The 72089-nt window shown below is 36.7% G+C and overlaps 2 protein-coding genes across 2 annotated transcripts; one reads left to right on the forward strand and one right to left on the reverse strand.

Annotated features, from left to right (window-relative positions):
- Nucleotides 1-15690: 15690 nt before the first annotated feature.
- Nucleotides 15691-26504, forward strand: LOC110877348 (synaptotagmin-5). Its single transcript, XM_022125492.2, has 13 exons — nt 15691-16016; nt 17485-17589; nt 17678-17728; nt 20064-20184; nt 20286-20413; nt 20945-21046; nt 21134-21208; nt 21377-21456; nt 21860-22010; nt 22099-22329; nt 24746-25024; nt 25109-25222; nt 26111-26504. Exons 1-13 carry the CDS (start codon nt 15912-15914, stop codon nt 26261-26263), a joined length of 1695 nt encoding a protein of 564 aa, XP_021981184.1. The 5' UTR covers nt 15691-15911; the 3' UTR covers nt 26264-26504.
- Nucleotides 26505-26809: 305 nt separating this feature from the next.
- LOC110877347 (monogalactosyldiacylglycerol synthase 2, chloroplastic) lies at nt 26810-30624 on the reverse strand. The gene is made up of 8 exons (XM_022125491.2): nt 29805-30624; nt 29181-29353; nt 28621-28782; nt 28389-28530; nt 27949-28173; nt 27553-27615; nt 27403-27477; nt 26810-27307 (listed from the first exon to the last, which is right to left on the reverse strand). The coding sequence occupies exons 1-8, from the start codon at nt 30072-30074 to the stop codon at nt 27047-27049; spliced, it is 1371 nt and encodes a 456-aa protein (XP_021981183.1). The 5' UTR covers nt 30075-30624; the 3' UTR covers nt 26810-27046.
- Between the last annotated feature and the right edge of the window lie 41465 nt (nt 30625-72089).

A 72089-nucleotide genomic window follows, 5' to 3' on the forward strand; every position in this document is an offset into this window, starting at 1 on the left:
CAATCACATAGGAAGTACATGAGTAACTTTTCAACAAACGATTTACTCTTTCAGTTTCAATTCGTTGCAGCTCAAGCTTCTGTTCTAAAGCAGCACATTTTTCAATATAGTTGTTTACAACTTTTTGTTTTGTCATAAATGCTCCCTGAAGTGTCTTCATAGCAACAGCTTGCTCTTCACTCATTTGATTGTACTGATTCATTGTCTTGTTCAGCACATCATAAGACTCCTTCAAACTATTCAAGTTGTAAATCAAAGTGTTGTTCTGCTTCTTTACAGCTTCACAGTTTTCACACTTCACTGGAATCTTTTTCGCATCAACACCTTCTTCAACCTTGAACTTAGGCACTTCTGTCACCTTTTGCCTTCTCACCACCGGTACCTCTTCATCATCACTACTCACCGGCGTTTTGATCTTTTTCTTTTTCTTCTTGGATTTTTCATCTTCACTATCACTTTCAGCAAGCAGCTTCATATCTTCTCTGTATTTTCTCGCCCAATACTCTGTATCATCATCACTATCATCTACAATCTTTGCTGTAAAAGCAGTGTAAGCTGTAGTTTGATCAGGAATGTAATCATCCCAAGTGAAATTTGCCCAGCTAAAACCCTCTGCTAGCTTTTCATCATCCTGATCAATAATCAAAGCACTACCATCTCTTCTATGTGCAGTTTGAGCTTGATGTTTAGGTTGTTGAGATGATTGACCAACTTGGTGATAGATGGCTTTTCGATAATAATCATTGTTGTTGTTGAACGGATTTTGAGCTCCACTTGCTTCTCGGTTAGTGCACTCTCTCTTGAAGTGTCCTTTTTCCCTGCACCGAAAACAAGTGACTTTAGATTTGTCAAAACCTAAAGTAGAAACATTCGCATCACGAAGATCATCTCTCCCCGTGATTTGTTTGAATTTCTCAGCTCTCCGTAAAACACTAGCCAGACACCACTTTATGTCCATCAGCTCCATTTCTTCAGCATCTATCTGGTCGTAATCTTCTTTGGTTAACATTGGATTCCCGATACGACCTGCAACAAAACAAGTATAAGATTCCAAAACCATTCCTAATAAAGACATTTGGTTTTTGGCAACTTCCTCAGAATAATCTTGATCATTTTCAAGATTTAACACTATATTGCACTGTAATTTTCTCCCATTTTTAGTTGCAGAAATGTTTGGATCATATGATGAAAATGAAGTAAAGCTGGTTTTGCTGTTGGACCCAGATGATTGACTCCTAGACGAATTCTTGGCACTGTAGGCAGTCTCAACCTTAGGAGATAGATTTGAAGATTTCTTCTCATTTACCCCTGCCTTATAATACAGCCCGATGTCCTGTTCACCATCAAAATCTTTCATCCTGATCACTTTTCTCTGTTCCACCTCTTGAGCCTCTATCTTTTCAATGAACTTACTGAGCGTCAGGTTACTAAAACCTTTCTTGTTTCTGAGCATCATCAAATATGTGCCCCAAGTCTCATACGGCAAAGCATCAGCAAGTTTTTCTATCAGTTCATCAGTACTCTTTTCAATACTCAACCTTTTCATGTTAGCAAGCAGATTACAATAACGTTCAATAATTTCTCTCGTACTCTCATTTTTCAGCCCTCGGAATAAATCAAACTCTTTCTTTAGAAGTTACTTTTTACTCTTGACCATCTCCTCACTTCCTCTAAATTTCGACCGTAATGCTTTCCAAATCGAGTATGAAGTTCCATTATGCTGTAGAAGAACCATGATATCTTCTTTCACTGCCTGTTGAAGAAGACTAAGCATCATTTTCTCATCTTTGTACTTTTTCTTAGCATCAGCAGTAAGATCTTTGATTGGAACAGGTTCTTCATCGTCATTCAAAGGTCGAATATACTTTATCTCGACGCATTCCCAAGCATCAAGATAACTAGCTTGCACCCAATTCTCAAACCGACCTTCCCAATTTTTAAATTCCTCAATATTCATTAGTTTGGGAGGTTTTTGCATCGTGCCTGTTTCATTCTCGAGCATCGTATTTTGTGCGAAGGTAATCGGAGTCACCGGCGTAGCGAACGCGTTGAAAAATTCCTCGTCCATTTTCAAAATTTTCGAAAAATTCAATAATCAGCCTTAAAAGCGAACCGGGATGCCAAATGTACACAAAAGCGAACCAGGATGGACAAATGAGCGGACCGGATGGTCAGACGAGCGGATCGGACGGACCAAATAAGCGGACCGGATGGTTAATCGAGCGGACCTCGGACGGGCCAAATAAGCGGACCGGATGGACCAAATAAGCGGACCGGGTTGTTCAAATGAGCGGAACGGACTGCGATTCGACCGAAAGAGCGGACCTCCAATCGGACCTCATTTTTCTTTGAATTTTGGCTCCAAATTTTCAAGGGTTTGTTTCTGTGGTATTACGCACAATCTGTGAAATTTTCAGCTAATTCTGACCGTCAAAAGTGTCTGAAATGAAGAAAGAAGGTGTAGAAGTCAGAAATTTTGATGTTTTTCAGCTATTCTCTGCAGAACTCCTCCTCCTGAAGCTCTGATACCACTTGTAGGACCGTTGTGTGACCCGAACAAGTCGTTCAGAGGCGTTTTCGTCAATTACAGGTGCGGAAAACAAGTAATCAACGTAGGAATAGCTTGTAATTCACTTTAAACTCTTTCTGAATTGATTTGACAACGATTACAATCAGTTCTCGATCCGGCAGCACTTCGGTACGAGATTCGACACACACCCACAACTGAAACTGCTCCAAGACTATTTATAGAGGTTTGGGTTCGCTTATTGGACAGGCCCAATAAGCGAACCATACGAGCGAACCCACCATGAACCACTCGAGCGGACCATAGACAAACCGTACGAGCGGACCTGATAATTGCCGTTCGAGCGGACCTAACTATAATGGGCCTAATGAGCGAACCAACTAGCCCAATTCTATACAATTTCACACTTTCTCGTATTTCGTGCCCAGATCTAACATTCTAAGACTATGACTCGATACAAGACGAAATCAACAGATGTAGTGCACCAACACCTTGAATTGATTCTAAATAGATTGAAAGATCAAGATTGATGCAGAAGACTTGTGCCAATGATGGAGATGATGATTGCCAGAGAAGATCAGAGAATATGCAAGTACGTGATTAGGGTTAAGAATCATTAGGATTTCACTAATTACTCTATGCATCCCTAAGTATCATATTTTACATAAGTACACCATCTCAAAATAATTCACAGTTTCACCACCAAGTTCATACATTTGACAAATCTTTCATAAGTAACACATAACCATGCACAATCACAATACACTTTATTGTATCCAAACGTTACAGTTTCACAGCAGACTAATTGTGCAAGTAAACAACTAAACAAACAATGAACGTGCAATAAATGTGAAAATGGAATCTTGGAAACTCGAGTTGTCACATTATCCCCAACTTGAAAGAAATTTCGTCCCGAAATTTAGCATGCGGTTACTGAGGAAGCTAGGTAAGTTGTGTCGTTTACTGGTTTTCCTGGGGTGTCACATCATCCCCCTGTTGATTTGGAATTTCGTCCCGAAATTCTGCAGTAGTAGCTTCAGTCTCAGTAGTGGTTGCACGGTTTCCGAATAACTGGGGATACTTAAGTTCCATTTGATCTTCTCGTTCCCAGGTATACTCTGGGCCACGACGGGAGTTCCAACGAACTCGTACAAGAGGTATTCTAGTGTTCTTGAGGACCTTGACATCCCGGTCCGTGATTTCAACTGGTTCCTCGACGAACTGCAACCGCTCGTCGATAGTGAGTTCCTTGAAAGGAACTATGAGGGTCTCATCTGACAGGCACTTCTTCAGATTCGACACGTGGAATACATTGTGAACTGCACCGAGTTCAGCTGGTAGGTTTAGTCTGTAGGCTACTTTGCCTATTCTTTCAGTGATTTCGAATGGTCCAACATACCGTGGATTTAGTTTGCCCCGTTTACCAAAACGAACCACACCCTTCCAGGGTGAGACTTTAAGTAAGACCCGGTCCCCGACCTGAAATTCCAACGGCTTCCTACGCTTATCCGCGTAGCTTTTCTGACGGTCGCGTGCTGCCGCCATGCGTTGTCGTATTTGTGCAATCTTTTCCGTGGTGTCCACTATAAGTTCTGGACCCGTGATCTGACTATCCCCCACCTCTGCCCAACAGAGAGGTGACCGGCATTTACGCCCGTACAATGCCTCGAATGGAGCGGCTTGTATGCTGGTGTGGTAACTGTTGTTGTATGAAAACTCCACTAAAGGAAGATGCTTTTCCCAGCTGTTGCCGAAATCAATAACACACGCCCGAAGCATGTCTTCTAGTGTTTGAATCGTGCGCTCAGACTGCCCATCCGTCTGAGGGTGATATGCTGTGCTCATGTCTAATCGAGAGCCAAAAGCCTTGTGCATTGCTTGCCATAATTCTGACGTGAATCGTGCATCGCGATCCGAAATGATAGAGGTGGGCACCCCGTGCCTCGAAACAACTTCTTTAAGATAAACGTCTGCGAGAGTGGAGAACTTATCTGTTTCCTTAATAGCCAAGAAATGAGCAGACTTGGTGAGTCGATCCACAATCACCCATATAGTATCATTCCCACGCTGAGATCTGGGTAGGCCTGTAACAAAATCCATGGAAATTTCTTCCCATTTCCATTGCGGTATCTTGGGTTGCTGAAGTAGGCCCGCTGGTTTCTGATACTCCACTTTGACTTTTGCACATGTCAAACACTTGCCGACGTAAGGCGCGATGTGGGCTTTCATGCTAGGCCACCAATATGTTGTTCTGATGTCGTGGTACATTTTATCCGACCGTGGATGTACTGAGTAGCGTGATTTGTGAGCTTCATCCATCACAAGTTCGCGTAGACCGCCATAAAGTGGGACCCAAATACGCCCTGTTACATAGTAGGCGCCGTCTTCCTTCTGTTCTAATCGTTGCCTTGAGCCGCATAGGGCTTCAGCCCTGACGTTTTCTGGTTTCAATGCTTCAGTTCTACCTGAGCATCTCGTATCTGTGCTGGAAGACTAGACTGAATGGTGAGCTGCAATGCTCGTATGCCCTTAGGTATAGTGTCTTTCCGACTGAGAGCGTCATCCACAACATTGGCTTTGCCTGGATGGTACTTGATGGCGCATTCGTAATCATTAAGTAGCTCGACCCATCTTCGTTGACGCATGTTCAAATCCTTTTGCTTGAGGATATGCTCGAGACTCCTGTGATCGGTGTAAATAGTGCACTTGGTACCGTACAGGTAGTGTCGCCATATCTTAAGCGCGAAAACAACAGCTCCCAGCTCTAAATCGTGCGTTGTGTAATTCCGTTCATGAACCTTGAGTTGACGAGAAGCGTAGGCAATAACTTTATCCCGTTGCATCAATACACACCCAAGACCCTGTATCGACGCGTCACAATAAACCACAAAATCATCCGTGCCCTCTAGCAATGAGAGAATAGGTGCGCTGCAAAGCTTATCCTTTAGGTACTGGAAAGCGGTTTCCTGGGGATTACCCCAACGATAAGTGACACCCTTCTGTGTCAGCAATGTAAGTAGCTGTGCGATCTTTGAGAAATCTTTTATGAATCGCCTGTAATAACCTGCCAAACCCAAAAATTGGCGTATTTCCGTTGGTGTACGCGGTGCAGGCCAGTTCCTGATCGAATCTATCTTGGATGGATCGACATGAATCCCACCCTTGTTTACCACATGGCCTAGGAAGTGGACTTCACGAAGCCAGAAGTCGCATTTTGAAAACTTGGCGTACAGTTGCTCCTTTCGAAGAAGTTCCAAGATAAGACGCAGGTGCTGCTCGTGTTCCTCCTGACTCTTGGAGTAGATCAGAATGTCGTCGATAAAAACAATCACGAACTTGTCTAAGTACGGTTTGCACACCCTGTTCATAAGGTCCATAAAAACTGCCGGTGCGTTTGTCAACCCGAATGGCATGACAAGAAACTCGTAGTGGCCGTAGCGAGTTCTGAATGCTGTTTTAGAGACGTCCTCATCCCGGACTCTCAGCTGATGATAACCTGACCTCAGATCAATCTTGGAGTAGTAGCTCGACCCTTGCAACTGGTCGAATAAGTCGTCAATACGTGGTAGAGGATAGCGGTTCTTCACTGTGACCTTGTTCAGTTCGCGGTAGTCAATGCACATCCTAAAAGTACCATCCTTCTTTTTCACGAATAATACTGGAGCTCCCCAAGGCGAAGAGCTTGGACGAATGAAGCCCTTTTCCAAGAGCTCTTGTAACTGCTTTGACAGTTCTTCCAGTTCAGTTGGAGCTAAACGATACGGTGCTCGGGCTATTGGTGCTGCTCCTGGAGCTAGCTCGATTTGAAACTCCACCTGGCGATGAGGCGGTAGTCCAGGTAAATCTTCAGGAAACACTTGAGGAAATTCTCGTACAACTGGGATACCCTCTATTCTTTTCTCTTTTGTTGACGCATCAGTAATTAGTGCCAAAATGGCAGTGTGCCCCTTTCGTAAACATTTTTGGGCCTTCAGGAAGGAGATGATGCCAACCACAGAACCACTCTTGTCGCCTTGAACTTCGAGAGGTTCTTTACTAGAACGAGGAATACGGATGATCTTCTCTTTACATATGATCTCTGCTTGCTGCTTGGATAACCAATCCATACCAACGACGATGTCGAAACTTCCCAGAACTATAGGAATGAGGTCGATGGAGAAAGTCTGACCAGCGAGGATAAGATTACAACCCTGAACTATGTGTGTGGCCTCTAGACTTTTTCCGTTAGCTAACTCTACGACATGTTTGGTGTTTAAGGGAGTGGGTGCACGTTTTAACATTTGACTGACATTAAGAGACACATAACTTGTATCCGCACCCGAATCAAACAAAACAGTAACGTAAAAGTCGTCGAGAAGAAACTTACCCATGACTATGTTAGGATCGTTCCTTGCGTCACCTCGACCCAGCACAGAAGCACGACCCCTAGCTTCATTGCCGTTATTGTTCCCACCGTTGTTGTTACCATTGCCTTGGTTGTTGTTATTGCGATTCTGGTTCTGGTTTAACTGGGGGCAATCACGCTTGAAATGACCTTCAGCCCCACACTGAAAACATCCCCTGTTGCCCCGTTGTTGCTGCTGCGGGTTTTGTGGAGCTGGTAATTGCAGTTGCTAGTTCTGATTCGCAGGCCGTGGAATCCTACAGTCTTTGGCCTCATTGCCCATCTTGAGACACCTTTGGCAACGACCCTTGTTGCACTGGCCGCTGTGATGCCTGTTACAGTTGTGACACTTGGGGTGAGATCCTTGATACCTTTTCTGCCTGTGACCACCAGAAGATTGCTGACAAGGACTCTGGTAGTGATCAGTCTTCTGCGGTTGAGCCTGAGACTGAACTGTTGCTGAACCCTTGCTAGAATCCCCCTCCCACTTTCTTTTGTTGTCACTAGGGGTAGTAGGAGTAGCGGCTGATGTGGTAGCAGTAGTAGCGCTGATACGTTTGGGCAACTTGTTCTGTTCCACCGCTTGATCTGTGAGGCGACGAGCAAGACGCTGAATGTCTTGGATATTGTCGAGATTAGCCGATGTCACATGGCTCTGTATTTCTGATGCTAGACCCTTGAGGTACAACTCAATGCGCTTGATTGGAGGGTCCACCATGGTTGGACACAAGATGGCTAGTTCGTTTGACCGTTTCGTGTAAGCTTCGATTTCCGACCCTATCATTTTCAGATGGTAAAACTCATCTTCCAACTTGTGGATGTCATCCCGTGTGCAGTATTCCCTCTTGATAAGTTCCTTGAAATCGTTCCAAGGGGTGGCGTTAGCAGCTGCCAACCCTAAAATCTGAACTTGCGCGTTCCACCAAGTTAGCGCAATTCCTTCCAGCGTGCCAGTGGCGTACTTCACCCTGCGATCCTCAGGGCATTCACACATTTCAAATACCGACTCGAGCTTTTCGAACCAATGGAGTAGTCCCACAGCTCCCTCTGTGCCACTGAATGTGCTTGGACGACAGTCCATGAAGTTCTTGAATGTGCAGACAGGTTGTGGGGTGTGTTGACCTATTGTGTACAAATAGGACAAAGTTAAACACAAGAGTTAATGTAGGATCTAAAGATCCTAGTGTGAATCACATCCGCAGGGTATACTACCTGCTTGTGCAGCTGCAAGTGCCGCAGCTACTTGTTCATTGATAAGAGCCGTCAACTGGGCTTGAGTCATGTTCACACGTCCAGACATGATCTTCATAGTAAAAGTAGAATAAGTAAGAATGGTTCGCAAGTAGTGCGATGACAGAAGAGTGTAAGCACACAAGTGTTCTTAAGCAGTAATAAGTAGTGAGCAATGTAATCTAAGCATACCACGAGCAAAGTTCTATGTAATTCTAGCATGTAGGCAATAAACATAAACCTTATTACCTAGGATGTTGAGTCTTGCACGTGGAGCGAAGCGTCGTTGTGGATCGTTGAGCACTGTACTGGTTATAGTCTGGTTTTAATAAAAACGGTTTTCCCTTATTAAAACCAAGTTCTCTATAACCCTTGGCTCTGATTCCAATCTGTCACACCCCCAAAATCCACACGCGGAGTACTACCGCTTGGGAGCGTGACTGACCAGGATCAAGCCACCAATCATATAGAACAATGTATATAGTAAAAGTAAATGTCATTAAACCAAACCCATCCATATGAAAGGTGTTCAAAACATAAGTAATAGTTCAACATTTAGCGGAAGCAAATAAGTAAAAGCCCAATCATAAATAAGTATGTAATGTCATAACGTTCAATCATAGCATTCACGATCCTTGTCCACAACGACTTGCTCCTCCCTGTGCAAGCTCCATATGTACCTAAGGTCCTGCAAGGCATACAGCAGAGAGTCAACAACTAGTTGAGCGAGTTCACAGAAAGTAAGTTCGTAGCAGTAATTCGTATGTTCGTTTAGTGGGGGCTTCCCACGTATGTATGTACTAATAGTGGGGGTTTCCCATGATTATATTTATTACTAATGGGGCTTCCCATGTTTATCTTTACTAGACTATTGTAACCATGTGTGTTCTTCTTAACCCGAGAACAGGAATACGTACAAGGTCACGTAGGTTTTACGTGAGTGCCCTTCCCCGAGGGCAGTGGTACGCGTGGGGTTTACGTAGGTTTTACGTAATTGTCCTTCCGACCCGGAAGACAGTAGTAGGTATGAGTTTACGTAGGTTTTACGTAAGTGTCCTCCCGACCCGGGAGACAGTGGTAGATACTAATTTACGTAGGTTTTACGTAAGTGTCCTGACTAACCTAAGGACGATGGTATATAGTCTAGCAATAGTGTAAGTACGAGTAATTATCCAATTCAAATCTTCCCAACCCAATTCCCAACTCGGGAATCCCATGCCTTGGCTGTGTGAACTCACCTTCGTTTGCTCGGTATGCTAATATTATGTGCTCAAAAGTAATCAGTCAAATCCTATAGTTATGCACGTATTCTCAATCAGTTCAAGTTCGTAAAGTTTCACATGAAATCATTGCCACAAAGTGTTTGGTAATTAACATCATACATCACATAAACAGTTAATCGTGTTCACATAATTCATGCATCACATCTTTGATTTCACAGTTTAGTCTAACATGGATATTAACATAATTGCCACAGTTAACATACTTAACAGAACCATCATACTAAACAGAGTTTACAACTTAACAGGGTTGCATAATTAATTTCACAGAGTTAACATATCAATGGAAAACTAACAGAGTTAACATATCAACGGAAAACTAACAGAGTTAACATAACATCGGACCAACAACCCCCCCCCAAAACTCGGACAGGGGTTACTCCCACAAAACTCAGACAATCTTGTTCCTTGTCCAAAAAGTCGGACCCATGGCCATCAAAAAGTCGGACTCATGGCCATTCCTTACAAAACTCGGATTGGGGGTGGGGTTATTCCCCTTCACAAAAGTCGGACAAGAGGGGAGGGGGCTTAAAACTCGGACAAGTATCCCCCTTAAAACTCGGACTCATCCCCCATGAACTAAAGGTCGGACCCTCTTGATTCATAACAAAGTTCGGACCCCACTTGTGTTGAACAAAACTCGGACAAGATATCTTTACAAAGTTCGGACAAAGTGACATAACAAAGGTCGGACAACATACCATCTCTAAAAGTCGGATTCTACACATACTAGGTCAAAAGTTGGACAAGGTAGCAATTATGAAACTCGGACCATGTTGTGCTTTTCACATAAAGTTCGGACAAACAAAAATTAAATCCTTCGAGCATTCAACTTTGATGCAACAGTTACGTTCTTACGAACAGGAACCCTAATTCATACACTTGTATAGGAGAAATCAAATCAACAATCAAGCGTTCTATCATATCATGCATCTAAATCATCAGACAATCGATTATACGACTAATCATCATCATATCACAATAATCAGAATCAAATCAATAAACACTGAACATCATATGAAGAACTTAGGGTTTACAAGAATCATAAGAATCAAGAATCAGTGACAACAAACAATCATTAACAATTACCTTGAATTGATTCTAAATAGATTGAAAGATCATGATTGATGCAGAAGACTTGTGCCAATGATGGAGATGATGATTGCTAGAGAAGATCAGAGAATATGCAAGTACGTGTTTTGTTTTTGTGTGGTGATTAGTGAATGATTAGGGTTAAGAATCATTAGGATTTCACTAATTACTCTATGCATCCCTAAGTATCATATTTTACATAAGTACACCATCTCAAAATAATTCACAGTTTCACCACCAAGTTCATACATTTGACAAATCTTTCATAAGTAACACATAACCATGCACAATCACAATACACTTTATTGTATCCAAACGTTACAGTTTCACAGCAGACTAATTGTGCAAGTAAACAACTAAACAAACAATGAACGTGCAATAAATGTGAAAATGGAATCTTGGAAACTCGAGTTGTCACATTATCCCCAACTTGAAAGAAATTTCGTCCCGAAATTTAGCATGCGGTTACTGAGGAAGCTAGGTAAGTTGTGTCGTTTACTGGTTTTCCTGGGGTGTCACAAGTTTTGAGCCTTTACCGGGCATACAAATACTTATCTATACTAATTGCTTAATTTTTCATTTCTTGTGTGAATAGTTGTGACACTTAGGGTTTTTCCTGCACTTTTTTTTATGATGTTACTATGTAAATTTAAAGAACGAGGTTTATATATTATAAGTGTTGTCTATATATATGTGTATGTGTGTGACTATGATGATAAATGTAAATTGAATATTAATGCAAACGAACAATCACGCACTCTCTCGGTCGCGCATTAACTTCTAGCCGCACACCCCTTTAAGTCTTTTGGAATGGGCTTGCACACTCTCATTAAAATGGAAATCCCACACGTTTATCCTGGTCAAATATCAGCCCACATGAAACCCTAAGGAACCGCACAAATCATTTGGGGTGCACACATTCATGTGTGCGGAAATCTTTTGGCACCTATAAATACACGTGCAGCCATTTAATGGGAATGTTGGAAATCATTTGACAGCAGCAATCCCAAGGAACATTCCTCCTGCTCTCTCTCTAACTTTCTCTTTCTAAAAACCCTAGAAACACACCAAAATCTCTCCTTCTTCTTCCTTTATTGGAAATCAACGGCAACATCATCATTATCTTGAAGACCAACTGCATTTCTATCACCGCACACCTCATCTATACTCATCAAATCTCAGGTTATTGTATAGTTAGATACATGCTTCTTCTTTAATGCTAAGTGACTACTTTTGAATATGGGTGATCTTTGAGTATGAATGATAGTATGTTAAGGATATTGTAAAAATTAGAATTTTGAATGATAATTAGTTATTGAATGATTGTACACGGTTTCGTTTGATGGATGATTGTTCTGTTTTAACAAATCATTGGTATTAAAGGGTAGATGTTCCTTATAAAAACTAGGGCTTTGTTGTGCTACCAAAGATTAGATTTTTATGAATATTAATGATGATCCTTGGTTAAGATCTGTTCATAATGCTATGCGATATAGAGTAAAGATCGATGTGATGTATATACATGAATGTTTGATAAGTGATGATTTTTCTAAAAAGCTAGTGCCTTGATGCATGATAGTGAAATAGAACCCTAGATCCATTTTGATAATACATGTGTGGTTAATCCGTTTGTTAAAATGAAGTCTAAATCTATGTTCGATGATCGATGATTATTGTATGATAATGCCGGACTATTGAATCCAAACATTATGTTACAATCTGTGTTTTGATTGATGGAATCACCTTGATGGTTTACTGTTTAAAAAGATACCGCACACCAACAAAAGAGTACAACTTGCCAAGCACATCATACACCAAGGTTTAAGCTAAGCCGCACACCCTTGAGACCGTACACACCAGTGTACAAGCTATGACTGCACAGGGTACAAGGGTGTTAAGCGGATCGCATATTGGGTTGTCCGCACACTTCCAGGTACAACCTCTGATACACACAGTACAATTACTAATTGCATGACCGCACACTGCCTAGAAACCGCACACTAGGCAGTGGGCCGCACACTCTCATTGGGCCGCATACTGATTGGGCCGCACACTCGCCTACTGGACTCAAAGGTTATCAGACCGCACACACGTATACGGACTAGACGACATTGGACCACACACTTATACTTGAACCGCAAACTCATTAATGGGTCATGTTATTGGGCTGTATGTGAACTATTCATCTGTTGGGCTTATTATAAGGATTATCGTATGCCTCGTATGTGATGTGAAAAACTTGTGTGCTACTTGTTAGTTATTTGTACATATACGTGAACTACTTGCATAACAAAAACCTGACTAGTATTGGTAACCATAATAGGACGTGGTTGACCAACTGTTAAAAACAAGTAAATTACCTGCCGAGCAAAACCAAGGTGAGTTCACACACTTTACTAAAAGCATGCGTTTCCGGTGGTTGGGAAACAGAACAAACGACACTTTCCCAGGTTTGGGATTGCTTATTATTCCTGGTTTGGAATATGGTTAATTACTATTTATATTAGATGCAACAAGTATACTAAATGAAACTCTATCACGAAGTCCCTACTTTCTATACCGATTAGTCGTCGGTGCCTAGCGAACGAGTTATTAGTTGATATCGCTATTTAGGTTTCACCAACCTCACACCGTGCCTGGAGAGGATCGGTCGTGAACTAATAGACCTTGGCAAAACGTCAATGATGATAGACATTGACAAACGGGGCAACAACGAAACAACAGGTCGAAAAGTATTCGGTATTACGCAGTTTAGTAGCTTACATATGGGGTAGCTCCCCATGACATGGTATTAATGAGTAACTTAACACAAACACAAGTTTTATGGAATTAAAACTGGACAACTCGTGAACTCGCCAACTTTATGTTGACACCCTACTGCATGCTTTGCAGGTACTTAGTGATGGATCAGGAGCTTGCAGCTGGGGAGTGTAGTGGTCGCTTAAACCCTAGTTGGGTTTCTTTAATAATTACGGACTTGAAACTGATGTTTTAAACTGTTGAACTTATGCTTCCGTTGTTTACTTTATTAACTACTTTTAAACTGCGAACTTTGGACTTTAGTCATTAAACATATTGGTAGTGATAAAAACTATTTATTATTTTATGGTTCAATATGATTGATGGCTTGATCCTGGGCAGTCACACGCCTCGCGGTAGTACTCCGCACTTGGAATTTGAGGGTGTGACAATAGCTCGTTTGGTTCTTACAAATCTAGAACATGCCAAAACAACACGTTCCCAATCCTTACCGACATAAATCCAAGTAAGTAAATATGGCTCAGGGTAACGTCGCCTTCACAAGAGGGGCCTACCACTTTTCGCATTAATAACTTATTTAATTATCTTTCAATAATCCGAGCTTCCAGGACTGTATCCCTGTTGACTCGGACCAATGGTTGAGGGTAGCGTCGCCTTCACAAGAGGGGCATGCCACTATAACTAAGATAATCTCTTAAAAAGCTCAAAGTGCGGAAATCATCAAAGGATACATAAAAGAGGAGTTGGAACCAAGTGGTTCCTTCTTGTCCATTTATTTTTCCTTTCATTTACATTTTTATTTCTAGTTTATCTTTTAAAACTTTCAAAATTTTTATCAAAATTTGGTTAGATTAGACGTTAACGATAAGTCGGTATTAAAAGCTCTTGTGTTCTTGGACAAACTCGGTATCTTACCATCACTATACTACGTCTACGATGGGTGCACTTCCCCTAACTTGTGTAGAGTGATAGTATTGTATCGTGATTTATAAATGTAAAGCTTGATCCACGAATAAAAGATGCTTAAAATATATCTAAAATTTATACCCTGGTCGACCACGTCAACAGTTACTATGTTAAGTGGTGATAATGAAGATGAAGTTATGTTGTATTGGGTTTTTTGTTTTTAATTCAATTAAGGCCCGCTTAAAGGTTAAACAAAGGGTCAAAGTAAAAAAAAAAAAATTAAAATGTAAATGATAAGTCCACACATAGTGTTGTATTGGGCTTTTGTTTTTAATTCAAGCAAGGTACACTAAAAGGTTAAATAAAGGCTTAAGGGTGAAGGGGGTGCACACCTAATAGGTGAGTGCCCTCTCTTACGCCAAACCAATCCCCGTGTGCCACGTCAACTCCCCTCTTAAACTCCCCTAACACCCCCATTTGATGGCGCCACTCCCCTCTTAACTCCCCTTATTTTTTTATTCAAAAAAAAAAAAAAAACAAAGAAAATCTATGATTGGATGGATCCAAGGCTGGCCCACCAAACTTCCCCCCTCCTCCATCGGTGAGTCCATGCCCATCTTCACCCCCGATTCGGGACCCCGCGGGGATGGCGGCGGTGTTCCCGATCGGGGAAATGGTTCACCGATCACCTCACCGATTGCGCCCCGTTCACCCTAAAGTAAAAAAAAAAAAAATTAAAATGTAAATGACAAGTGAACGACATAGTAGACAAGCTTAAAAAATATATTTTGTTTAGTATGTAGTTTATTAATGTTTTAATAAGCTTTTTCTTTTTAATATATTTGAATAATGTTTTTTTTTATATATAGGCATGTACTTTACTAAACCATTTTTATAAAAGCTTAAAATATAAAATGTAAATCCATTAAATACCAACTAAATTAATGTAAAAAGAAATTGACAATCGTTTTTTGTGTTTGTAATACGTGTATTGTTAAAATTAGCCAAAAACCAAATTTGATTTGGATCCCCACAAAATATGTTCACACCCCTGAATGCATAGTAAAAAAAAATCTCCGTTCTATGAATGTACGCTAAAAAAATGATACCCCTAAACTTTTTTTCTAGATCCATCACTGGATGGATTCCTATACGTAGCAAACGCATTGAAGTTATTCATCGCTTTTGAAGAGAAATCGAACCGAACCGGTTGAACTATAGGTTGTGAAAAAATATAGTTTGGTTGTTGCCCACCATACATAAAGGGTGCGTAGGTTGGTGTGGTATATACGAGTCACCACCATAAATCCCACCTCAGCTCGAACCGACGCCTTGTTTGCTAGAACGGACACCTTAGGATTTTTTTTATGAATCCATTGAAATGAGGGTGGATTAGAGTGAAATGGTTTGGTTTGGTTTGGTTTGAATTTGGGGTGAATACGACGACGTGTGTGATTTAAAATGGAAGTGGAAGATAAATATATAGATTTAAAAATTAATTTTTTAATAACGGTCATAGTGGTGGCATTGCCAAAATAGTCTCTAGAAACTGTCACGTTTTCTCTCTCACACACAACCACCAAAACACCTACCAAAAAATCAAGCAAAATGCCAAAATTCTAGCGAACAAAACTTTATCTTCGGATACTACTGCACTGCAGTGCTCTGCTAGGAAATAAACTGTTTGTAATTCGGTGTTTCATCCAACATCCGTACTGTTTTCGTTCGAAGAATGGCGTTCGTTACAGGATTAATATCCGGCGTTATAGTTGGAATTGGATTGATTGTTGTGTTCGTTCGGTCTGAAAATGCTCGATCTAAGAGTCGCTCTGCACTTGTAAGTTTGATTTGGTTCAGCTTTGTAATTTGTTTGTGTTTGTAACGTAGAGAGTTGAATTGAAACTCAAATAGTTGAATGTTGATATAGTGTTCGTTTGTATTATAAAGTTTGCAATTGTTTGTTTGTAGATTTGCATAGCTTAGAATTATTAGGTTAGTGTACCTAGCTTTATGTCACAGAGTTGAGTAGTTCTGAGCTTTAACACACTAGAATTCTTGTTTATCCTGCTGTAAATGACTCTCTTTTAGTTTATGTTAGTGCTTAACTGTTTGGGTTCCACGTTTGTATATCTATTCAATTAAATAATATTTATTGTGGTTATTTTCTCTTTCTTGCACTCACAAAATATGAGGAAAGATGGATGAAATGTTAATCAGTTTGGTTTCGTTTATTCTGGTTATTCGGTCTGGTTTATTCAGTTTTAGATTCTGTTAGTTTATAACCGAAAACCAAACAGAACCGACAGGGCCGGCTCAACCATTTTGGTGGCCTAAAGCGAATTAAAAACTCAAGGCCTCTTTTCCAAAAAAAAAAAAAAAAAAAAAAAAAAAAAAACTATTTGAGAAAAACCCTCCTTTACCCGGCCTTGGGACCGACAAAATAAACTTAAAGGTTTATTATTGCCGAAGTTAATTTAATTTTTTTTGTTTTTTTATATGTATAAAGATAAGTTCAGCCCAACCATATATCATATATAATTTTCTTTTAAGTTAGAGACCCTATTGATTTGGAGGCCTAAAGCCCAAGCCTCAAAATACTTGGGCTTGGGCCGGCCCTGAGAACCGAACACCTCTAAAACCCAAGCGATTCAACACAATCAAGTAATTAGTAGTTACGAACTCCAAACATTTGGTCCATCACCATAGTTGTCAATAGCGATGGCTACGCTCGCTGTAGCGAATAGCGTAGCGTATAGGTCTTGTCTTGCTATAGCCTCTGTAGCGATAGATAGCGACCTTTAATTTTTTTTTATATAAATAACAATTAAATATAGCTATAAAATAGTTGGATTTAGGTTTTTGTTAAATATACATGTAAAATAGCGTATATACAAGAGTATTTTGATATAATATACATATAATTTTTTTCTAGCGTATCGCTATTTATAAAATAGCGCCGCTATGTAACGCTATTCGCTATGTAGCATATAGGTACCTTATCGCTATTTGTCGCTATTCTTCACTAACAACTATGTCCATCACATTTAACTAAGCTTTGACACACTAAAATCCTTGTTTATTTTGGCGTAAAAGGACTCTGTTTGCGTTTATCTTATTGCTGAATTGTACGCAACGGATACTTAGGGTGCTGAAAACTCATAGTTTGCACTAAAGTAATTAGAGATGAAATGCATAAACTAAACAGTTATGTTAACACAAGAACACACACACACACACAATATATATATATATATATAACTTCCTTCATATGTATAACTAATTCTGGGCTAAAATATCTGATAAAGGCGGTGACGATTGCGAGTCTTGCAAGAATGACTGTTGAAGATTCAAAGAAGTTGCTGGGCCCAGAATTCTACCCTTCTTGGGTTGTTTTCTCAAAGAGACAGAAGTTGAGTTTTATTTATTCTTCCTGCTTATTTACTCTATGTCAATGCTGTATCTATTTCCGGAGACTGATTGTATTGTTTGATATTTCAGTTGAATTGGCTTAATGCTCATCTTTGTAAGATCTGGCCCTATGTTGATCAGGTCAGTTTCGCAAGTGTTGATTTCTTCTTTGTTGTACAGTACGTCTAATTTAAGTAATCGAAATGAAATAATCAACTGTCAAATGACATGAGGACATTGGAGCTTTATTAACTTTTTTTTTTTTTTTTTTTTTTTTTTTTTTTTTTTTTGTAACGGGTTCAGGTTCTATGGGTTCAATTTTGTAACACCTTTGAGTACTAAGACTAACTGCCGTTAATTTTTTTGTTAATTCAGTGTAAAATGACTAAACTACCCTTATATAATTAGAGGGACCATTTATATAATATTCTATATAATAGAGGAAACAACTAAAACACCACTACATTGGATTCTCTATGATAGAAAAGTTTTACAGAAAACTAAAGTACACCTGTATATCTAGAGGCTCATATTCAACCCTCTACATTTTATCCAGAGTGTATAAAAGAGAGAAAATGATAAAATAATTGTTTGTGCGTAAGATAAAGAATCAAAGATAGAGATGGAGAGTTGGATGTTGGAGGTTTTTAAAAATTAAACAAAATTTTGATAAAAGTGTGTTTTTAGTTATATTGTAAAGACGGAGACGGAGGATTGAATGTGTATCAGGGGCGGACTTAAGTCTTCCCTAGGGTGGGCGGGCGCACCCCCGGGAAAAAAAAAAATTAGTGCTAAGTTCCGTCGAAAATCCCGTCCGCACCCCTTGAAATTTTTCGTCCGCACCCCTTGGATTTTTTTGTCCGTACCCCACAGGTAAAAAGTGTTATCAATTTATATTTTAAAATTGTTTTTAGTAAACTCTTATTTTTTTTAAAAACACTACCTAAATTATATAACTTTTAATACCTAAATAACTAAACTCAAACACCCAACATCTTTAACTAGCCCACTACTAAGTCTTAGCCCAATAAACAAACCCAACAAATCAACAATATTTCAAACTAAAATAAAATAAATAAGCCCAAAACCCTTACATATTCTCTCCTGCTTTCTATCATCACTGCTTTCTAGTGTTTGAATACTTGATACATTATGTAATATGTTATGGAGCCATGAACTTATAGATCAATTTGTTTGTGATAGCCAGTAGGAACCATGAGTAGGGACGTTATGGCGCGATTTCTCAAGAGAAAAATTGATACATCTTCCGAATTCGTTGATGTGGATACTCTTCCTTCGGATCCTTATAATCGCAAGCCGATTGAATCATATAACGTGAATCAACGAGATGAGATTAGAAGGGCATATCTACTAAGAGGACCATATCAACCATTTAGTTTGATGTTATTTTGTTTTACATGACCCGACCCGACTCGAACCGACCCGATACGAACCAATATTTTTACTTATATATCTTGGGGCCTAAAATTTTTAAAAATGTTCCGCACCCCCATGAAAAATTTCCTGGGTCCGCCACTGATGTGTATGCTAACTGTTTTAAGGATCTAAGATAAAGGGTAAAATTAGGGCATACAAGTAATTTCACTCTACTCTTTGATAATCAATTTTGTTGCATATGTTTTAAAGCTGATTATTATTAGACCCTGAACAATAAGCTAATCGTAAGCAGTAGTTTATCGTTGTGTAGTGGCTGTGTATAATTTGTATGTGCATTTCGAAAGTAATGCTGAATATGTAGAACTAAATAATCAACTGTAATAAAACATGGTGCTGAAATGAGTGTTTTGGTGCAACTTGTTCCGCTTGAAGTTGTAAAAATCAGTTTTTCATATTATTTGAGTTTTCGGAACGAGTAAACTGCCATTTTGGTCCATGAGGTTTGGTCACTTTTGCCACTTTAGTCCAAAACTCAAACCTTTTGCATCTGGGTCCCTGTGGTTTCAGTGTTATTGCCATTTTGGCCCAAAAATGAAATCAGGTCATATTTGTCTTATAAAATCTTGCAATTTTGTCTTTTTTCTCATGGGCAAATCAGGTCATATTTGTCTTATAAAATCTGGTATTTATTTATAAAAAAACAAATGACCATTTTGCCCCTAAGGGAAAGGACAAAATAGCATGATTTTATAAGACAAATATGACCTGATTTCATTTTTGGACCAGAATGGCAAGAAAACTAAAACCACAGGGACCCAGATGCAAAAGGTTTGAGTTTTGGACTAAAGTGGCAAAAGTGAACAAACCACAGGGACCAAAATGGCAGTTTACTCTTTCGGAAAATAGTGATTATTAACCAAGTAATCAAGAAAAGAAGGATGAAACTAGAGTATACAAGTAATTTCTACTCTACCCTTTTGACAAAAAAAAAATTTCAACCGGTACGAAACTATTATTCCAAATCTATTATTTGGCATCCTGCTTATTATGTGATTTTGGAATTTGGATTGTTGAGTAGGCAGCATCTGAAGTTATAAAGGCCAGCATGGAGCCAGTTCTTGAGCGATATAGACCAATAGTATTGTCTTCTTTGACATTTTCCAAGTTTACTCTTGGCACAGTTGCGCCACAATTTACAGGTGATCAGGCTAAATGGGTTCTTACCATTTTCCTCTATTCTTTCATTTGTTTTCATGCTTTAAGGTGAAGATTTCACATTATTGTCGTTTGTGTTGTTTAGGAGTTACTATCATTGAAGGCGAAGGTGAGGGTGATGGCATAACTATGGAGTTAGAGATGGATTGGGACGGGAACCCGAGTATAATACTTGATATCCAGACCCGACTTGGAGTTGGATTGCCTGTGCAGGTAATTCCGTTTGGGTACCTGTCTTTTGCTATTATTAGATAATAAATAATATAGTAAAGTACACAGATGGTCCCTATGGTTTACCAAAAATTTGGATTTGGTCCATAGTTTTCCAAAAGTACACAGATCGTCCCTACGGTTTGCATGTTGTAACACATTTAGTCCCTATCCAACAAATCTAAAGGTTTTAGCATGTCCAAGTTAGGGACTAAATGTGTTACAAAGTGCAAACCACAGGGACCATGCATGTACTTTTGGAAAAAGAACTGAGGACTAAATCCAAACTTTTGGTAAACCACAGGGACCATCCGTGTACATTACTAACTAGCTTTAACTAACAAATACAAAAATACATATTTATTTTCATCCACGAAGAATCAATGTCGATAGCGAGACATTATTAAAAGGTGTGTTTGGATGTGGCTAGTAAACACAATTAACGTAATTTGAGTCGTAAAAATAATCAGATTTACATTTTTTTTAGCAAAGATTGATTATATTCATGATCTTTTTTTTCCTTTTTTTGTATAGGTGAAGAATATTGCATTTACTGGCGTTTTTAGGTTGATATTTAAGCCTCTAGTTCCCGAGTTTCCTTGTTTTGGAGCCGTATCGTTTTCTTTGAGACACAAGGTACGTTTTCTTTCTTCTGTAGTCTTTTAGTTTGGCTATACATTCATTGGCTAGAATAAAAGTTCTTTATTCTTCTAAATTATACAGAAAAACTTGGATTTCAAACTAAAAGTAGTTGGTGGTGACATTTCAACTATTCCTGGTGTTGCTGATGCCCTTGAGGTATGAAAATATTTTATTTTTCTTTGCTCTATTCATTTTGTTACTTATAAAAGTGGAACGGGTCAAACAGATTGAAATTTGACCAAAGTCTGTTAATGTGTACAACCTCCTAAATCTTTTCAACGCGAACCTGTATTTGCATTCTCTTAAGTTTTCTTGTTTACACAGAGTACTATACGTGATGCCATTGAGGATTCGATCACCTGGCCCGTTCGAAAAGTAATTCCCATTTTGCCTGGAGATTACAGGTACATCTTCAATCAATATTATTGGTGGGTCGATATGGTTACGGGTCAAATGGGTCAAAAATCCTCAAAAATGTAATTGTAGTGCATACAACCTTTTAAATTATTTGATCCAAATAATTATATCTGTATTCTTTTTTGGCACACTATTTATCAGTAAAAAATGAAAAATTCGGACAATAAGTGTTTTACGTGATTCCATTGGTTATCAGGGAACTGGTGGGCCCCATTAGTTTTCCTTCTCATGGTTATCAAAAAGAATGACAATATGACATTTAGTACCTATTTCTAATTTTCTCCTCATTTATGCTATCTATTGAAAAAGTTAATTAAAAGTATAATTGTATAAAAACAAATATATGTTGAGATTATCTGATCTATGCGGTTTGAATCGTTTAATCAATAGCGACCTTGAACTAAAGCCTGTGGGAACACTCGAGGTGAAACTCGTACAAGCTCAAGGTTTAAAAAACAAAGACATTATTGGGAAATCCGATCCTTTCGCTGAGCTATACATACGTCCCTTACGTAATAGAATGCAAACTAGTAAAGTTATCGTAAGTAGTCATCTCTTTCGTATAACTTTCACTCCTTCATTAGATACGTAAACACTCCTCGTTTATTTATTTGTTATATTATCTTCAGAACAACGACTTGAATCCAATTTGGAACGAACATTTTGAGTTTGTGGTCGAAGATGTTTCGACACAACACTTGACGGTAAAAATATTCGATGATGAAGGGCTTCAAGCAGCTGAGCTCCTTGGATGTGCTCAAGTGCAGTTGAGTCAACTTGAGCCTGGTAAAGTCAAGGATGTTTGGATAAAATTGGTAAAAGATTTGGATCTTCAGAGGGACAATAAAGATCGGGGGAAGGTAACTCTTGATTCCTGTTGGTAAAAAAGTAGGTGTAAACGAGCCGAGCTGAGCCAAGCTCGATCATGTTTTTTTTTGTAGCTCGAGCCGACTGTTTTGAGATCGAGCTCGGCTGGAAAGTAAAACCCAAGAGCTTAAGTTCGGCTTGGCTCGGCACGAGGTAAGTTGAGAACAATTTTAAACGAGCTAAAAACTCTCCTCGAACTCGCTTCGATAGCTTAAACAAGCCAAAGCTCGGCTCGCCAATGTTAAATAGTATGTATATTATATATAAGAAAAATAGTATAAAATTTGTTTGGGTTCACGGGCCTAAAGGAGCTTTGTATGTAAAGCTCGAGCTCGATAAACTAAACGAGTCATATTTCAGCCTTGACCTCGGGCTCTGGCTTGTTCAAGCTTTTTACCGATCCGATTCTGAGTTGCTCTTAAGCTAAAGAAAGTTTATGGTTTTTTTATATCTTTTTTTAGAAAAAAAAAAGTAGAATTACTATATGTATTTTGGATATTGTTTTGGTAAATAAAATACTATTCTATGAACTTAAATGGTTTGTTTCGATAATTATTTCTGTTTTCTCCTAATTTCTATCGGAAAATACAAAAATCATAGAGCTTCATTAACTTTTTGCCTAGGCATCCCACATTTATCTTTTACACTAAAACTTAATTTAATTTAAATATTAATTTTTAATTCCTAGAATATAGGAATATACATGTTAAAGCTTTATATAATCTCTATCCCTGTCTCTTCTATCTCTATACTAGATTAGAACCTCTTGTATTACACGGGTTGAATAAATGTAATTTTATATGTTAAATAATAAAAGTTATATCTTTTTGCACCCTGTATATTGTACGGGTTAAATAAATGTAATTTTATATATCAAATAATAAAAAAAGTTATATCTTTAAAAACCATGTGTATTACACAGATTAAATAAATGTAATTTTGTATACTAAATACTAAAAACGTCGTATCTTTCAAAAACCCGTGTATAATCGGGTTGAATAAATCTACCAAATAATAAAAAAAATATATCATTAAAAACCCCGTATATTACACGTGTTGAATAGATCAAAAAAAGAGTTATATCTTTAAAAACCATGTGTATTACACATATTAAATAAATGTAAGTTTGTATATTAAATACTAAAAACGTCGTATCTTTAAAAACCCATGTATAGTCGGGTTGAAAAATCTACCAAATAATAAAAAAAATTATATCCTAAATAAATGTAATTTTGTATATTAAATACTAAAAACGTCGTATCTTTAAAAAACCCATGTATAGTCGGGTTGAAAAATCTACCAAATAATAAAAAAAAAATTATATCCTTAAAAACCCCGCGTTGTACACGAGTTGAATAAACATAATTTTGTATACCAATAATAAAAAACGTTATATTTTTAATAAATTAGGATAACATTTAATATTTATTTATTATTTATATATTTAATATAAGATAAGGAGATAAGAGAGGTATTTGTTTTAAAAATATATTAAATTAACAATTTAGATTTGAGGATAATATTTTATTAAAGTATGATAAGATTTAATATTAATTTATTATTTATTTATTTAGATAAATATAGATTTAAGGATACCTTCAATGAATGACACGTGTCCAAAAGTTGGTTTCTTTTATTATATTAGTTAGATTAGATTATTTATTTATTTATTTATTTTACCTTATAAATAAAAATTTTAAGGGGACACATCTCACAATTCTAAGCAGCCAAACCGTATATCCATTTAACTTACACATGGATCCTTACCTCTTTCAAATTTACCCGATTTGTTTTTCAATATTACATTTAATACTTTCATTATTTCGTTTTTATCAACCTTGCGCGTTTTCATTATTTACACTTACCGTTTTATAATAAAACTTTAATTCACCGTTATGATCTCTCACATATTTAAAATTACAAAATGAAAAAGTAAAACCAATTTTTACTAATTCAAGCCGTGTACTACAGGAGAATCTAACCTAGTTGGCAATAAAGAAAGCCACTTATTGTTCCTAGTTCAAGAAAAAAACCGAATAACATTAGAAATCAGTATGTTGTTTTATTGAACGAGCAAATATTAGGAGTAAACTGGAGTTTTACACCTTGTGGTTGACACCCACTGACACGTTTACACCCTGTTTTCAAATTTCGTCAACTTTACACCCCGTCGTTTCCAGAATGAATCAATGTTCGACCCTGCACCTTAACGACGTTAAATTGCAACGTTACTCACTAACAGTGCAGGGGGTAAACGGACATTTCCCCTCGTTTTTACTTAACCCTCTCAATTACCCACCCTACCTTTTCTTAACCCTCTCTTCGAAAAATCATTTTAATGTTTTTTAAGGTGAGCTAAAATTGCATGATCTGTTTATAAATGACAAGTGATACATGTCTGTCTTGTAGGTACACTTGGAACTACTGTATTGCCCATACGGCATGGATAACACGTTCACGAACCCGTTTACTTCCGACTTCTCCATGACATCTCTAGAAAAGGTTCTTCAAACCGGAGAAACCGAAGATGGCGATTTAGTAAATAAGAAAAGAACCGTAATTATACGAGGAGTGCTTTCCGTCACTGTGACATCTGCCGAAGATTTACCATCTACAGATCTTTTGGGAAAGACTGATCCTTTTGTTGTGCTCACTATGAAGAAAACCGGGATGAAAAACAGTACCAGGGTACTTTTGTTTACCTTTTTAATGGTTCACTTGTGAATTATGTCGTATTTGTCTTTTATAAAGATTTTGTTTACGTGTTTGCAGGTTGTGAACGAGAATTTGAACCCGGTTTGGAATCAGACTTTCGACTTTGTTGTGGAGGATGGGTTGCATGATATGCTCGTTGTTGAAGTATATGATCATGATACATTTGGGAAGGTACATGCGTGTAACGAATATTTCTTTTAGTAAAGTACACGGATGGTCCCTGCAGTTTACCAAAATTTCGGATTTCGTTCCTAGCTTTCCAAAAGTACGGACGGTCCTCAGCCAACAAATCTAAAGGTTTTAGCAAGACCAAGTTACGAACTAAATGTGTTACAAAGCGTAAACCACAGGGACCATCCATGTACTTTTGGAAACGTTGGGGACTAAATGGGTTACCAAGTGCAAACTACAAGGACCATCTGTGTACTTTTAGAAAGCTAGGGACCAGGTCCAAAATTTTGGTAAACCACAGGGACCATTCGTGTACTTTACTCTATTTTTTCTTTGCTCAAAAATAGTTTTTTTTTATAATGATTGTTAAAGGTGGCAATTTTGACCCATTTGGGCTGTCATATAAATGGGTCAAATAAAAAAGATTCGCTAATTGGGAAATGGGTCGAAAGTCGCTCAAAGAGTATTTCTAATACATACAACCTCCTAAATTCTCTTTATTTGAAAAATTAAATTAGTAATTTATTAGGGATAATATATATACTTTGAATGATATTTAACACACTAGTTGTGTATAAAAAAGCTTAAATGACTAAAGTTTTTCAGGCCATTCTTGATAAACTGAAAAATAAGTGGGTAAATTGCCAAAATTGTCCATTCTTTAAAAAACTGAAAAATAAATGGGTAAATTGTTGCCAAAATCATCCCTGAATTAACCATACATTTTAACTGGGAATGGTGACTAAATCAAAACGTTAGTGTCTAGATACACTTTTTTTTTAAATTTTGGATGTAACAGACCAATCAGCCCAAACCTCAGGACGATTTTGGCATTTTACTTTATCATGCTTATTTTGGAGAATGTGATACCTGTTTGTTTATATGCAGGAATACATAGGAAGATGTATTTTGACACTAACTAAGGTCATACTCGAAGGAGAATACAGCGACTGTTTTCCACTCGAAGGTGCTAAATCCGGGAAACTCAATTTGACCCTTAAGTGGATGCATCAACCAATTTACCGCGATTCTGAGAATTGAACACCACACGAACTCATGATCCTCAAAAGGGTTGTCGAATATTGAGGTACACATGACCCGTACATAATCTTTGTGAAAATTATGGTAACAACATAGGTGTTATTGACTTGGATATTGAAGACAATAAGTGAATACGTTTGTTGAGCTGTAGGATTTGGTTTTGTATTCTCTTCCTTTATAACTTCTGCGGTTTTTGTTTTCAGTCATTTAAAACCGATGGAACACATTTTCATCTTCTTCAGTCTTTACCTTTGTCATGATGGCTGTTCTGGACCCTTCAAACATCTTGACCCATGCATACGAAAATGGATAATTCGGTTGTATACTTGTATTTTACTGATAGCAGGTAAGAGAAAAAATACATATATAGGAAACGGGTCAAACATGTTAAATAAGTCTTGATGGCATTATTTTTATAGAAATTTTTGGGTATATACGTTTTCGACCCCCCCCCCCGGGTCATTCGGATCAAGGTTCGCCACTGCTTGAAACGCCCCCAAATCGAGTTCGTATATTTTATCATCAATGAGACCTACAAAATAAGAATGAAAAGGAACAACTTTTTAAGCTTTCAATTCCAAATCAGTTATCTAGATAAGCCCATCAGTGATCAAGGATCAAACAAGATTCATTTTGACATTTGTACAACTACAAACAAAACTAAAAGGTGTGACACCAACTTCTTCAAGTTCTAAAACACCCTACTTAATCCATAACCACAAAAACTTACAACTTGCCACACTCAAAAAAGCTTTTCTCCAATCTCAAAGAATGTACATCTTGCTACATTAAGTTCGAAAACGATGATGTTAAAGCATACGGCATGTCAGTGAGGGGCCCACGTTGACCCGCCAAGTCATGGATGTCCCTAACAATGTCAAACACCGCCTCCGGTTGAGCCAACTTGAGCGCATTTTCAGACATTTTCTTGAGCTCGTCTGTGTTGGTGCTGAACCATCCGGCCACTATCTGCGCCGTCTCTTTTGGGCTACGGGTGAAGACACCCGCACCATTGTCCACTACGTATGGGACGTTTCCTTTTTCCTGTTGGTTCAAAATGAAGCAAAGTTAATAACAAGTTCTTGCACAATATGTATATAAGAAAATTGTTAAAAATGAAGTGGTAGTGTTTTACATACTTGTCCAGGAATGTAGTCGTTGAGGATGATCGGAAGCCCTCTAATCAACGCCTCTGCAATCGTACCGGGCCCCGCCTACAATAACCAAAATAAATAATTAAAATCATGAATACTTGCATGTTTAAAATCTTATACGCGAATATATTGTACCTTGGTTATAATGCAGTCACAAGCACCCATCCATTTCTGCATCTGTGTCTCAAATCCTCTAACCTGTAGTAAAATATCATGATTTTAGAAGTTAAAATTTCTAACCATTTACTTATGAATTGTGGCTTAAGGTCATGTTTTATCACTAACAGGTCAAACAGTTAAAATTAAAAAAGAATAACTAGAATGCGTCGAGTGAAACGGGTCAAAAGTAGCCCAAAGGGTATATTTAGTGCTTAAAATGTTCCAACTCATTCTATTCAAAAACTTTACTATTCAAGCAATATATCGTCTAATCATATTTGACACGCTTATTATTTATTAAAAAAAACATTTAAATAATTTCAAACAAAAAGCGTTTTGGTTTCAAAAGAAATGAATATAACTTTTTTTTACCTTAACGGGGATCTTCCACTCTAAAGACTCGAGCGAAGAAGCTAAAGATTTGTTTCGACCACATATTATCACCATTTGTCCTAATATCTTCCCCGTTTCTTTATCGACTAAAGATTCAGCAAGAGCCTTTGCGGTTTTCTTCACCGGGCCCATTCCTTCACCACCTCCCATCAACAATACCGCAGGTAGTATCGGATCCAGTTCTAGCTCTACTCGTAAGTCATCCTGTAAAAAGACCATTTTACCCCCAAGAAAACCAAACTACCATGATAACGAAAACAGTTACCAAGTCGAAATGAAAGTGCTGACATGGTGGTGACATGTTTGTAAATGTTGACTTTGACTTTTTTTATGTGACAAAGGCACATAATTAGAATAGACCAAAGTTGGTTACGTTTTTAAGCGATTAACGATAAGAAAACTACGGAAAAAGTGGTAACCTTGTTGAGAACAGCACGCGCAAACGAGGGTCGAACGGGCAATCCAAAAACGCGTACTTGGTTTGGTTCTAAGCGGTCTAATAACGCCCTCTTTGACACCTCTTCTGAAGGACAGTAGCATCTTTTGACACCCGGGTGAAACCTTTACACAACAGAAATTTGTATACATTAAGGAAGATCTAATACTATAATTAGGACCAATGATAAGGCATATGTATGTATGTCTTTTTACCATGTTCGGTGGCACGTATTAAGATCTGTAATAACGGTCACAAAAATGACTTTCTTTTGTAAGCCTTGCCACTTAAGAACCCATAACGGAATGTGTTGCATAAGAGGATGAACGCTTATGATAATGTCGGGTTTGTACTCCATTAAACCCGCCTCAACCTCCCTGCAATTCAAGATTTGACACAAACATTATTATATAAGTTAATGGATCGGGTCGAAAGGGGTTGATTTTTTGTACGCGTCAAAATGGGTCACATTGGCTCGTTGACCCGCCAACATTTTTTATCCATATTTTCGTATTTTTAAAATTAATTAACGTGTTATATATGATTAAAAATATTGTATTTTTATAACATCAATCTAAATTAAATAAAAAAACGGTTTAGGAGGTTTTGTGCATTTGACTTTTGACCCGTTTGACATGTAGCCCGTTCACATTATAATGACATTGTGCTAAAGAATCATCTTCATCGAACAAACGGGGTAATTAAGATAATTAAGGTTACTAAAATGTTTTAAAACATCCAAGAATATAGTCACAGAACGAGGCTAAATATATACTTGGCATAGAATGCAGCAATTGCAGCAAGATAAACACCATGTATCCATCGGGGAGACGTGCCATGAAACGCGACATTCCAAAGCTGGACGTGTTTAACCATGAACTTGTACTGATTTTCCATATCGTTTAATGGCCAACCCGTGTATTCCTTCCAAACGTCCTTAACAAATATCTACAAAAATCCACCAAATATACAACTGATGTTATTATTGTTATTGTCCTGTTTTTGTTGAAATTGCAAAAAAAAAAAAAAAAAAAAAAAAAAAAAAAAAAATCATCATTTTTCTTGATTAATTACTTTCCAACCCAAAACTATACCACTTTCATATTGAGTCATTCTACTATTTTAGCTATACTTGTAGTTTTGATGCAAAAGGACCGTCGAAAATCGCCCAAAAATGTTGACCGGGTCAGAATCATCAGGAGAGAGAAAAAGAAAGACGGTTATGCTGTTACGCAACTGTCTTATGTGTCACAAAGGTAAAGTAACAGGTACAAATATTTATACGGTTCTCAAGTTACATACAAATCTTGACATAATTAACCAATTATTTGTTTATTGTTAGAAGCAAAAACTTATGAATAAAAGAGATATGTGCCTATGGATTGAAAGAAACGTGTACCTTGTATTCATCACCAAATTCCATCTTGAAGGCATCCCGGATCGCCTCAGCGGAAGCGCGATGACCGCCGCCAGTATCACTCATCAAAATAAGCACATTCTTGGTTCTATCAGCACCAATCTGCACCATTTCCATAGTATCATCCTCATCATGAATCTCATACCTCAATCTTTTCTCACCATTACTACCACCACCACCAAAACCATACACTCCCACCCTTTCGAAAACTGCCTTTAACGAACTCTTCGGTGGCGCCACCATGATCACCATCTTCACCACCACCACCAATATATATATACAACTTTCTATGTATGTATCTTTATTCAATAATTTAACAAACCCTTACCAGAATTTAAATTTCAAGACACACCCAGAAAGGAAAACTTAAAAAGATTGATCAATCACCTATAGATACAGTTTTCTGTATGTATCTTTATTCAATGATTTAACAAACCCTTATCAGAATTTAAATTTCAAGACACACCCAGAAAGGAAAACTTAAAAAGATTGATCAATCGCCTATAGATACAGCTTTCTGTATGTATCTTTATTCAATAATTTAACAAACCCTTATCAGAATTTAAATTTCAAGACAGACCCAGAAAGGAAAACTTATAAAGATTGATCAATCGCCTATAGATACAACTTTCTGTATGTATCTTTATTCAATAATTTAACAAACCCTTATCAGATTTTGCATTTCAAGAAATACCCAGAAAGGAAAACTTAAAAAGATTAAATTTTTATATGATTTGACAAATGGGTTTCTTCAAAGAAAGATTAATTTCAAGAAAGAAGCAACATATAAAGAATTTATGTGTGACAGATAACATGGGTCAGTTTTCAGTTGAAATAGATGTGAGAGAAATGGTTTTATGCTGGAATGATACCATTTGTCATTGATTGCAACCAATGGTGGCAGATTTTAAGATATTTTGTTGTAAATTGACAGCCGTACGATTAAGGTTTCAATGTTGGAATGTTCTAGTGTAGATTCGGATCTTTCTAAAAAATTGTACTTATTATTTTGTTTTAGTTATTTTAATGATTTCTTTGATGATGTAAGCAATAGTTTGAAACGAATAAGAATCATGGTTTGTGAAAAACTATGTAAGCAATAATTTAATGTTCAAGGTATTGCTATTGTGTCCTTCAAGTTTTGGTGGATTTGAAACTTTGTCCAATAAAATCATGTTCTTTTTAAAGAAAGTTGTTATAATCATTGTATATTTGTTGTGTGCTATGTTATCTTTCTTTTCAATTTTATGGAATATGACATGGATATACACTAATGGTTTGTAATTTATTAGTTTATTTCTAAATATGAGCTAAACATGTTAATCGTGTGTCAATGAAGAAACTAAATGAACTCAGATTTAAATATAATAAAACGCGTTTGATGAATAACAAATGAGTTAGACTTAAGTTTGAACGTTATTCACGAGTTGAATTCAAACCCAAATTCTCTTAAGTTAAACAAGTTGTTCTTGAGCTTAGGCAAGATCATAATTGGTTAAACTTGTTTGCATCCCTAAATCAAAACATATTTTACACGTATTTGTTTAATTTTAGTTTGGAATAAATGCATGGCCAAACTAGCAAGGGTTCATTAAACTTCGGTCGGCACAATCATTTAATAATATGATTATCTAATGTTGTCGTCTTTTAGTAACTTGATTTTAAATTATCACCTAATTGATGCAAATATGAATTAAGTTTATATTGTGTCTATATGATTAAAAAGTTTTGGTTATGTCACCAGTTGTGAAGCTTGAGATTTCCGACGGGGGGTTGAAAACGTATATGCTCAAAAATTTATATGAAACCAGGGGGTCGAAAACGTATATACCTAAAAAATTTTATACGAAAACCACATATATTACACTACTGAGTGTAAAGTTCGGGGGTCCCCCGACCCCTTCTAACTTGCACCAATGTATGTCACTAAACAAATAATTAAAATAACTAACAAATCTTTACGCGAAAAGCGAAATTCAACATAGTCATAGGTATCGACTTAACTTTTATCATATTTAAATTTAAATTAACAAAGTTTAATAAACTTTTAGAAAATTGAAACAATAGTATATATTGCTTTTGCTTAGATGCAAGGGACCTAATGTAAAATATCAATATTTTTGAGGAGCATAAGTGCAAAATACTTTCCAGGTTGGATGCCAACTGTTTAAGTGGGTCTCAGATTCTACAAAATATTGAGAGGCCAAGTGGCAATATGTCCACTTGAGCTGGCTAAAAGTCTAAGTGTTTATAATTACAAGAAAATAAATATATTTGCCGTTCAAAAAAAAATAAATAAATATATTTATTTTTGTATATATTAATTAATTAATACTCACGACAAACTTCGTGCACCAATTGTGTGTTCACAAAGCCGCCGAACATGTTTTGAAATATACAAACCCAACCCATGTATTTTAACTTTTTATAAAAATTTTAGATTACTATATATAACATTTTTTTGTTTGAACGGCCAACAAATCAATCCCGAGCACTCTTGGGGCATCCACTGGACAAACGGAGTACTCCGAAAGTAACCCAAGTCGCCCACCACCAATTCCGGGAAAAACCCGGTAACCCACTCGCCCGTAGACACGGCGGTAAAATTACCAGTAAAACCCGTTTGGCTCAAGGATCGAACTCAGGTTTCCCTTTGTCTCCTATCACTGCCCACCAGTGCATCACTCCTTTTTTGCACCAAATGGGAATTGAATTTGAGTTTTCAAAGAAAAACTCAAGTCCTCCTACTACTTGAGCTAGAGTTCATTGGCTACTGTATATAACATTTCAAGTAGCTATTGGCTACAGTATCAAAACTAACCCTCATTGATAACTTAATTACTAAAATATCATCCTTTCAATTTTACCTCTTTGTCTTTTTCCATCGTATGGAGAATGAATGGTGGACTGGTGAAGAGCTTTTTTATTACTAAAATGTCATGCATTTGATTTTACTCTTTTGCACCATAGAGAATCAATGATAGATTGTGGAGGGTTGTTTTTTTAGTTGTCTTGCAATATTTTTTTTTTCTTTTGTTGAAGTTTATATTTTTAATCCCTCATATTTCTATATTTGATTTTTGTCTTGCAAGTTTAACTCTTTTTTTGTCTTTTAAGTTAAAGTTTTTTCTATATAAATTCCAGTTTGTCTGTGTTTTACGTCAGCTCAGCACACAAATTCGTTTTTGTCTTTGCCTACGTTTGACGTCACATGATAGTATAAATTGGCATTTTTATTTTACGATTTTCCTAGTTTTGATCGTTGTTCACTTACTACCTAGCACGGTTTTATGACCTACGCCCCGCAATGCGGCAACGTGGGGATAAAATACTAGTTTTAAAACATTTAGCGCATTCGAATACAGTTAAGCTTTGCTCTATAATTTTGCTTTAGCTTCTTGTTAGGGGTGTTTATACTAATATAAATTGTTTTGTTGCCATTTGTAATTTATGAAATTATAGAGTTAACTAGTTAACCCGGTTGAACCGCTCGGTACAATCTGGTTCAACCGGTTGAACCATTTTTTAGCCTAATCCGGTTTAATTTAAAAACCGGTTTTTAAAACATTGGTTGCCGGTCAAGAAAAAGGATAAGTTTACCGCAAAATATCTTTTATAATCACCAGTATATTTGGTTTTTGTTAAAAAAAAACAACATTTTCTATCTTGTATACCGTTGTTATCAAATGTACGTGAATATTTGAGTAAAACGTTTGTTTATATGAAGCATAGAAACTCTTTGGACCTACTGTTCAATGTAGATGAAGTTGGTATTTGTTGATTGGTTAACACCATTTGTTTTTCGGTTATTTGTAAAAGAAAATGTATGATTTATTTTATAAGTAAACAATTACAAGAACTACACTCAAAAGAATATATATACATATGTGTGTTATGCAAGCAATTGTTTTTGTTTCCATATTCTATGACCCTATTATGACAGGTACATAGGTGCTGTTTGTTTTTTCATAGGTAAAATGTCTGCAGTCTGCGGACCACATCTGCAGATATCTGTAGCAGAAGAGGTGGACCAAACCTCTGCAATCTGCAAGAAGAAGACTGTTTGTTTTTTAACTTCTGCAAACTGTTGAAATAAACAAAAACTCTAATCAAACAATTTATCAACATGAACAACAATTATAATCAAACAAACAAAAATCTAATCAAACAATTTATCAAGATGAACAACAATTATAATCAAACAAACAAAAACTTTAATCAAACAATTTATCAAGATGAACATCTATATTCCATAACAAACACAAGAAATTAACATAATCATAAGCAAAATCAGAATATAAACATTAATAATTAACTTATGAACACACTACTAGAAAACGGCCATTTTTAGATCACCCATTCTCCCATTTTTCCTGATTTTTCATTAAATTTAAATTTCAATATTATTATAAAATTATATAAAACACTCGAATAAAATTACAAAATCCAAAATTTTATAAACATCTTCGTTTCTGTTTTTCTTGTCTTGAAATCATATAAAACATTCTAATAAAAATGACCAACTAAAACAACAAATAACCAAAATTATCCTAACATGATAAACATCCAAACATTCAAAACCAAGTATTTATAGCCTATCTTTGAACCGTAGCTGTTAACATAGTTTCACTTTTTCACATCCGATTGAGCATAACATCCTTATCCACCTTCTCATTTTCTTTTCAGCGAATAGCCTCGCAATAATTCCAAATAACAGTTAATTTATGTACAGTGTGCTTCCAAATGCAAAGCAATTGGGAAGAATACCAACCAGTGCTTTGAAACAATTATGGCCAAGGAATAGACTTTTCTGAATGTTGGCTGCAAATAAAAGAAATAAAGAAAAAGATGTCAAAAACAACTGAAGCCATTTTTTAACAAACTAGTGGTATTCGTTATCACGTGTTGCGCGACATTTCATCTAAGGAAGCAGCAAACCTCATTTTCTAATCTTTCCATATAATAATTCGACACGTTTAGTATAACGCAATTGTCCAAAATAGCATATCATATCGCTTTTCTATCATATCACCTTTCTATCCAATTCTCAACCGGGTCAAATTAAAAAAATGTAGCCAATATGGCAATAGATCAAATATCGAGTATATAAACCTATATATACAAGTAAAGTTATCAACATTTCATAACAAAAAGGTGAAATTTTAAAAAGTAGGTAACTGGTAACCGGTCAACTATGCAATTTTCGAGCCAATCACACATAAGTTATGATTCATTTGAACAAATAGGACACGGGTAACAGTTGAAGAATAAAAAAATAGATTTAATAGATGCTTTGTAGACAATAATTTGTATCAGAAGAGTACCTGTGCACAAGTATCGGTGATCACTCAAACAGAATGTAGATAAGACTGTTACGGTGGAAAAACAATCGCCCAGAGGATAAGGTGTGGGTTAAAAAATGGAATGCTTACCGGCATACCACACATCGATTCTTGTCCAATTAGTAATGCAGTGGGAGTTTTTGGTGTCATGTTAATATTATAGACCAAAGTGACCAAAACTGATGATGTAAAAATGGTTAGTGTAGTACAATATGCAATGTAAGAATTGGAACAGGAGGATTTAAAATAGCTCCAATTAGGGTGTCTTGTTTTTATAATATTTTTCAATTTAACAAAATACTTTATAACAAAACTCATATAAGCATACCATAGCATCGGCTATCCAATTAACCCTAACCTCTGTCTGTGACTGGGTTGGATGGGGTTGAATAGTAAGCCCTCAAATTTGGTCCTTTAGAATAGCTACCCTTTAAATTCTATAGGATGAGAAATAGGAATGGAGTTCCTAATGTGGAACAAAAAGATAAAGTGTTCTTTATTTCCCTTGAATTTTCGCAGTAGGGCTGTACGGGCATGTATAGGGTTCATGATGCGAATGCACTTACAATCAAACAAACAAACTGGATCAAATACATAGATTCGATACGGACACATACATATACTCAAACATACATATACAAACTAACAATAATACCACATAAAAGTTATGATCAACTTGTAAAAAGTTCACAGCTAAATCATATTTATCAACACATTCGAAAAGAATTTGATAGAACTTGAGGAAATTTTCATTGAAAAGAACTAATCGAGCGATTGAGGTCGAACGATAGAGCAAAATTGATAGACACCACATAAGAAGATGAAATCAAAGACAAGGATGTATGGGAAATCAAGAATCATACCTTTGGAATGGTGAATGAGCACACGACACCCTACTCAATGGATGCGTTCTTCAAAACTTGGAGTGGAGCGGACGACAGGGGAGATGCGGATCGATTAGTCTTGGGAGTAAAATTCTAAAAAAATCTAATATACCATTTTCAGTGGGCGAGTTGCAGGGGTCGTGAAGGGGTGATGCGTTGTCGGCGGTGAAGTTGCAGGAGCGGAGGGGAGATGTGTTGTCGACGGTGAAGGCGGAGGTGGGAGAGGTGATGTCGGGCAACAGGAGGTGGGGGAGGGCAGATGTGGTGGTCGACTGAGAGGAGTAAGTGCTAGGGTTCCAGTGTTTTGAAAGAAGAGGATGAGAAGAGGTTAGAAGAGGGGAGTCCTGATCTGCGCGAGGAAGAGGTCTAAAAGACCTTTTTTAATGAAATCACTTTCAAAAAAAACACACACTGCAGACTCAAACGTCTGCGCGTGATCTGCGTGAGGAAGACATAAGAGGTCCAGAAGTACTTTTCACAAAAAACAAACACCCCCTTAGTGTGAGTGGATAGGATAAGGTTGTGTGTTATACCTCTACCGCACTATGCAGTTGCTGAGGTGGGGCTTGGCATTGAGCGGCAATACTACGCCCATGTGAGCGGCGCCACAAATTTGTAACCTGTGTGGGGGGCTGACACCTCCAGGGGACTTGACTCCCCCTCCCACGCGAATTTCAATCGCTGACAAATGATCAAAACTAAAAATCATATTTTAAAAAATTATATTCTATAACTATTCACATTTTTCACACAATAATCTTCACTTTCTATATCTTATTTTCATCCTACAAAATTTTGAGAATTAAAAGATTGATTCATCATCATCCTCATTGGGTGATACTAAGTGATTTTTTTCACCATAACAACCGTAGTTGCAGTCAAAATTTTAACTAATAAAGCTGAAAGCTCATGTCCAAGAACAAGAAAAACTCATTTAAGTAGAGATCCTAAAGTTGCACATGATTATATTATAGGTGACTACTTTGTTGCGAATGCCATATGCACAGACGAAATATTCAGAGATTTAGCTATGTTACGAAAGTCAATAATTTGGAGAGAGATATGTCGTTTTTCATATTATCATTGGATGCAAGAGGTCGAATCATCTTTAATCCTTTACGAACGTGCACATCCGCAGTTCGTCAAATAGTATATAACACCACCTTTGACTCATAGGATGAGTGATGTGTTGGTAACAACACGTTGTATTTGTATTAGTTTTGTAAATGTTTTAGTAGTTCAACTTGTCATTTGTATCGCTTTGTTGTACTAATGAGGTGTCAGGTTGTATAGGTTTAACAGGGCTAAACGATGGAAAATGAGCATAAATGAAGAAATTTGGAATGCATGGGTCGAACGAGCGCCCGGAAACAAGATGCTGAAAAAGAGACTCCCCCATGACACATGGGGGAGGAATGGGTCTCTTGTGCGTGTCATGGGGGAGGTCCGATGGGAAACTTTTGGGTTTTAACCTAAATCGCTTGGGGAGTAAGGTATTCAGCAACTACCCTTTGTTTACGAATCCAGAGCAGAAAAAAAGGTGATTTTAGGAGTTCTTTCATCACAAGCTTCCGAATTCTTCATGTTTGTTCGTGTCGATTCAAGATCTGAAGCTGTGACGAGTACCCTGCGCAGCTAAACTTTTTTTCAATCAATTTTCTAGTTTCTTTCAAATCAAACAAGCCCCTAATTTTAGTTTATAGTAACTGAATAGTTAAACTGCTAAATATTGACCACAAATTCCCTATGGATACGACCTTACTTACCTATACTATTAAGGTATTTAAGTTATAAAATACTTGTTTTTATTAGCCCACGACAGCTACATCAATGAGTAAATAAAGATGTACAAGAAAACTTACAATAAAGTATTTATAGATCCCGTAAAGGTGTTATTAGCCTCTACAACAAATACTATTTGCATTAACCAATGTGGAGTGACATTCAACAATCGTATGAGACGCATGAAGTGAAACGTGGTTTTCTTGAAAGTCTTGATTAGTCACCGATATTCAACATCATAAATAAAGTAGAACCTGACTGTTAGTATGAAGTTAGAAGAGAATAATACAAGCACAAGTATTATCATGTTGATGAAATATATACTAGTGTTGATGAAATGTATACTAAATAGTTTGTATTTGTCAACTTGTTTGCATGTCTACAAGACGAAAAATAGAAAAAGTTCAAAGATCCTCAAGAAGTAGCAATAATGCAATAATGGATGTGGAAAATCCAACACAAGCATGATCACCCAAAAACTAAGGAACATAATGTGTGCGTGCATCGTATTACATAATTTGATTTTAGAAGACGAAGGTCTAGCGATCTATAACTATGATGACAACGATATTTAACCTTCGTCTAAAGAAACTGATGTGGAACAAAACAAACTAATATTAGAGAATTACGTGACCGAGACACGCATAACAATCTCTGCTCAGATTTGGTTATACAAATTTACACAATTCAACTACCAGATGATGTCGAAGACTAGATATCCGTATTTTTGTTTTTTATTTTCAAGTTTTGTTTTAGTATTCTTTTTTATTTAAGTGTATGTTTTTTTATTATTATGTAATGTTTTTTTTTTATTATTAACGTATTAAGAAAACAAAAAAAAAATCTATTATATATAATAAATGAAACCTTTCAAAAAAAATATATAATAAATGAAAGGTGATTTGGGCCACGTGTCAGTAAATTAGGGCTTCTTTTCCCGCCCAACAGTGCCATCCCCTTTTCCTTTTACCATCTCTCTTCTCATCTTTGTTTTGAAACGCCTAGGGTTCCTTCTCTCTCTATATTCCGGCGATTCAAACTTCACAAACCCTAACCCCCTTTAACAATCACCACCGCCGAGAATCGCCCTATATCTGGATAATTACACCAACAATAAGAGCATAATAAACCTGCAACTTTAGAAGCATCTTCTTCGTCGAGAATCACCGCAAAGCCGTTGAACAGTGCTCCGTCCCCTTTTTTTCCTTTATCATCTCTTAAAATTAGATTTTGGCCTACATCTTTCAATTATTGAGATCATTCTTTCCATCCAAACCCTAATCTTCTTCCAGACGCCACCATAAAATATTCTTTTGTTCATCGATTATCTTCATTCAAAAGGTTTGTTCTTCTTTTTTTTTTATTGAAATGCTTTCATGATTTCCTCTTATTTATACTAATCCTTTGTGTTTTTGGTCTTTTCATGTAACCATTGCTAGGGTTTCGTTCGAGAGTTAGATCGAGAGATGGGGCGCCGGCTAAGGGTTCTGCGGTGTTTCTCTTACAAGATTCTTTCATCTTGAGGTTTGATTTGTATGTTTATAGATCTGTGTTGATTTTTCTTAACGGTGATGATATGAGTACAACATCTGTTGATTATTGATCTGTGAATATGTTCACCGATTATTCTTTTTGAAATTTGGGTTTCATTTGCTTGAGATTTGAATCTTCCGATTGTTTGGTTATTTTTTGGTGATATGTGGTTTGCCTTGATCATGGTATGTGTTTTTGTTTTTGATTTTTACTAAAGTTTTGTTATCTGAGTTGTGACTAAATGATGATTGTGAATGATCTGGTGCAGATGATGATGATGATTGTTCTACGGTTGTTTCCAGTATCATTGTTCCAACATCGTTTAAAGTATGTGCTTTTTGCTACTCCAATTTTGAAATTTTGAATTTTTAATTTTGAAGTGATATACTTTAATTCTCGCTTTATATTTTAGTCTAATCACAGTTGTTTGAAAGTCATACAATCTGCTGCGGGTTATTATAGGTTTGTATTAAAAGAAGCATAAAGTTAAATTAAACACAAAGAAAGATATTAAATCTACAGTTAAAATAATTTTTGCTTATGACTAAATGATGATTATAATTGACTTGGGCAGAAGATGATGATGTAGAACCCACAATAGTTCCTACTAAACGCAAGAAAGGATCTGCTACTGTTGTAAGATAAGATTTTATCTTACTAGAGTAATGGTTTGTCCTGCCTTTTTTGTATTAAAAGAAGCATAAAGTTTAGTTTAAAGCAGCTCTTTATGAACAAAGTTAAGGATTAAGTATATGAGGACAGGGTTACTCTTCAACAGCTGAAGAAGTGTTTTCATGTACTGCATCTTGGTCTGTTCACGAGAGATCAGGTTTCTATAAATCCTGATGTTGATGCATTGAGTACTTCCATGGAGTTCATGGCGATTGTTGGAGATATACATTGATGGAGTTTAAAGCTAAAAGCACTAAATTTTAAGCTAAAAGCACTAAATTTTTGCTGTTAGGTTTGTAAATTTCTTGGTGTTGTTCTTAGATTTTAAATTTTGTTGTAATTTTAAGTTGAATAAGTATTATTATGTATATTTAATATCATCTGATTATTGCAGATGATGATGTTGTGTTTCATGTTGTAAAAACCAGGGAATTGTCAGATAATAGATTGCTTTGCCCGATTAGATTATGTGTTAAATTATAGTTCTTTAAGTCATTGTTTCGTTTTCTTGAATTCTATGTAATTTTGTAAAGAAGTACAATAACAGACAGTGGTTTGAACATCTGTTTGCATTTTGGTCAATAGTTAATAGAAACAACCGTAGAGTTGAACAGTGTTTTTAAGAGTAAAACAGTGTGAGAAGACAGTAGATCTTATTAAGTTAAACAGATGTTTGGCCTTTAACAGATGTTTGGCCTTTTATATCAGAGGTTTGGACTTAAACAGTTGTTTGACCTTAAACAGATGTTTGGCCATAAACAGATGTTTGACCTTAAACATATATTTTGCCTTAAACAGATGTTTCCCCTTCTATATCAGATATTTTGACTTAAACGGATGTTTGGCTTTAAACCAAACATTTGTTTAAGGTCAAAATCTATTTGACTATTGGTCCAGCTGTACTTTTGTTTGACCTCTAATATGGGTTCATGATCTAATCCGGTGATTTGAAGACATTGTTGTTTCATCTTTATACTAATAAATAAAAATCAAGTCCAGACAAACATCTGTTTATGGCCAAACTTCTGTTTATGGCCAAACATCTGTTTAAGGTCAAACTTCTGTTTAAGTCCAGACAACTGATATATAAGGCAAAACATCTGTTTAAGGCCCAACATCTGTTTAAAAGTCTGTTACAACCTGATGTAGCGCGTGAAACGGAAAAATGAAGATTACACGTTGATTCTGCGAATACCCGTGTAGTTCTTCCCCAACCCCCAAATTGTAACCCCAAAGGCCACGGAATTTGAAGTGAAAAAAACTGTTTTCTCAAAATTCAATTCTGATTGATCAAATGACTAGGGCAATACATAAATAGAGACAGAAATTCGAAACGGGCCTAAAAAAGACAACGGGCCAAACACAAGCCCAAAAACAAAATGCCTAAAATACTTGAAAAAACATAAAAATGGAAAAAACTAATAGAAATAAGCGTTTTTCGGCCCGGACGATGACCCAAACCGCCGTAGGCCGTTTGCAACAAGATAGAGCTCGTTCTCCCCTTCGTTTTGACTGGTCACACGCCCAAAACGGACCCCCGTAGCCCAAGTTAGAGCCATTTCAGTGAAGCCCCTTTTGTGACGCGATCTTGGGCCTCCAAATACAGGATGGCCCGCTCTTCCACGCTTGGGCCCGCATCACACCACTGTCTTGGTTCAAACATTTGATTGTTAAAAGTTATCCACTGCTGAAATACAACCTCTGTTTCTTCAATCTTCGTGTTGACCACTGACTGACCAAACATCAGTGTTTAAAAACAGTTGGGTATCAACTGATAGGAAAAAATAGCCACTGCTCACTTTTTTATTGTTGACATCTATTAATATTGATCATCAGCGGTTTTCCTAAAAAACAGCCACTGCTCACATTTTTATTATTGATGGTGTTAATTAGTGATAGAGTAAATTACAAGTTTTGTCCTTTATGTTTGTCCCAAATTTCAGGCGCTGTCATTTACCTTTAAAATTGATGAGTTTTGTCCTTAATGTTTCAAAATCCTGCACGTTATGTCCTTTAGGGCAAACCCAGTTAATTTTTTTTTGTTAAAACTGGTCATGTGCAAGGCATGTGAGGCTACATTTGTCATTTCACCTTTTCAGGGGGTATTTTGTAAATAATTAATATTCAAGGACTATTTTGTAAAAAAAACATATAAATAAAAAATATAAAAAACTGATCTCTCCATTCTCTCTCTAAACTCATCTCTCTCTCTCTCTCTCTCTCTCTAAAACTCCCCACCACCAACCTGCCACCCTTAATCACCATCATCCCTCCTTCTCCATCAACTTTTTCGATTTCAAGACCTACAAATTTTTCAATTTCAAGACCTGCAACACTCCATCCTCTCAAAGGGGATTTCTAAGTGATGGGGATTTTCAAACTGCAAGTGATGGTGGTCTAACAAACAGAACCTCAAGTTTCCTTGAATTAGGTAATTTAGGTATGCCAACTGCACTTTTTAAAAGAAACTGATAATATTGGCACTAACTCAAAATCCCAAATTGGTGTGGGTACACCTTTCTTCTTCACCGAAATGCACCAATTCCAGCGTCTTATCCAAAGATTTTCACCACCAGACGAACAAAACAAGCTAAACTTCCATTTTCATTAAAAAAACAAGCTCCAGTTCGATGGCGATTTTCACCACCGGACGAACCCTAACCTCTCATTTTTCTCGCATTCTTTCATCACAATCCCTACCCACTTCTTCTGGTTCTTGATTCACACACACACACACACACACACTCTCTCTCTCTCTCCTCGATCACCACTATCAAATCGCCCCAACTCGGTCCACAAATTCTTGTTCAACTCAAATCATCCGGGCCGGGTTACCCTCCGCTGAACGATTCATCACCAAACTGGAGAAAGCACCCGCCAATTAACAACAGTCGGGGGTGGTGTGGGGGTGGGGTGGGAGTGGTGAGGGTGGCGGCAGATAATGGTGAGGGTAACACCCTAGAGAGAGAGGGGGGAGTCTATGTGTTTTTTAGAGAGGGATAGTGTGTTTGTTTGTATATATGTTCATAATTTATTTTGTTATAATTATTAAAATGGTTCTTAAAATAAATAAGTAAAATGACCAATGTGCCCTTCACTTAACAGTAAAAATTAACTGCGTTTGCCCTAAAGGACATAACGTGCAGGATTTTGAAACATTAAAGACAAAACTCATCAATTTTAAAGGTAAAGGACAGCGCCTGAAATTTGGGACAATCATAAAGGACAAAACTTGTAATTTACTCTTAGTGATAGATTGAAATTATCAAATAAAAACTAGAATTACAATGAAATTACCATTTTACCTAATCGTTACATTCCAATGAGGTAAGACCTCCTCCAACATTGTTTTCATGATAAAATTTAAAGTTAAATTAAAAAATAAAAAAAATTCTTGATGACTATTTGTTGCAAATCAAATCAGTAATTAATGCTAATTTCTTGAGCTTTCGCCATTTAAAATATGCAAAATGTGAATTTCAAACTGACGGTTATTATCTCTTAATTAAAGTTAAAATAAAATTTAGAAAAGTTATTATGACAATTGCTTTCAAATCAGATCAGTAATTACTGATAATATCAGTAATTTTGAATTCAAAATATGCAAAATGGTAATTTAAAATTGACGTTCTCTCTCTTTTTTTTTTCCTACTTTGCATATCATTTCTAATATTTAATTAGTTTAATAAAGCAGGATATAAGGATATACACTACTTACCTTTCAGTTCCCAATAAACATCAGTTCCCAATAAACATCAGTTCCCAATAAACATCATGACAATTGCTTTCAAATAAGATCAGTAATTACTTATAATATCAGTAATTTTGAAATTCAAAATTCAAACCATATATTCTTATCCTATAAATAAGATATAATTATCTGGTTTCACATTCAAATCTCGCTCGCTCATATATGTGAGCGTATATCTCTCTCTCAAATGCATCTTTCTCGTGATTCAGCTGCTAATCTCCGATTACACTTCGTTGTTCGAATGTTTGTTGATTATGTTTACATTTTATCGTTCCAGTATCATTGTTCCAACATCGTCGTTTCAATGAAGCTTCCCATCACACATCAACCTTTCAATATCGATGTTGCAGTATAAATGTTGCAACATCGTGAAAAGTTGAATGTGATATCTTCTTTGATGGGAGAGTTGCAGCTTGAACGGACGATATGTATCTTCTATCGTGAAAAGTTGCATGTGCTATCTTCTTTGATGGGAGAGTTGCATTGTTCGATTTTCGTTAAATCGAAAGTCAGGTTTTGTTGCCCAAGGAAGATTTTCTCCTTTTATAGAAAGTATAGATTCGTGCAATATCGTGAAAAGTCAGATGTGCTACAACAGTTGAGAAGAGACCTTTGCATTTTAGGTTTGTTTCTTATCGTGAAAAGCCATGAACGGCTCTTTTTATAGAAAGTATAGATTCAAGAGCTGAAGAGATGTTTTGATGGATTGTAAGTTGGCCTGTTCACTAGAGAGCAGGTTTCCAGAGATCTTATGTGGATGCCTTCAACTTCCGTTCGTAAGCTTTGTGTTGTCAGTAATATAGAGTGCGGTGATAGAGAGGTGCAGTTCATGACGATGCTGAAGGACATACATCGAGAGGTTCAGCAATCGATGGAGTTGAAACTAAAGTTTCTTAATTCTTGTTGTTATTCTTAGATTTGAACGTTAATATTGTTCAGTATGTGATGTAATTATTGGACTTTTAGTTTTAAGGTCATGAATAAATGAATAAATTTAATTTTATTAATCTATGTTGTGTTTTATTTTTACTTATTATTTAGTGTTTGAGTAAGATTTAGATTATGTTGATGTTGATTTTGTCTGAACATCTGTTTAGTAAGTCAACAGAGGTTTAATAGTGTCAAGGATTGGTTTGATGGTAAACCTCTGTTTCTTCATTCTTCATGTTGAACTTTAATATTGTTTAGTATGTGATGTAATTATTGGACTTTTAGTTTTAAGGTCATGAATAAATGAATAAATTTTATGGATTCTGTTTTTCAATAGGGATGTAATGCAATGAGTCCTCAATTGAATAGACAGACACTTGCTTCCTTTCAAAGGGTTATGGTGTGGTTATAACAGCTGATCATGCTAAGGACTATTATAATTAACCACTGCTCCTTATAAAGACTGATGGAATTAAAGACTGATGAGGCCTATCCACTGTTGAAGATGTACTTATGTACCTAAAGCCTTATCAACGAAAGGAAAACCACTGCTCAGTAGCAGCAGTGGCTCAACATCTACAACGTATTCAACTTTAGAACGCCAAACATCTGTTTATGGCCAAACATCTGTTTAAGGGCAAACATCTGTTTAATTCCAAACAACTGATATAGAACGCCAAACATCTGTTTAAGCCCCAACATCTATTTAAGTCTAAACAGATGTTTAAACATCTTTTCAAAACACTGTTCAATCTAACATGGGTTTGCATCCAATTGTTGACTAAAATTCAAACAGATTTTCAAACCACTGATTGAGTTATTCAAATTTCTGTTGAATACTAAATGAGATGTTGACCAAAACTCAAACTGGTGTTGACCAAAAGTCAAACAATGTTGAAGAATAACTAAATGGGATGATCCGACCCGGTTACATGGGATATTTATAAACCTTCTAACTTTTTAAAGATCCTCACAAAATCTCGATTCCTTTCTGTTGGGATTGAACCCTACAGAGGAACAAATGATAAAAGCCAAAACTGGTTCAAAGCATAAAGATTGAAGCTCAAACTACTGATGTAAAGATTGAAGCTCAAACTACTGATGTAATCTTTTGATTGTAATCTTTCGACTAATGAAAAGCATGTGTTTACGAAAAACTATTTGCCCTTTGATTGTGTTTACAAAGTTTGTTTCCATTTCCGCTGCATCTAATCTCATTTTACTTTCATTCATTTTTCATAAACCTTAAAAAGTCTGCCATAACCATTGTTTTTGGTTCAAACATCTATTTTGTTAAATACTGTTCACTGTTGAAAGTCAACCCATGTTTTCTCATTTGAGTAGTAATCACTGTTGCTCATAATCAGTGTTTTTCAACCACTGATACGCTATCCACTGATAGTAAAAGTTACCCACTGTTCTCATTTTACCATTGCAACCATTGATATTACTCCATCAGTGGTTTTATAAAACAACTGTCTTCCATTATTCATCAGGGGTTGGCACGTGGAAAATACATAGCGGTAAGATCTTTGGTAACCGCTGCCACGTCAGCATTCACTTTTTCCCCTATAAAACCCTGATCAAAACCCCCAAACAGGGTTTTCACTGTCGAATTGAATTCAAAATTCCTTTCTCAAAGCAGTTATCATCCGTTTCTCTTAAATCATTCATTGTCTTCTTCATCTCGCACACATACTCAAATCCTGTTTTCATCTTCTCACAATTTCACTCAAATGGCCACTGAAATCCCATTCAAAGCTTCTCACAACTACTTGGATCTACTCACAAAACCAAGTCACACCGAAACCTTCAATTCCATCATCGATACTATGTCGTCTTCAAAGTACAAAACTTTGTTGACTTCTGATGCACCGGTTTACCTGGCAACCCAGAGAGAATTTTGGAAGAATGCCAAACTTGAATCTCAAGATAAAACGTCCATAGCCATCAATTCCTCAATAAAGGGTGTACCAGTTAAAATCACACCACAAACTCTATCAGAAGTTTTTGAACTAAATGATCTTCAAGGTAAAACTTCCTTTCCTAAAATAGAGTATCAAACAGAGTTTTTAGAAAGAGGGTATGCTGAGAAAATGAAAAAGACACTTTGCAAAAAGGCAGTTTTCCTCCTGCCACAAGGTTTTTGTTTCATACCCTCTTGATGTGTGTTTCCAATAAGACCACTGCTTTCAATGAAATTCCATTAAAGATCCAATACCTGGGTTATGCTATCTTGCATGGGGAAAACTTTAACTACTCCCAGGAGATCTTTGATCACTTGGTCAAAAATGTTTCTAAAAAATCATTTTTACTATTTCCAAGGTTCTTAAGCTTTTATTTTCAAAAGAAATTTGGAAAGGATAATGCTCATGTGCTTATCCAAGGTGAACCTTTACAAATAAATGGCCTTACTGCTGAAACTTTTACAAGGCTATCAAAACCATCTTCAAAAACACAAGCAGATGCTCTTGAGCAGACTTCAGCAGCTACCACTGCTCCTCAGGCACCTGCTGCTGAGCCCACTGCTCAAGGTGATCACAGCAGCAAAACAACTGCTGTGAAACCCACACCTAAATCCACCAAAAGACCAAAACAAAAGAAAATACAAAAGCCCCCCAAACCTACAAAAAAGGTAACTCTGGAAGATGAGATCCCAGAGCAACTGCCAGTGACAACACAAAAGTCACCAGAAACCACTGCTGCTACTTCCTCATAGTAGTTGGTAGAAAGATCTCAACCTGAACCTCAAACTCCGCCTGTTTCTTCTAAAAAAAGAACAGGTTGTAACAATAGAGACAGCAAATTATGATGCTCTGGACGCACTTGAATCCATTATCCACAGCCCACTGCCCGGGGCAAATTCTCTTTCCACTCCCATACTCACTGCCACAATTCCACCACAAACAAAACTTTTGTTGGATGCAGTTGATATAGCTCAGACAGCAATCAGTTCCTCTCAACCACCTATCACTGAGAGCATGCCACAGAAAGTGTCTGAGTCTGAGCTCCCTATCATTGCTAACCCACCAACAACACCTGAGGAGGTTACAGTGCAGGATGTACAAGTACTTCTTGTCAGTAGTTCAAGTGAAGCAGCTACTACAAGTGTTGAACCCACTGGTTTACACTTGGACAGTAGTTTCATCAATCAGACTTCCTTGAAGGAAATTTCTTCTATGGGAACCTTTCTAAACACTGGTGTGTATCCTGTATTCACTGGTGAGCTTAGATTGGTAACCTTTGCTAAGGAAAGAAGTCCCCAGTACCAAGAAAAAAGGGCAACAGGGGATGACTTTTGGGAAACTCTCCCTCAGTCAACCACTGTTACAACCACCTCTGGTGGGAAATCAGATGATCCCATTAAATTGGGTGATGGTTTAATGTACCGAGAATTGACGAAAAGGGTTAACAAACTGGATACATCTGTTGCAGAAATCAAAACCATGTTGCAACAGTTGTTAAAAGCACAACAGGCACCACCTGCTCCCACTGACCTTTGGGCATTATTTCAACCTCTGCTTCACCAACAAAGAGCAAATGCTGATCAGCAACATGAAATTCAGGTTCAAAAGATCAGAAATATCATGGAAGCTAGGTTCAAAGACACCCAGGCAGATATAAAAGCCATCAAGGCTCACTTGCTGAACACCATTGGCACTGCTCCTCCATCTATCATCTTTGTGGACAACCCACCACCAAATGATGCCAAAAAGGGGGAGAAAATGAGGCAGTTGAAGAAAAAGGGATATGAAGATGGTCTGTACATTGCACCAGATAATTCAAGTATGCTTGCAGACATCCCTTTGCCAGATGGTTCCAAAAAGGTTGATGTAACCTTAAATGCCATTGCTGATGCAAAAGAAAGGGTGAAAAAGGATATGGAGGCAAAGGATAAAGGAAGGTTTGAACAGGAGAAGAGAGTTTTTATGGAGATGAATGAGCAGGGTATTTCCGAGCCAAAGGATCAAGAAAATCCTCAGCCCACAAGAAAGTCTACTAGAAAGGTCAGACAACCTAAAACCACACCTTCCAAATCCACAAAACAAACTCCCAAACCTTCCAAAAGCTCCACACATCAATCTTCCAAACCAACAGATGTTAAAACATCTGTTGTACCAACAGCTGTTGCTACTTCACTGGTTTCAACATCTGTTACCCAACCAACTGTCACCACTACCACTTCAACACACACTACATCCACCGCCTTATCACCATTACAAAAAATCACTTCACCACCACCAATACCACCTGCCAAAAGGCAGAAGACAACAGTTGACACATCATCTGTGGTAATGGCAATAGTGGTTGAAACGCCAGTTGTTTCAACAACTGTTAGTCAGACACACACCATCACTACTCAAACACCACAAACAAAACCATCATCACAAAAATCACCACCTGCCTTAAAGCAAAAGACAACTGTTGATACATCAACTGTTGTAGTGACAACAGTGGTTGAAACACTAGTTGTTTCGACAACTGTTCTACCACTTCAAACAATCCTTCCCAAGCCATAATTCCGTTTGCTCCAAAACCTCAAATAGAAACACCTCCTCTTGAAAATGTGTATACTAGAAGAAAAAAGTTTCAAGTGCATGATGATGACATACCAGCACCTGATCCTGTTTCATCTGTACCTTACAAAATCACCAAACCTCAATCTTTCATTCCTCCAAAGTTGGTCAATCCAATCAAAGATCCAATAGCTCTTCAAGGATATGACTCTGCAGATACTACACCAGTAGCTGCCAGTTATCTACTAGAACTCCATGCAGTAATGAATGAAATGAGGCAGTTCTACACAGTGGATGATCCTTCAAAAAGGAAATTCCCTTCTCTGGTTGGTTTTAGAGATCCAAAAAACATGGATGGATATCTAAAATTAAAAGCTAGACAAGCTTAAATAAGAGCTAGACTTGAATGCGAAGGAGAAAATGACAATGTGGTTTCAAGTCATTATCTATTTTAATCACCAAAGTCAAGCTCCTGGAAGACTATGCTAGAGATTTGAGTAAAGAAATGTCAAATTTACCACCAGAAGTTGGCCTGCAAAAGGATCTGAGAAAAGACATTCTGGCACTAATCATGAGTGAGAAGTTCTACCCTGCCAAGGAAGAACAATTCCAAGCTTGGCCACTTGTTGCTCTCAAGACAAAACTCAATAGAATTGAAAGAACAAAAAGAGATCCAAGCATGAAAAGGTCAGCACCAAACTGGCGTAAATACAAAAAGGCTATTGATGATCTTACCTTGGAGTAGAAAAGAAAGAAACAAGAGTTGGTTGATGCAAATGTTGGAACTGCCAAGGCCATAGCAAAATGGACAAAGCAGTACACTGATGAAGCTTATGAAAGGCTGAGAAAAAGGAGAGAAACAGATCCTAGCCTTCCAAAGAAGCCTGATTACAAAACCATTGACAAGTCAAAGAAGCAGGTCCACACTTCTGAACCACCGTTCACATCATCAGATACCTCTATCATTATGTTAAACCAAAGAAAGAGGCAAAAGTTGACTGATGCAGAAAAGAAAAAGCAAGAAACTGTGTATTTTAAAGAGGCCATCAAGAGAATGGCACTTGAAGATGACGGCTCAGCAAAAGCTGACTGATGCAGAAGATTTTCAATAATGAATGGTTTTGGCATCATTTGTTCCAGGGGAAGATTGTTGGGATTGAACCCTACAGAGGAACAGATGATAAAAGCCAAAACTGGTTCAGTACAACAAGATCCACAATAAGCAGTGTTTACACTAAGCTTTCCCCTTGACAGTGGCTCCAACATCTGATATGGGTTCATGATATTATTCATGCGGTCCTGTTGTGCTTTTGTTTGACCTCTAATATGGGTTCATGATCTAATCCGGTGATTTGAATACATTGTTGTTGAATCGAATGAGATGGTCGATATAATGTGCTCGTATTAGTAACAAATAGTAATTAATATAAATAAGTTTTCCGAGCCTGGGAAGCAATCCCGGGTAAAAACCTTGTATTGGAGATAAATGAAAGGTACAATATAGACTGAAAGATGAAAGAGACAATGATTTGATTTTGAGATAGCAAAAGATGATAGAAAAATTAATAAGAGGTATAACAATCAAATGCGATATTAAAATGAAAGACGGAGTCAAATGGTGATAGATTACAACCTTGGAGACAAAGGATGATATTGTGGTCTTTGTATAATCAACCCAACACAATGTTAATCTGGCGGCTAGTTTTAATAAAATTGATTTTATTGGCTGTTAAGAAAAAACAAATGCAGGATTATTTTTTTAATAATATTTTAGAAATAAATTGTTTATAGATCTCGAATTCATCCTGTAATATTGCTCTACCTGGCGCTAATTGTACGCTAATTGTGCACCTGATAAAGTCACTGCTCAAGCTTTATCACCCTGTTGTGGTCCAGGTGAGTGGTCAACTTGAGGGAGTTTTTTTAAATAAATATAATAATCAATAGTAACTAAGAACATAAATTTTATAAAATAAAACATAGAACATATAAATTGGAATTCATCGCTTTCTAACGTCACCCGGTAAGCATTCAAGGCAAACAAATCGGAATTCATCGTGATTTTTATAAAAAAAGGAAGGTAGAAAGAAGGTATTTTATAGAATGTGAGAGGAGAGAATTGTGAAAGGGGGTATTATTTTAAAGAGATTGTGGGTTTAAATAGGTTAAAATTAAATAATTGATTTTTTTATTTTAAATTCTGCAACGGTCAAATGAAGGGACCCCGCCCCAAACGGTCAAAAAATTCCCGTGACCACACTCGCCTCGGGCCAGCATGCTCGCCTTTGTGACGGGCCGTTGTGGTGTTCGCCCTCGCGGCTGGTCTGACGTGGCAAGCGTTGGGGTTGTTAGCGGGTGACAACACCGAGTCTAACAAGTCGAGCTTGAGTGCAATTTAAGTAACTTATAGCTTTAATGAAAATAAGAAATATTAAGATATTATCAACTTAGATAGAATTATTTGTTTTTTTTGTTAGACAAGAAAGGAGTTTGCTTTTTTACTTAAAAGAAATAATTTTCAAAAAACACGAGAGCACAATGTTTATGGCCCATTCTATACACACCCCCCTCCTTCCTGATTACACCCCCCTTGTGAGAGGAAAACTGTCGGTCCCACGCAGGCCCCACCTGTAAGTATGTGAGAGGAGGGGGGTGAAAAAAGTAAATAGGAGGGTGTAGAAAGTAGCACCCATGTTTATTCACTTGGCAATTAAAGACATTCAGTTGATGTGCCCATGTGATAACTAGTTGGTTGATGTAATGGGTTGGGTTGTTATCTATGCTTTTCATTAATGATGATTTTCTGCTTTATAAATGTTTGATCAATTATATTCAAGGGATCACAAATCCATCATGAGTTTATTTTGTTTTCTTCAATTATACATATCAATTGAAAATGTGTTTCAATATTTTACTTTAAAATGTTAGATTTTTTTAGTTTTACTTTCAAGTACTTATTTATTTTTAAATATTATTTTATTCAATCATTTTGTTTAATTTTTTTTAATAACTTGTGTTTGTTAGTTTAGAAAAAAAATGCGCAACAATGTTTTTTTTAACAATGCACTATAACTTTTATTGAAAATGGATATTGTGCTGGAGGTGTACCAAACCGAACCGAAAGCGACAATGAATGGTAATTATTATTTTGAAGTACTCAAAAAATATATATTATTTATCATTTATTTTGATTTTTTTTTCTAATAATCCGTGTTTATTTTTTCCAATATTGTGATAAAGTTTTTTTTTAAATAGATAATGTGCCGCTAACGTACCAAAACGTATCGAATCGATTGAACAACATCTGTATCGATACCGCTATTAATTTTTTTTTATTGTTTTTACTTTTGATAAACTGACACCATATCGTTATTATACATAACAAACCAAACGAACAACATTCGTACCGGTTTATACAACTTTGTCTGTAACGATATATGAATAATGATATCAATACTGTGACGATCTGAATCAATCAATATCGTTTGAACATTGGTCTCGGTACCCGTGTTCATTTTTGTCGTTTTCAGTTTATTGATTTCTATACGAAGTACATGTATCATACCACTATTGTAACGAACCAAACCGATACCAATCCAATGCTCGCGGTAATGTACCGCCGTATTGCGCGGTCAAATCACCTAGTTTAAATTAATTAGACCATGAACATAACATATAATTTTCATGTGTCTAAACTATCTTAAGTAGTGTTGTAGGTAACAAAATCAGAGTGTGAGTGCGTTATATATATATATATATATATATATATATATAATATACAACAATATTGAAATAAAAACAACGTATCACATTTAAAGAATCAAAGATAAAAGATGAAACTCATAATAATCTCAAAGTACGGATTAGGATCAAATACAAAGGATCCTAATTGTAAGAAGTGTAAGAAGGATTTATAAAGTGACAAGTGTCCAATAACCTAAAAGAACCCACTACACAAAAAAACCCTACTACAAAAAAAAAAAAAAAAAAAAAATCTTAAACATCCACCATCACCAAAAACCTAAACCCCCCCCCCACATCACCCACCCCAAAATATATATATATATATAGGGGAAGGTTCTATGCAGAACACTAAATATTGCGAGAACACGCAGAACAAAGTGAATCACTTATTTTTTCAATCCTAAAAACCTAAAAAGTAGATGAAAATGTTGCAAATGTAAGATTTATTGTTTCTCACACTAGAATTTAAAACAAAATATAAAAAATCTTCAGTTTCTAAATAACCTACACTCATGTAGGTTATGTGTAGGCTAAATTACCTACATGTATGTAGACTATGTGTAGAGAAATATATATGATTTTTTTATGTATATATAATACACATATGAATGTAAGAAACATAAAAGTTAAGAAATATGAATCTTAAATCCCAAAATTTAGTGATTTAGGGTTGTTCTTTTTGTTCTCGCAATAATTAATGTTCTGTAATGATCCTTATCCTATATATATATATATATATATGTATATATATATATATGTATATATAGGGTTGGGCTCTATAAGAAACCCCATCTTTTTTAAAAAACCTTGGAAACCCAACCTCATCCATTGATTATCTTTCATCCATCTTGATCAATGGCTCTCATCATTTTGGTAAGAATTATAGTTAAAAGAAATAGTATAATACACATTTGAAAGTCTGGGAGGGCATTTTCGGTAGAACAAAACCCACTTTTTGGCATTGAAAATGACAAAACCCACTTGTGTCATCATCTCTCTCCTCTTTCTTCTAGTCAAATCTTTCAATAAACTATTGTCTCTCTCCTCTTTCTTCATCATGTGAAAAGAAGAAAGCTTCATGGTCTTCAATGGTGATCCTTCAATGGTAATCTTCATTTGAAGATAATTTCAGCATCATGTGGTCTGAAAAAATCACAAAGACACACGCACGAGTGTGTGTGTGAGAAGAGCGATGACAAGATGAATGTTTTTAGAGAGAGAAAGTTGATGTTTTAGATAGAGAAACAACAATCTTTATCACAAAGACACACGCACGAGTGTGTGTGGGAGAATAAGGTTTGAAGATCTTCTTCGTGTTCATCGGACGGGTATAGATCTGGTAAGTGTTCTTGAAATATCATTTCACACTTCATTTGAAGATAATTTCAGCATCATGTTGACCGTTATGGGTTGTTGGTAGTTGATAGCGGCGATAGTGGGTGGTTGTAGAAGGTGGTGGAGGGTGGGTGGTTGGTGGCGCCGGAGTTCGGAACGTCGTCGGAGTTAAGATCTAGTAATGGTTAATGTTCTCTCTCTCTCTCTCTCTCTCCTCTCCTCTGTTTTCAATCAAGATCTAGTAATGGTTAATGTAACACCCCGTGTTTTCGAATGTCAAAGTCAAAGTTTGACTTTTGATTGTAAATAGACTATTTTAATTTTGTATTATGTGGAGTAAGTGTTGTCTGATCAAATGAATCGAATATTTAATCGAACGTGAATCGTTAATCGACCTTAATGGCAGGAAGTAACAATGCGATAAAGTTAATCAATCGATAATCAAGTTAATCAAATCAATCATCGAACTCGAACCTCGAATTATGCGAACTTTGGCATTGTTATATGTGTGTGTATGCCTTATGTGTTATCTGTGCATGTATACTTTATGCTGTTATGGATGGTAATCAATCAAATCGAATCGAAACTCGAAAAGCACTCGAACTCAATAGAAATCGAAACCGAGATGTGAAACTATAGATGCTTATGTTAGATATAGTAGTTGGGACTGAAAGTAATTTAATTAGGAAACTCTATCGTATTCGCGTCATCGTTCATCGAAACCGAAATATCAAAAGTCGTCGCAAAACACTCAAAAAGGGGTTCCTGATCGAACAGGAATCACTGATCGAACAAGCTAGCCGATCGAACATGCTGTTCGATCGAGCAGCCCAACCGATCGGACACCCTGGCCGATCGGTTACTACTTTCCTCTTTTGGAGCCTATAAATAGGGCTGTCATTGTCTCCTTTTCCACTTTTGGAAAGCTCTGACCGAACCAGCCCTTGTTCTTCACCTTTTCTCAGATTTCTCTCAACTCCGGTAAGTTCTCACTCTAATTCTTGTACGTTTTTTTTATCATTACACGATTCTACACCCTTCTATCTTTCAAAACTTGATTTCTAACCGTGAAATCACCAAGATCTAAGTGTTCTTGGATGATGTCATCATGGTGTTCTTGAAGAACATCATACTTTGGCCTCATTCAACCATGAATAGCTTATATCTAACCGATTTCCACATAGACAAACTAAAATCTATCATAGATCTAGACATTTCACGGTGTGAAAGATTGAAAGACGGATTTTCCGACTTTCTTTCAACTCTTTTGCACTCATGACCCTCAAACCGGTAGAAACGGAGCTTGAACCAGCTCACTAATCATTCTAACAACCACGTGGTTCAAGGTTCGGATTCTAACTACGAGGTTCACCGATTTCGGGTTAAACATTAAACTGCCATTCCGAACAGTTCACCGGCCGGATTTGGGTGATTCCTATCCGAACCGGTGAAGCAAGTAAGAAACCACGTTCTATGGTTTAACTCGCTGTCAAAATACCTTGAAATCATAACAAATAATCAAAACAGCCAAGTGTTAGAAGATAGGCCGACCAGGTCAGAATTGCTGGCCGAACGGCTAGGCTGTTCGAATGAACAGCCCAGCCGATCGGACATGCCAGCCGATCGACCGGGCCAGCCGATCGGCTAGCACATGCCCCCCCCACTTTTCAGATTCATGAAGTATACTATTGACGAGGTGATGTTCGACCGAATATGCTACTCGATTGGTAAACATTACTCTTTGGATCATGAGATACTATGCTTCAACACTTAATCGTTTCAAACTAAAGTGGCTAACCGACCGGTTGGGCCGACCGATCGAACGACCGTTCGATCAATCGATCGACTTGAAAGGTAAGCACACTTCAATATTTTCAAATAATGCTGCAAAAACTTCAAAAGTTCAAACCATCATACACAAACACATCCTTCTCAAAGGAAGAAACAATCCACTTGAACTGTCCAAACCGATCGAGCCTCCCTGCCGATCGAGTAGGCTACCCGAACAGTTAGACCAACGGGACGGATAGGACTGTTCGATCGAACCTACTGTTCGATCGACCAGACCGTTCAACCCAATTACACTCGTTAGCATTTCCGCATTACTCATCGTTATACTATCGAACTATTCAGGCTAACCCTACTCTCAGCTCTCCCTTCAATCCATAATCAATCACTGTGAGTATACTCAATCCCTTTTTGCTTTCAGCACTTTTGGGTGTTACATACGTTACCTATCAAATTCGCAATCGAACACGCTATTCAAACTATTAGAATGCTAACCGAATGCATGTATTACGTGACTAAATGAATGCTTGTTGTTATGTTTACACATGGAATGCTGTCTACCTGCCTTAGCAACATAGTACTATAGTTTGGACTCAGCACCCGTTCACACGGGGGTTGTTAAGGACAATTACTTGCATGGATTACGGTGGTAATCATGTATTGCGAACTGTCTCGGACAGTCAACCCGCAGTCGTTGGTATCGATGGACCCATGTCGATAATTAACATGCTTCATTTTCCTCTGTGTACGTGCTGGTTATGCGTAAACTATTCGAACTCTATATGCTATTACCAAACTTGTATGCTCACTTTTACATTATATGTATTGACTTTATTTTAACGTATGTGACAGGTGTTTATGGTGTACGCTTGCTAGGAAAGCAAGGCTAGAATAAGTCTCTAGAGGCCCCCAACAAGTAGTTCTCTCTCAAGAACCAGCTTCTAGTGCATAGTTGTCTGTAGATCTTGTCAGTCTGGGTCTTTAGGGGCCTTGGAACAATACTAATTTATTTTGTTATGTTAAATCTGAGTTGTCGGAACAGAATGACTTGTTTGGATGTTATCTGTAATAATGTATTTGTTTATTCGGGATACGGTATGGGACGTATCTTTAACTGGATTATATGAATAGTTGTTATGGAAACTCCTGGACAATCTGTTTCGCTCAGTGCCATGCCCCGATGATTCCGCCATCGGTTGGGGCGTGACAGTTAATGTTCATGTATTTTAAATAAATCGAAAACTTTAGGATGAGACTTTGAACGAGATTTTTTGTTGGTTTGGTTGCTTGTTTGTTTGGGGATTTTGATCTTAACAATAATTGTTTTTTTGTTGGTTTGGTTGCTGGTTTGGGCTTTTGATCTGAACAGTAAGTGTTTTTTTTGTTGGGTTGTTTGATTTACAGAAACAGACCCATAACATGTGTTAAGCACCTGTTAGAATGATATATAACGTGTGTTGATTTACAGAAACAGATCCACAAAGATATTCAATTGACAAGCTTGATGGATGTAGGCGACGTTAATGCGGGGACATTGAATAAGTCAAATCTTTTGGGAAAGAAGTTTTCGTTCGTTTATAACATGTGTTAGTGGTTCATGCTGTAACAGAACACCATGATGTAACCTGACATGTGTTCATGTATAACATGTGTTCATCTTTTGGGAAAGAAGTTTTCGTTCGTATATAACGTGGGAAAGAACTCTTCGTTCGTTTATAACATGTGTTTGTTTTGCACAATTTGGAAGGTATAACATGTGTTAAGCCTCTGTTATAATCTTTTTGTAACCTGACATGTATTCATGTATAAGCTAGTGGTTTACAAAACACCATGATGTGTATATACTGATCTAACACGTGTTACAATTTGTCTGTTCGGAACATGTAATTGATTAACATGTGACAAGGGTGAAAACAGTCGACGGGGCGATGAGTTTAATGATGAGCTTAGTTAATATCGTAATCTTGTTGTAACCCCACTTGTATACATATAATAACATGTAAGCATCCATTATAACCCGACTTGTATTCATGTATATCAAAAGTGGTTTGTAAAATACCATGATGTGCATATACTGATCGTAACACGTGTACAAGTTAATATGGAACATACAAGTTAATATTGTAACACCGTATACCTGGGATAACATGTGTTAAGCCTCTATTATAATCTTGGTTTAACCCAACATGGTGTCATGTATAAGCTAGTGGTTTCCAAAACACCATGATTTGTATATATTATAACAACATAGTATACCTGATATAACGTGTGTTAAGCGTCTATTATAACGTGTGTTAAGACTTACAGAATAGATGCATAAACTCCAATAGTAACTTAATAACATAGTATACCTGATATAACGTGTGTTAAGCCTCTTTTATAGCGTGCGTTAAGACTTCCAAAATGTTAAGTCCATACCGTTTTAACATCATCTACTAGACAAAACAATAAGAGTCTCAAATTACATGTAGTTGCTTAACATGTGATAAGGTTGAAAACAGTTGACGGAGGCGATGGGTTTAATGGTGAGTTTAGTTAATATCGTAATGTTGTAACCCCACTTGTATACATATGATAACATGTGTTAAGCATCCATTATAATGTTGTTGTAACCCGAGTTGTATTCATGTATATGAAAGTGGTTTGCAAAACACTATGATGTGCATATACTGATCGTAACACGTGAACAAGTTAATATGGAACATACAAGTTAATATCGTAACACCGTATACCTGGGATAAAATGTGTTAACCCTTTGTTATAATCTTGGTTTAACCTAACATGGTGTCATGTATAAGCTATTGGTTTCCAAAACACCATGATGTGTATATACATACTGTAACATGTGTTAAATGACTGAAATGTATAACGTGTGTTAAGCATCTATTATAACGTGTGTAAAGACTTCCATAATGGATGAATAAACTCCAATAGTAACTTAATAACAACAGAGTAAACCTGATATAACGTGTGTTAAGCATCTATTATAACATGTGTTAGGACTTCCAGAATGGATGCATAAACTTCAATAGTAACTGTAACAGTAGAGGTACAAATACGGGCGCCTCCAATAGAAAATGTGTTAAGTCTAGACCGTTTTAACATCGTGTACTAGAGAAAATAACAAGAGTCTCACATTACATATTACTAGTAAACAAAAATACATAGCACTAACACGTGTTACATTGTACATGGGTTTCACGCCACATGTAACACATGCATGTCCTGAAGCTCAAACTATAACACGTGTTAGTTGTGTTGTGCTGTAACATAAACATGGTCATGATCCTTAAGCATCTGATCCACGTTTGACGAAACCAACCGTCCCGAGAATTGGATCTTGTTTCCCTTGTATCCATCACCATCCTAATAACAAAAAGATAAGATAACCGTTAAGTCATTAACCAGACATAACTATTAACTATTATACTTGGTGTTCGTGTTTCAAACCCCATATTCTATAATCGGCTGAAAAGAAAAAAGTGAAATGGGTAAAATGAAATTGAACGATTCAAACTATTCAAGCATGTAAGGTATAATATGAAACCGACCATTTATGTACTTGCAATTTAGTATGTAACGTGTAATATGAAACGAGCCATTTACAATATCATAATCATAACATAATAAACTTTCCCAACGCATCCAAACACATTTATCCATGCTCAAACATCCACATAGTCCCCAAGCTCAAAATTTCAATCATCTAACAATATTACCCTCGCACATAAAAAAACCCCCAAAATTAATCCAAACAAATTTTAAATCAAAAAACAAACAATTAAACCTTTGTAGTTGATATGAGTTCAACATTCGGATGGAGATCATTCCCCCAAATATAATCTTTGGATGGAGAACATTCGGATTCAGATTGATACGATCTCAAGAGCTCGTCAATATCGATGACCTTTGAGCAGTAGTTGATGATGGCAACATTCAGATCTGGTGCCATTTTGAGGATGCTACGGACCCACATGGTTCTTCAAGGAATAAAGTATAGCCATTTGGGTTGAATATATTCAGTTCCACATCTGAATATATGGGTTGGGAGTTGGGGGATGGCAGTGGTGGAGGGGCAGTGGTGGGGGTTGTGCAGCGGGGGTCGGCCGACGGTGGTAAAGGTGCAACGGTGGTGGGGGTTGTGCAACAGGGTTGGAGGTGTTTACATTGGTGCCGGAGATACAATACTGATGGTGGTGCGGTGGTGATGATGGTGGTGGTGCGGTGGTGATGGTGGTGTGGTGGGAAAAAAAGATAATGATGAGAGAGAGATTTGATGAAGAGAGAGAGAGGGAGAGAGAGAGGGAGAGAGAGAGAAGATCTGTCATCTTAATTTTCAAATGTATTTGAAAGATGGAGAGAGAGACATATATTGGGAATATAAAGGGTGTAATAAATGTTGTTGTTGAATTTACAAATGTGCCCTCAAAAGCAAAAGAAATGATGGAGATGGCTGAGACACGTGGACAATTCTAGACCATGTGATGGGTTTTCAAAGTTTTTTTAAAAATCTAAGGTTTCCTATGGAGCATTACCCTATATATATATATATATATATATATATATATATATATATATATATATATTGCCGAGGGGGTGGGGGGTGGGGGTTTAGGTTTTTGGGTGGTGGTGGGTTTTTAGTTTTTTTTAGATTTTTTTTTAGGTTTTTGGGGGAGGGGGTGGGGGGTTAGGTTTTTGGGGGGTTTTTTTTGGTGAGGTATAGTTTTTTTTTTTTTTTTTTTTTTTTTGCGGGGGGGGGGGGGGGGGGGGGGTAGGTTTTTGGGTGGGGGGGGGGTTAGGTTTTTGGGTGGTGATGGGGGTTAGGTTTTGGGTGGTGGTGGGGGTTAGGTGGGTGTTTAGGTTTTTGGTGGTGATGTAGTGGGTTTAATTTTAGCTTATTGGACACTTGTCGCTCTATAAATCTTTCTTACACTTCTTACAATTAAAAGCCTTTGTAGAATAACTTGACCCCTCAAAATACAATGCGAAAAAACGCGAAAAAAACATACGTGTTCGACAGCATAGACCAAATATTTAGTTCAATGAATACAATAACAAAAAAAAAAAAAAACACGTTCTTTTGTCCTCAATGTAGTTTAAACATATATTTCTAAATCTTAGAAAAACAAAAACTGTAAAAGATAATATATATTATTTGTAGCAACACTTTATAAGATTGTGCATAACGCAATGTTGTAAGCCAAAATGGCATTTAAACACCTAAATATAATAACGAAACAAGCAAAATGATGAAATAAGGTAGAGTGGTGTAAAACTATTTCAAATAGTACCAATTTCACACCACCGTCAACAACCAACACGTATTAATGTGAAGAAATTAGATCGTGACGTAAAACACAGAAAATAATAAATAAGTTGACTTAGTACCCGCTCGTTACGACCAACCTGTTATGTTAAACGGGAAAAAAACAACGTAAAAACGTTGAACCATACACGTACGTTGCATCGTATTAACTCGCAAATTAGAACGAAGTGTTAAACAAAACACAATAACGTTGAACCACACACGCACGTTGCACCGTGTTAACTCGCAAAATTTACAATGAAACGTTAAACAAAAAAATTGCGAAATATGATAAGTATAGGGACCAAAGTTGAAAGCAAAAAATGTGAGATTATATTGAAAAAGATGAAAACTTTTAGGTTAAAAATGAAAAATCAAATAAATTTTGGACTAAAAGTGGAATATTAACTTTTCTTTTTTGAAAATACCCCTAAGACTCTTGTACAACACCCCAATACATATACATGTTGGAAATTTATAGAATGCAAATAAGTGAATAATATATATATGAAGGGGTATGGTCCTAAACAAGGGCATAGGATAGTGGTGGCAGGAGGGGGCAGCCGACCCCCCGAACTTTTCCCTCAGTAGTGGAGAGTGTAGTTTTCGTATAGAAAATTTTTGGGTATATACGTTTTCGAACCCCCATTTTATAGAAATTTTTTGGTGTGTACGTTTTCGATCCTCCGATCAGAAATCTCAAGTTTCGCCACTGGTCCTAAACCCTCCGCGGGTTGCGACCAAGCCTCCCCCCCTCCCCCTCCCCCTCCCGCAGGAAAAGGACCATACATACACTTAACACAAAAACAACCAACTAGTCCCAATGATCGTGCCGGTCACCCACACACCCGCACCATCATGCTAATGCCAGTACAAGCCAAATTGATAGTAATCATCGCTCAACACGATCATGCTTCCCTTAACGCATGAGCGTGCCCATCCAAATCCACCCAAACATTGCCAATTCTAGAGCATGCCTCAGGAACTTTTGAGCGGGATTTAACCAAATACGGTCATACCGTTCACACAGTATGTATATACTCGTTTTTCAGCTCATTCATTTGGAAGGTGATTTTGATCTTGGAGGTGAATTCTCTCTCAAAATTCTGCATTTGGGAAGCTTGGAGGAGCCAAAGAGGAGTCCAACGTCACTCTAAATTCAGTTATTCAACCTTTAATCCTTGTTTTTTAAGTGGTCAACATTTTAATTCCATGTCAAACTTTGTAGTCTTGACAAGAATTGTTTATGTTGTGATGAGCCTTATAGGTTAAACATTTGAGTTGTCTAAACCATGTTGAAACTTTTGCTAATGTGATGATTTGGAAGTAATTGTGATGACAAGTTTTTGTTAATCTTTATGAAGATGTTTTTGTATTGTTTTTGGATTATGTATACTTTCTTAAGATTGAATTCCATTAATGTTTGATTAATGATTGCTCATATTGGAAAACCCATGTGTGGATGAAGATTGTTGAATCTTGTTACTAGTTGGTAGGATTCAAGACATGAAACTAAGAATGATAATGGTTAAAATAAATTGGATAGAGATTTGAGCATGTATATGTAATCTTGCACTTAGATTTGGAAAGATCATAAATGTGTTAATTTGGATTCTAGAGTATGTTAAAATTATGTAAGATTGGTGATTTGTGCCAATAATTGGATAGAGATTTGAGCATGTGTATGTAATCTAGCATGATCATGCTCATGGTTTATATCAAGAACAACATTAGGAGATTATCTGATTAAAAAAAAAATTAGGTGTTTAATATGTTTTCAATACTAATTTTCCTTAGATTGTCGAGTTAGGAGTTTTGACAAACGAGTAGCTCATGTTTAAAGATTAATATTAACTGTTCTAACGAGCTTAGATTGATTTTTAGGTGATTAAAATGTTTGTCATTTTAATTTTCCAAAGAAATTATAAAACTAAGCAACCATGATTAGGACTTAGTTACTAGAGAGTTTGCGTCATCATTAGTTCTTATTTTAGGTCATTGCATGAACATTAGTGGATACTCGATGTAGGCAACTTCTTGATTGATCTTGTTGAAATTCGTTAACTCAGGATTTTTATTAGGTGCATAATAAATTAGAAAACCAAATTTTTAAATGAAAGGAATTTAGAGTAAAAAAAAGTTTAGTATCGAGTGTCACACCCCGACCACGTAAAACAACAAAACATGGTGGAAACGTCGGGGAGTGTTGTAACAGAATCATTGTTTCACAACACATGGAAAATTGAAATGTTGTTTTATTGATTAAAAGAGTTACAATGTCTTAACAAACAAAGTAGTAAAACAAAATTTAACTAGTCTTGCATCTTTTATTGTCACTAAGGCCTCGTCCAATCCTATGTGAGCATGCATCAATATCATCATCAAATAACATCAACTATTGTACCTGAAACACATGTGAAAATACATCAGCATAAAAATGCCGGCGAGTACATAGGTTTTGTGAAAAATAGGATTCATGACTTAGGTTTTTAAAAAAAATGTTTAATGAAAACTTGCCATGAATCCAGTTTAAGTGTTTGCTTTTATAAAATGTTTGAAAAGCGATAATAAGGTAGATGATATGTAAAAGAGTAATGTAAGGTTAATTGAATAACCAAGAGTTTGTATAAAATAAGTTGTTTGTAAAACAATGTTGTGAAAGATATGTCTAAACTGAAATGATTTAAACAACGCTACGATATGTAATATCATACAAACACTTATATATAGGAAGTACCAGCGGCGTATCCACCATGCTTGTATCATATTACACACGCCTCGTCACTTAAATCACTTTAAACGAACCACCAATGTATAAAGTTCATGTTTAAACCGACCATCAAATGCTCTTGTATGAATCATTGTCAATGTTTAAAAGTCCAAAATGTAGTCATGTAGTTATGTATGTGTAAACAAAAGTTATGTATGGTAAGTAAAAATGAGACTACTTAAACCATAAGTAAAAATGAACCAAAACAAAGTATTTTGAATAAATCAAAAAGTTATGTTTTGCAAAGTAAAAACATGTTTTAATGATACAAACATTTATGTGATAAGTTAACGCATACATCCAAGCCTTGAGACAGCAGGATAACCTTAGAGTAAAGGTTATCAAAAACAAATGTTTTCGGATTCGGTCATTCCATCCATCCAAACAAACCTAGGATTTTAGGAACGGGATTTGTCAAGTCCTATGGTACCACTACCTACTACCGAGCGGCATGATCGGTGTTAATGGATGTAATAAAGAACCATTAAACAAACCAAATGTTATACCAAATGTAAACAAGTTATGTGAAAACAATGTACTAAGTATGCTAAGTAAACATACAAAGCAGAAAAGTCATGTAAATCAATGTGCTAGCATGTTAAATGAACATACATAGCAAAAGAAATGTAATGTAAAACAATGTGCTAGCATGTCAAGTAAACATACATAGCAAAACATAATGAAATCATGTACTAATAGTGTACTAATGAACATAGCAAGTATATGATATGAAAACATGAAAAGCACGAAAGTAACAAGTAGGCACATGTGTTTCACCCCAAAATGTTTGAAAAACAGTAAAAGAGGGGACTATGTACTCACTTGAGGGTGCTTAGAAGTCTTGAACAACAACCAAGCAACGCTAGATGGATCACGGAATCAAACGGCACCCTATATAGATAACTACATAAATAACCGGACCTAAATCGGGGGATTGGATAGTATGAGGTTCCGTAAACCAAATGAGTATTGGAACTCATATGATATGGTTAAACAAGCCCTCATACTAAAACGAAACCTAACCTGAGTGCTTATGACCCATTACGACCCGTTTAGGTAGCTTATGCCACTTTAACGCGTCGTTCGCGTAAAACGCGTTCGGACCGCTTCCTATGACAAGTAAAATATGCCTTAACATGTCTAACATAGTTACCCAATCAGTTTAGATGTCAAAATTTAGGTTACATATGCTTTAAATGAATTTATGCGTAAAAAGGGTATTTTGGTAATTTACCTAAGGCATATAAACTACCTATCATACAACTATTTAAACGACGTGACCATAAGGTATAACCTTGGAAGGTTATTCCCTATACAACTATGGTCACCTATCTTAATGATCGACCAAATGGGTCGGGTTCGACAGTATAAGCGATTGATTAGATCGCTTACCTTTACGACCCTAAACAAGCACAAATCTAAAAGCGAGGAGCTAAACATGCTAGAACATGTTTAGTAAAGTTAGAAAACGGGTTTGGTATTAAAACAAACGATTTTAATACCCTAGAGTAGTTTGGTTACAAAATACGCGAGAAAACGCATTTTGGCCGAAACTTCGACTCGTCACTGAGCCTAGATAACGTGGTAATCAGTAGGTATAGTTACTAGAGACTATAACCATCGTGATTACGCTCACGTTATGAAGTTCAAACGAACTTCGCGTTGACCATAAACTGGTCAATGCAGAAAGTCAAACACAGTTTGACTTAACGATAAAACGAATGAAAAACGCGAAAGAATACTTACAGAGGGTCCCCGCAAGATTGAATTCCAAGTATTTCTCAGGTATGAAGTGATAATCACTCCAACTTAGAGAAAATCTCAGAATTCAAGTGAGGAATGAATGAAAATGAAGGTGGGTATTTATAGGAGAGCTAGAACCGTTAGGATCGTTTATCGGGAAACGAGCTTCGATCTAGACCCTCCACTTGGGCCCATGGTATTGCTAAACAATGGGGTACAAGAAAACCATCAAATTTAGCCCATGGTATTGCAAAAATTGCATTAAAACCCCTGAATTCGACCCAGATTACAAAATCTGAAGTTTCTGTCTGACAGGCTCTCGGACCTCGCGTAAGAATTAAGCTTGGCTTACGCGGGCCGCCTGGCCAACTTTGGCAGATTGTCAAAACAGGTCCCTGCACATCAGAAACTTGCATTTCGGCTCATTTTTGACACGTTTAAGCCCCGTTAACCTCATTTCAAGGCTCTAAAATGAAGTTAAAGTATAGGGAACTCAAAACATGCTCAAAAATATCTCGGATGTCGGTTCGTTTGGTCGTACGGTTACGTTGTTCGGTTAATTACGACAGAAGTCGTAACGAACGCAAAAACGATCCAAATTAAGCGACGAATGAAATTTTATCATGCCAAACACTAAAACATAATATTTTAATGACTACATGAATTTTTGGATGTCCGGATATATTCAGAACGTAAAATATGCGCGAAAATGCCAACTTGTGCATTTTTTTGACGCTTTTAGTCCCTATTGATCAATAAAGTTTATTTTAGCATACCAAACCTCTCAAAGCCTATTTCTAAGCTATGTAAGGGATATTTAGGGTATGTTTAACTTATGATCAAGTTCTGGAATGTCCGTTACAGTTCAAAGTGGCATACTTTCGCAGTTTGTCATATTTAGTCCCTGTAAGCGAATAGACTTGATTTCGGCATACCAAACGTTCCAAAACTTATTTCTAAGTTATGTAAAGGTTATTTAAGGTATGTTAAGCCTATGTCACTTTTCCGGAGTGTTTTTTGCATTAAAATGGTTACATTTATGCATCAGTGCGCATATAACCTTCTAGAAAGCGATTTAGAGCCCGAAATCGAACAAGAATTGGTATGTGCAAATGATACACATGTTTATACAAATCCCAAGTATGAAATACAATATTTTATTGGTTTGGTATTTGTTTGATGGTTGAAGTGACACAGGTGTCACAGTCTCCCCTACTTCAGGAAATTTCGTCCCGAAATTTATTTAGAGGAAACTTGTGAGAGCTTGAAACATGAAGTTGAAAAGATCGAACAACACTGGTTAGAGTCTTGAACTTCTAGTAACTTTAAATAACATCATGCTTGCAATGTGAGAGGGTCACTTATATACAAGTATATAAAGCGTTATTGGTGCGTCCACCGTACCTTTATTACATTGTTCACATTTTGTTACGGTTGCCACTATTGGTTCTTACACATAATAAGTCTTACCGCAGTTTCCGTGCACTGAACTTCATAATTATGTATGCATCCATAATTATGTAATTCCTTGCATAGTCACGTAGTGCATCTTATAATGTGTAGGGGAAGGAGACAATGAACGAGCCTGTGATGATTGTGACTAGACCATACTGGGGTCCTCTTTAATTGAGTCAATAATGATCTCTAGACCACCAAGGAGTCTTTTCAGCTTATATCATCACATGTCATTCTTAACCAGATTCTGAATCAATCCTTTGACTAGACCACTCAAAGGGTCCTTTTTGAATCATGGAATGGTACTACATAATCCAAGGGTCTTGACTATCACGTAAAAGCCCAATTAAGGATTTGAGATAGTACCTTTTGAATGTCCTACTATGAATCCCTCATGTGAAGATATGAAAGCTTCTACGAGGATTTGGATAACGAATATCCAGAGTATTCAAAAACACAAAATGCATAAAAGAAAACACAAGGTGCATAAACACATAATCACATAATTGCTTAACTTGACTTTTAAATTTGTCATTAGTTTGCCAATTGCGCACAAGTATTTAAAGCACACTAGGAATCCATTCCGTGGATTTCATTTGGTACTTTAAACATTATCAAGAATCTAAGTATGAATACAGATAGATCTTAAAGAGGAAATTCGATTTCGATTGCAAGGAACCGAAATGTTCGAATTAAGGTACACAAGGAATCCAATTAAGGATTCTGATTTGAATGACAATTATCCACAAGGATCTAATTGTGAAGATAAAAAGATCCCACATGGATTTTGGGAATTGAAGATGTTTTGAAACCTTGCACTGGATGTGCTTAAGTCAAAACATGAAGTAAAAATGCTTATGAAGTTGAGATGCTAGATATGCCAAGGTGACATATGAAGCGGAAATTGAAGGTTAAGTTAATGTATGAGGAAAATATTTTGAAAACTATGCATGGGGTTCTAAAATGTGTTCAATGTTTTTGGAAACCTTATATATAATACTTTTGAAAACATAAAGTAGGTGTATTAGGTAGGTATATGTCATGGCCCCTGACCTGGTTTGACCCGTTTCAGGAGCCGCGGGACAGGAAATCCCGTGGTATTTAATTTAGGCGACAGCGGAAGTCTTTTTTTTTTTTTTTTAAAAAAATAGGATCTTTCAATAATTTAAACTGCTCGTTTCATAACTTAGGGATAAATTCCCGAATTTACAATAATGTGATTTCTCAGGGAAATCTTTATTTTCAAAACATGTTCATTTATTTATTTACATTGAGCCACTTTTCTAAGCTTGGAGTGCTCCACGGCACTTTTCTTTGCTCATACCAGATCACCTGAAACATGTTTGAAAAAGGTTTTGTCAGCGGGGAAATACTGAGTGAATCATTCAGTTTACTGAAAATGACACATTTGTTATAATCTACAGTATTAAGGGGAATTACAATGTTTCTGATATCAAACCAACTACCCACAGTATTTGTCACTCGACCATCCATTGGCTAGCCCATTTGTCCAATGGTGTCTGTGACTGTGGTCAGATCACCCCTTGGCCACCCGTTTGTCCAAGTGTGACGGGAAATAAGTAATGTATACAAAACCCCACATACCGGCTGTAACTTGGTGATTACATATACTTAATCACTGTAACTATAACTTTTGAAAATAACTTGGAGTTTTGTAAAACAGTTTGATAAAAAGAGAATGTCTCACAAACTGTGAGAAAAGAGTTTATAAAAGAGGAATGACTCACATTGCAGATTTACAAGCAGAGTATAAGCTTTACTGATTAACCTTCTAACCTAATTTAAATAACAATGCACACACAAACGGGATTAGTAACTAATTCAGCAGTTACGTCAATTCACGAGATTAAACCCTCACAACCATTATCAAGTGCGATACTTAACAATTCAATGGATTCACAACGAATGACAGAGCATAGTCCGAATTCGAACAACACTCAAACATTCAAGTTGAAATCACAATGAATAACAAAGTACAAGCTCAATTTGAGCAGCACTCGGACAATCGTTGGATAGTTATAATCGATCGGACGTTGAGTCGTAATAGCGATCGAGTTATTACCCTGATTGCGGCAGCACCTCGTGATCGTGTGTGTGTGTTGTGAACTGAATTCAGAATATCTCGACGTATACAGAAGCTTTTTACGTCGTTTTAACTTCAACAGTTGAGTGCCAAGGTTGGCTATTTATAGCAATTTTTGGGACTCCCTTACGGACCGTATGCCGGACCCCTTACGGTCCTTAAGCTAAGCAGTCTAATTCATAGGCTGCCTAGCTCGGGACTAGCCTTGGTGAATCATAAAATTGACCAATCAGATAACTCTATGTTTTATTTTTGATAATTATTAAACTAGGGTTTGCCCCCCTTGAGTTTTAGGGGCCCTGATCCTAATTCCGATCATTCTGAAAATTTTAGGGCTAGTGCAGAATTACTTGGGTGTCTTAATTAGGGTTTTCTTATTGACTAATTATTGTCCTAATTATTGATTTTAGTGACAGTTGTTACATCCTCCCCACCTTAAGAAAAATCTCGTCCTCGAGATTTACTGAAATAGATGAGGGTACTTTCGCTTCATCTCTGATTCCAGTTCCCAAGTATATTCTGGTCCTCTCCTGGATTCCCATTTGACTTTTACTAGTACTAGTCGTTTATGTTTGAGAAACTTGATCTTCCGGTCTTCTATTTGTAAGGGTTTCTCTACAAATTTCAGCTTTTCATTTACCTCTATATCTTGAAGAGGTACTACCAGGGATTCGTTTGATAAACATTTCTTGAGATTGGATACATGAAACACATCATGTACTCCAGCTAACTCTTCTGGTAGTTGTAACCGATAAGCTACTGGTCCGATTCGTTGGATCACTGGGAATGGTCCAACATATCTGGGACTCAGTTTTCCTTTCTTACCAAATCGTACTACTCCTTTCCAAGGAGAAACTTTCAAAAGTACTTTGTCTCCTACCTGAAATTCTAATGGCTTACGGTGATTGTCTGCATAGCTCTTCTGACGATCTCTAGCTGTCTTCAATCTTTCCTCGATTTGAGTTATTTTGTCTGTAGTCTCTTGTACAATCTCTGGACTTGATAACTGATTTTCTCCTATCTCTGCCCAACAAACGGGAGTTCTGCACTTGCGTCCATACAGTGCTTCGAATGGAGCAGCTTCGATGCTCGAATGATAACTATTGTTATAGGAGAACTCAATTAATGGTAAATGGCTATCCCAATTACCACCAAAGTCAATTACACATGCTCGGAGCATGTCTTCCAGGGTTTGTATTGTCCTTTCACTTTGTCCGTCCGTTTGAGGATGATATGCAGTACTCAAATTAAGTCGAGTTCCCATTGCTTCTTGGAAACTTGTCTAGAAACGGGAAGTAAAACGACTATCTCTATCCGATACAATGCAGAGTGGGACTCCATGTAAGGATACTACTTCATCTACGTACAACTTGGCTAACCTTTCCATGCTAAAGGTTTCCTTTATTGGTAGAAAATGAGCTGATTTGGTTAATCGATCCACAATTACCCAAATAGCATCATTACCTTTTCTGGTTTTGGGTAACTTAGTAACAAAATCCATTGTTATGAGTTCCCATTTCCATACAGGCATTTCTAACTGTTGTAGTAGTCCTGAAGGTTTCTGGTGTTCTGCCTTAACTTGTGAACAGGTTAGACACTTAGATACGTATTCGGCTATATCCTTTTTCATTCCTATCCACCAAAAATTATTTCTTAAATCTTGGTACATCTTATTATTTTCTGGATGTACAGTATACCTAGATTTATGTGCTTCTTCTAAAATCTTATTTCTTAATTCTCCTTGCTTAGGTACCCAAATTCATTTCTTGTGGAATCTCCAAATTCCATCTTTTCCTTGTTCTAATTCTTTTAGGTAACCTTTCATTCCTTCGGCATCGTCCTTGATTGCCGTTCCCTGAATTTTCTTCAATTGTTCCATTAAATCTAATTGTAGATTTAACCTAAGAGCACGGACTCGCTTTTGCTTTTCATGATACTTACGACTTAAGGTGTCTGCGACTACGTTTGCCTTTCCTTCGTGATATTGAATATCACAGTCGTAATCACTTAGGATTTCCATCCACCTTCTTTGCCTCATATTTAACTCTTTTTGCCCAAATATATACCTTAAACTCTTATAGTCCGTATAGATAGTAAACTTACTTCCATACAGATAATGTCTCCAAATTTTAAGGGCAAAAATTATGGCTCCTAATTCTAGGTCATGAGTCGTGTAATTTTCTTCGTGCTTTTTCAATTGCCTAGAGGCATACGCAATTACCTTTTTGCGTTGCATCAACACACATCCATATCCTAATTTTGAAGCATCACAGTATATTTCAAAATCCTCAGTTCCTTCGGGTAAAGCTAAAATTGGAGCATTTGTCAATTTGTGCTTTAGAATCCTAAAAGCTTCCTCTTGTCTAGATCCCCATTCAAACTTAACGGCTTTACAGGTTAGCTTAGTTAAAGGTACAGCTATCTTAGAGAAATCTTTAATAAATCGTCTATAATATCCAGCTAAGCCTAGAAAACTTCTAACTTCCATAGTCGTTCGTGGAGCTTTCCAATTCGTGATTGCTTCTATTTTAGCAGGATCTACGTGAATTCCTTCGTGATTCACCATATGACCTAAAAATTGCACTTCTTGTAGCCAGAATTCACACTTTGAG

Source organism: Helianthus annuus, chromosome 9, assembly GCF_002127325.2.
Source record: "Helianthus annuus cultivar XRQ/B chromosome 9, HanXRQr2.0-SUNRISE, whole genome shotgun sequence".
In the NCBI taxonomy this organism is placed as follows: domain Eukaryota; kingdom Viridiplantae; phylum Streptophyta; class Magnoliopsida; order Asterales; family Asteraceae; genus Helianthus; species Helianthus annuus.

Bases quoted from the DNA above. Each gene is read 5' to 3' on its own strand.
- LOC110877348 (XM_022125492.2), top strand. From the start codon at position 15,912: ATGGCGTTCGTTACAGGATTAATATCCGGCGTTATAGTTGGAATTGGA. The intron at 21,047-21,133 runs GTACGTTTTCTT...TAAATTATACAG, and splicing joins CGTTTTCTTTGAGACACAAG to AAAAACTTGGATTTCAAACT. The intron at 22,330-24,745 runs GTAACTCTTGAT...TCTGTCTTGTAG, and splicing joins ACAATAAAGATCGGGGGAAG to GTACACTTGGAACTACTGTA.
- LOC110877347 (XM_022125491.2), bottom strand. From the start codon at position 30,074: ATGGTGATCATGGTGGCGCCACCGAAGAGTTCGTTAAAGGCAGTTTTC. The intron at 29,354-29,804 runs GTACACGTTTCT...GGATTTTTGTAG, and splicing joins AATTTGGTGATGAATACAAG to ATATTTGTTAAGGACGTTTG. The intron at 28,783-29,180 runs GTATATATTTAG...CTTGAATTGCAG, and splicing joins ATTGCTGCATTCTATGCCAA to GGAGGTTGAGGCGGGTTTAA.